Source organism: Podarcis cretensis (genome assembly GCF_951804945.1).
Source record: "Podarcis cretensis genome assembly, chromosome: 6".
In the NCBI taxonomy this organism is placed as follows: Eukaryota; Metazoa; Chordata; class Lepidosauria; order Squamata; family Lacertidae; genus Podarcis; species Podarcis cretensis.
The window spans coordinates 22701420-22773508 of NC_137175.1; the positions used below are offsets into that span (position 1 = coordinate 22701420).

General features: G+C 43.8%; 1 protein-coding gene and 1 long non-coding RNA gene across 2 annotated transcripts; one reads left to right on the plus strand and one right to left on the minus strand.

The window, feature by feature from the left end:
• Positions 1-32612: 32612 nt before the first annotated feature.
• Positions 32613-60002, plus strand: LOC307217745 (thyrotropin-releasing hormone receptor-like). Its single transcript, XM_079979572.1, has 3 exons — positions 32613-32832; positions 35448-36348; positions 58586-60002. Exons 1-3 carry the CDS (start codon positions 32660-32662, stop codon positions 58964-58966), a joined length of 1455 nt encoding a protein of 484 aa, XP_079835698.1. The 5' UTR covers positions 32613-32659; the 3' UTR covers positions 58967-60002.
• Positions 60003-68210: 8208 nt separating this feature from the next.
• Positions 68211-72085, minus strand: LOC307218079. The gene is made up of 2 exons (XR_013839744.1): positions 71360-72085; positions 68211-68426 (listed from the first exon to the last, which is right to left on the minus strand). It is a non-coding gene; the product is annotated as an uncharacterized lncRNA (long non-coding RNA).
• Positions 72086-72089: the final 4 nt, after the last annotated feature.

The following is a 72089-nucleotide window of genomic DNA, read 5'->3' on the forward strand; positions in this document are numbered from 1 at the left end:
ATAGGCAAGCTGCAGAGCAGTCCTGACCATATCTACTCAGAAGTAAGTCCTATTGACTTCAATGGGACTTGCGCTCAGGTAAATGGGGCTGGGATTGCAGCGTGATTCTGGAGCTGTCATTCTGGAGCTGTTATTCTCTCAGCCCCAGTCTCTCATCTGCAGTGTGGGGTCAATGATGCAGGTCTGCATTACAGGGCTGTTGTAAGGATACTTGATGGTGGTGAAGTGCTTTGGCTGTTTAAAATGGGCTACATAAATACTTAGGGCCAGGGTCAAGAAACCCATTCTGCTAGTGGAAGCCAGAACAAGGACTCCCACTAGCTTCTCCCCACCTCACCCAAATCTTCGGGGGCAGTGGGGGCGGTCAGGAACACTCCCAGAACAGCATGCAAAGAGCAGAGAGGAGAGATATTCCCACTGGGCAAGCAAAAATGCTCGTGCAGGAGAACAATCTCCTTATTGCGACATTGAATTCCAGCCTAAACATGATGTCACAATGATCTCGCTTCTTAGTGTGCATTTGGAGAGAGGAAATAAAGCCCTAAAAGTAAACACATAGTTATTTTTCTCCACCTGTAAATAGACATATCAATTATTTGAACAGTCTTGGGGGGGGGGGCGGTCAGCCACCAAAACACTGCAGCGAAAAATAATATGCCCGTTAAGTCAATATTTAATAACTGCCATAGACTTGTTCCCAATACATCCCAAATTATGATTTTTTAATGGGTTTTCCTCCTAAACACATTTCTCTACAAAGTATTTTCTCAGGTGCCATCTTTCCTTGCTATGAAAAATTAATGTTGATTTCCTCTCATTCTCCCCCATGCAGATGACAGATAAATAAGCCATGTTCCTAGTTATTGGAGCCTTTTTCTGAAACTTGAGCTACACTCTTATCCTGCAAGAAGGAAGAAGAACGTTCTTGATAAGCCAAAGATACTTTAATGAGGGTAATTACATTGCCAAGCTAAGAGAACATTTAGCTGCTGCGCAGCACACTCAGATCTCTATATACGCTTTTAATCAGCTTGCCTACTGGTCTACTGTGAATTATAAAGTTGGATCGCAGCTTTGGGACGGTCATGCAACGAGAGGGTGGAGATGAAGTTCCATTTTTAATGGAGAATAGTTGAGAATTTCAGTGCACCATCCAGCGCAATTGCTGATCTCTGGCTCTTAACGTTTGTGACACACAAAAGCCAGTGCCAGCCCAACACATTTCGCTGTCTGAAGCAGAACTCTGATGGGGTTGGGGGAAGTCCTGAGATTCAGAGAAATCTCTGTATATGGATATATATTTTGATTTTTATAATTTTGTACTGGCAAAATCAAATACATATGATTTCAGAAAGAAAAGAAAAAGAGGGAAAGCACTGTCTTCCAAAAGAAGGCAAAAGAGTTATTAGTGGTTTTGCACAAGTTTCCCATGAAATGTGCACAAGGTAATTTTGGTGTATATATGCTAATGTGGAAATAATGAGCATAATTTTAAGAGAAATATGGTGCATCTCACCATAGTGGATGACCCATGTACCTGCTCAGTTTGCTGCCTTAGTCTGCTGCCAGGGGCTAATGGGCAACTCCAAAGCCTCTGTTTTCCCTTCTGACAGTTATTTATCTTTAAATCAGACTTGGACTGAACACCTCTTTAAATAGATACCTGTCCTCTGTTAGCCTTTCAAATAGAGGACCACCCTCTGGAAGTAGGAGACATGGCCACCCTAAAGGACAGGCAGCCCTGCAGTTGTCCAGGCAACAGTGATAGCATCATCTCCAGAAGCTGCCGAGTCAGATAGGAACAGGGCAGAGATGAGCGCTCCCGTTGCCAGGGCAACAGAGATGCTACCTCCCATTGGATAAGTCTACTTATTTCTAGTGCTGTTCAGTTGCTTTCATGATCAATTGCATACCTAACTCTATATGCAAAGATTTATGAAATACTATGATGGAGTAATTAAACTGCAGTTTTAGTGGATTAATAATGTGGACAAATTGCTTTTTAAAAATCTGTAAAACGAATTTGGTGCTTTAGCAAGTTTGTTCTGTTTAATCTAGCTTTTAGGGTCATTCTTTCCAAGTAAATGAGACTCTTTGGACCATTTTGCTTCAAGAGCTGCTCCAAAAGTTATGAAACGCTCCTCATTTCAGTTTTCAAAGGCAGGAAGAAAGGAAGGCTTTGTCTGCTTCTGGGAGCCAAAAAGAAGGGCAGAAATTGTGGCTCGGTGACAGACTTGCATACTTTGTGCCCAAAAGGTTTCAGGTTCAATTCAGTGAATCTCCAGGTAGCGCTGGGAAAATTTCCTGTCTGAAACCCTGGGAAATCGCTGCCAACATTGAGCTATATAGACTGGTGATGTGATTTGGCAGAAGGCAGAGTCCTGTGTTCGGAAATTCTGCAGGAAGTCACCCCAAATTTCTGGGCTAGAGCAGAAAAGGTCCTGCGCTGTGTTTCCTGGGCATTAACTTCCACTCCTGCTAAAATGGCATTTTCAGCAGAACTTCATTAGAACTTCATTAAGGTATGTAATTCTAAGGACACCGAGTAAGTTAGTTGGGACTGGATTGTTTCAACTGACATAAAACACTTAGGGTTACTCTACAGATCTGGGCTCATACAGTGTTGCCTCTTCTGTTGTAGAGCTTCAGTGAATATCGTGTGAACAAGCTTCTTCCAATATTCCACTCCCAAGGATCTCTTGAAAAGAGCACATGCAAGAGCACTAAGCTAGGGCTCTCTAGGGCAGGGACAAGGAAGTTGTGGCCTTCCAGTTGTTGTTCAACTCCAGTTCCCATCGGCCATATGTGTTGCAAATGTGCTCACCAGCATCAACATCTGGCATGGTTATGTTTTAATAGTTAGAAAACAAAGCAGCAGTTGCTGGAGATTTCCAGGAAGCACCTACTTTGTGGCGTTGCATGTAAGTGCAAGGTAGATAATTAATGGTTCTGCATTTGTGAACACTGCAGAGTTGGGCTAAGATGTGAGAAAACTTAAATTGTGTGCATGTTTCTGAAGCCAGGTGCTTTTAAATCCTGTATGGCATACTGGAGTCTATGATCTTTAATCAATAAGCTTTCTGCAGCATTCCCTGCTCCCCCCCGCCAAGGTACGTCTCATAGAGTTCAATGGGTCTTGCTTCCACATGTTTAGGCTTAGGACTACAGCCCTGAAAGCTCAGTCTTGTGCACATACAGTGGTACCTCGGGTTACATACGCTTCAGGTTACAGACTCCGCTAACCCAGAAATAGTACCTCGAGTTAAGAACTTTGCTTCAGGCTGAGAACAGAAATCATGCTCCGGTGGTGCGGCAGCAGCAGGAGGCCCCATTATCTAAAGTGGTGTTTCAGGTTAAGAACAGTTTCAGGTTAAGAACAGACCTCCGGAACGAATTAAGTACTTAACCTGAGGTACCACTGTACTTGAAAGCAAGCCCTCCTGAGATGGTGTGACTTGAATAATAATAATAATAATAATAATAATAATAATAATAATAATTGTGGCCTTTATGAGAGTATGGGCTTACTTCCGGGTTGGTGCCTCCGGTAATGGCGGAATTCCTCTGATCGGGAGGAATTTGCCCCGTGGGAATTTGGATCTGGCCGCCACGGCGAAGGCAGAGGCCCGCAAAAAATCACAGGCGGGAGAAGCCTGTGAGCGTGGGATTCGGCGGGCACCTTTTGTGCCTCCCTTACTTGCAGGGAAACCCGGTTTTGGGGGTCTGGAGCGACGTGGGGTGAGCGGCGCGGTGCTTCGAATCGTCTGCTTTTTTCCACGGAGCGAAGCCGCATAGCTGTTGCCGGAGAGCGCTGACTTTTTCCTGTGGACAATTTGATTCTAAAGTAACTACCCGTGAGTAGAGCTGGAGCGGGAGAATTGGATTTTTAAACGTTTAATTTGGTATCGTAACGGGGAAGTTCAATACAGGAAGTCCGCCTTCTTCTTTTGTAAATAGACTGAAGCAATGAGGATGCAAGCTGAGGTCTTGGAAAGCCTATTGTAAAAGAGTAAATTTCCATCGGTAAAGAACATTAAACCCTCCCTTGGAGGCAGGAGAAGGGGGGGGGGAGTTGTGGACTGAATATGCCTGCGGGAGAGAGCGAAGAGTTAAAATACCGCCGCTCTGACCCTGGAAACAGGCTGCTAGCAGGACTGACGTCTTTTGGAATGTTCATTGACAGCGCTTAGAACATTCATTGACAGCTAGCTAATAAGAGAAATACATTGTTTCTACTGTCTCCAGCTGCTTTTAAAAAGGAGTAAAAGTAACTGAAAATTGAAACTAACTTTGGATTCTTTGAACTGTGTTTAAAAGAGGACATTATTGATTAATATAAATAGAAACTGTTTCCCCCTAGTGGAAGCCTCTGAAACTGGTTGCTTTACAAGAGCTGGGCTAGGGGAATTTCCAGCAGCAAGATAAAAAACTGTGAGACTCTGGGACTGACCTTGAATCTTTTAAGTGCTATGGCAAATGGAAAGGAAAAAACAGACCAGTCAACTGCAGAAAAAACATTAAGGTCTGGGAGGACTTTGCAGCAACCCAGGAGAGGCTCAACATCAGGCCTCCCTGCTTCTTCTGCAGCTGCTTCTGCACCAGTACACTCAAAACCAAGAGGAATGTCGACAGAAGAGGCCTTAGCGGTTGCATTAAATAAGATAAATGATTCACTGGAACAGCTTAACAAGAAAACAGATGCGACAAATGTGAAAGTGGATGCTGCAACTATTAGTATAAATAATCTGGGACAAAAGGTGAATACCAATACAGAAACCATCCAGAAATTGATTCAGGAATCTACTTTGATACGGCAGACTGCGGAGGAACTCGAGAGAGAGAGAGAGTCCCAGCCCTACAGAGGCAACTTGATGAACATAAGTTGACGCTTGCTATGATTGAACTTAAAGAAAAACAGACGAATTTGAGGATCAGAGCCCCACCTGAATTGGAGAAGGAAAGCTTGACAGATTTTCTCACACAGGAATTTGCTGACTTTTGGGACTTGGACTTGGGCCAAGAAGAGTTTAGAATTGTGAGGGCCTTCAGATTTGGAAGAGAAGGGAAAAAAGAGAAGAATAGAATAAAAGACTGCTTGATCACTCCTCGAACTAAAGAAGGGCCTAACTACGGAAATATTGTTGCCCTGCTGAGAAGGAATAAAATCATCTTTAGGTGGGAGTTTCCCCAAGGTCTATCTTTCAGTTTCAAAGGAAGGAAAATAAAAATAAGATCAGTAGAAGATAAAGTAAAGTTTTTGTGTAAATGCGAAGAAGATCTGCGGAGGGGACTTGGAAAAGAGCCAAGAGCATCGGATAGAAGATCACCAGGATGAAGTTGATGGACTATATGGAACTGGCGGAAATGACTGGCAGAATCCGAGACCAGGGAGAAGAGTCAGTGGAAGAAGACTGGAAAAAGTTTAAAGATTATTTACGAAAATACTGTAAAATTAATGAATGTTAGAAAAATGTTGGAATGAAGTTATATGGCTTTAGTAGAAATGTTATAAGGAATTAAGTATAAATAGATTAATAGAGTATTAAAGGAAAAAATAAGGTTAGAATGTGTTAAGATAATTATAGGATAGAAAACAGAGGAAGATGGAAAGGAATTGCTGAAACAATTAACAGAAGTGGAATACAAAAAGGGAGGTGTGAGGAGGTCGCTGAAATAAGTGAATGAAAGATAAGATACTGAAATTGTTTGATGTGTTTTAAATTGTTTTTGTTTTGTTTTGTTAGTTTAATGTGTTAGTGTTATGTAGTGTTATTGTATTGTATTGTATTGTATTGTATTGTATTGTATTGTATTGTATTGTATTGTATTGTTCTTCTTTTTTGTAGTGTTTAAATTGTTGGAAAAGTAATAAATATTATTTTCAAAGAGAGAGAGAGAGAGAGAGAGAGAGAGAGAGTATGGGCTTTTCCATCCCTGCTCCTTTCCCAGGGAAAATTCACTCTTTAGCTCTAAACCAGAACAAACAACAATCCGTGCAAAGCCCAAAGTGCTGTTTGCTCCATTAGCGTGCTAAATAGCAGTTTTTCCCAGAGCAAAGCAGCTGACAAGAGGAAGTGTGGATAACCCCTATTTTGGTGTTGTCGTTTTACTACAATAAGGTACAAAAGAAAGAAAATATGACACACACACAGAGAGAGCCTTTTCTTCTTATAATTAATCATAGCTTTTTAAAAATACTTCCTTCAATAATTTAAAAAGGCATGTATTATTGTGCTTTTGCCCCTGATGCAATGACCTAGGGCCAGTCATTGTCTGCCTGTGTGGTGTAGGATCTGGGAGACCCGGGTTCAAAATCCCCACTTGGCCATAAAGCTCACTGGATAACCTTGGGGCAATCAATGTCTCTCAGCCTTACCTACTTCACAGGTTTGTTGTGTCAATAAAATGGGGGCGGGGGGGGACTTGTATGGCAGCTTCAGCTCCTAGGTGAAAAGGTGGGATATAAATATAATGAAATAAATAACCTACCTCACAGGGTTGTTGTGAGGATAACACAGAGAGAGACAAAACTTGCACACTACCCTGAGTTCCTTAGCAAAAGAGTGGGATAAACATGTAAAAAAAGAAAAGGACATCAGTTTATGTTTATGGTGTAGATACGCCTTCTGTATCTCAGCTGAGAGTGCCTTTTCCTTGGGGAAGTTGGGGGTGAAGACACAAGTCCTTAGCTTAGGCAGTGAACCTGCTTTGGGTGTATTCTCCCTGTCATTTAGATGGAGATGTGTGCAGTCTACTCACCCAGATCTGGTTCTGAGGGAACCATATGCTTTTGGCTTTTTGCAAAAGTCTGCTGGGTACAGCACTGATTGGCCAGCACCCGAGTCACAGATGGTGTCACTTTCCCTCCTTTTTAGGGAAAGGCTGTGCTGATTTGCTAACCTTTGTGTCAATCACAGCGTCAAACATCTCCCCTCTCCAAAATGAGAATTAAAAAAGCTAAACAAATTTTGCAAAAATGTTGAACAAATATTTAATGGGTTACCGTAAATATGCCATTGACTTGAAGGGGGGGACGAATAGGAGTGAGGGGCAGCAGATAGACTACCTGAAGCAAGGGGTGCTGGGCAAACAGGAGCAGGTGAACAGGATGCAGCCCATTGGCTATATGTGGATTATTATAAGCTTGAAAGCTCACTCCACACAAAGCCATCCCCCCCTGGAGACGCTCCTGTTTCCAGGTACATCTGTCTTCACCTTTATGGTTTGAAATGACCTATTCAAAAGCAAATAGGCTGTTGAAAAGTTTACAGCCGTTAATGAAAAAAAATATAGCCACCGTGAAGCACATTGAGAAGGAAAGCTCAAAGAGACAAGTGCTTGTCTGGGCATTACAAAGAGCATTTTGGCATATTTTTGAGCCAAGAGTTGTACTGCCACAATTGGAGAAGTGCGAAAGCTGAATAACTGCCTCAGGTTAGCTTTATAAAATGTCTACCTGCTCATCATTTACAGACCCTTCCAGCTCACAACATGGAGAGCAGGAGGAATCAGATGAACCTTCTTCTTGTTCCTCCTAAATGGGCCACCTGAGAGGTAAATGCCTATAATTTTGCGGCAAAACAGTTGCCAACAAAAGCACCTCAGCAAAAAACCATGCCCTCCCTCCCTCCGTCCTTAGGTCTGTGAAGAATCAGCTGTGTTTGACATTTCAATTTGGATGCAATTGCTAGCATCCATTAGGCAGAAACCACAAAAGAGGTTCTTAACATTTTTTTTTTTTTGTCCATTCTAATATAAGCAAAAGCGAAGGAATAATGTCTGTAGCTTTATCTTTCCAAAGGGCTGCAATAAATCAGCACCATGTGGTGGCTTTGTAGCTAAAGCGTTTATTATTGTAGTGTCAAAAAGTTGACACTTAGATATTATAGGCATTGAAATCAGGGGTAATTACATTCCTGTATTTCTGCCATGGATCTCTGCCCTCCTAATAATGTATTTGATCCTCGTGTCTCCTCTCCCCATTAGCCCTATAATTATCTCCTCAGGAACATTTGGTGTACTCACTCAGCCACACGGAGAACTATTTTTAAGTAGTCAACTTCTTCCTATCCACAGTATTCTGATGTGCTCCAAATCATGTCCCTGTGCCGACTTTGGGAGTATCAGTGTTATGAAATGCAATACTCCAAGCTCAAATGTGAGGTCTGTGCCTTGTCTTTGTTCTACCCCATCATTTGTGTAAGCATCTGTACATGAAAAGAGCTTTACAATGTGTCTCTTAAAAAGGTAAAGGGACCCCTGAGCATTAGGTCCAGTCGTGACCGACTCTGGGGTTGCGGTGCTCATCTCGCTTTATTGGCCAGAGCGGTACCTATTTATCTACTTGCACTTTGACATGCTTTCGAACTGCTAGGTTGACAGGAGCTGGGACTGAGCAACTGGAGCTCACCCTGTCGCGGTCATTCGAACCGCCAACCTTCTGATCGGCAAGCCCTAGGCTCTGTGGTTTAACCCACAGCGCCACCTTCACATTTTATTTCCTATACATTTCTGGGCCTAATTCAAAGGGCTTAGCATAGGTGTTGGCTCTCTGGGACCCTGGGTGCCTGAGCACCCACAAAATTCCCCATGAAGGGGCCAGGCACCCACAAATTTTGGCACCAGGGCCATGAATGCTGCATGGCGCCCTCGGCCCCAGACACCCACAGTCGTAGGGCCAAGCTGGCATTCCTGGTGCTTAGGGATGTAAGAAGGCAGCAATTTCAATTCTGCTCTGTATTTGTTACCACTGGCACTGTTTCCGTTCCGCTGCAGTTTAGTTTCCTCCAAGTACTACACAAGAACAGTACTTGCTGCTCACTATTTAGCGTCGGTTATGTAAGTAATGTTCATTTCAATGTACAGTGGTACCTCGGGTTACAGGCGCTTCAGGTTACAGACACTTCAGATTACAGACTCTGCTAACCCAGAAATAGTACCTCGGGGTAAGAACTTTGCTTCAGGATGAGAACAGAAATTCCATGGCGGCGGCGTGGCGGCAGTGGGAGGCCCCATTAGCTAAAGTGGTACCTCAAGTTATGAACAGTTTCAGGTGAAGAACAGACTTCCAGAATGATGTAAGTTCTTAACCCGAGGTACCACTGTAAAGGAAACAACAAAACAATGTAAAAAAGGTCATTAATTAACATATAATTTTCAGGCTGACAAACAACAATAATTATGTGAATGAGGATTGATTGTATTCATTTGACTGAACTCCATTCATGACCAGTGCTGGATTTACGTATAAGCTAAACAAGCTATAGCTTAGGGCCCCACTCTCTTGGCCCCCCCCCAAAAAAAATTCACTATGAATATATTTCTTTTCAATTGTATTTCAGTTCAATAATTACTTTGATAGAATACATATTTTGTTATGTGCAAATGGCTTTAGATACCTATTAGGATCCATAAATTATCATATAGCATATATTCAACACAAAAAACAGCGACAATTTGTTGCTGACAAAGGACAGCTGGACATATAAAGGTCCCCATTACCTTCAGTAGCTTAGGGCCTCATCAAACCTAAATCCGGCCCTGTTCATGACCAGAGTGTATGGGATGTTAGAAGAGGGGTAGTACCTCTGGTCGTGTTCCTTCTGGGGTAGTTCGTTCACCTTTGGTCCCCACCCTGCACTAAGCTTCTAGGCTCCTAGAAGCTGTCAGTATGTGACAGTGGCCACCCCCTGGAAAAGAGCTTTGACTGGCTGGCTAAACCAAGTGAGGGCAGCTGATGGGTCTCAAACTCTCAGTGAGTTAGGTGCTTCAGAAGTCTTTCCATGCATGTGAGGATAGGCTCTGGTGGACTGAGCAGACGAGGCCAGTGGTAGGTCGACCCGTCAAGAAAGTGGTTTCTGCACATTCTGTAGAGGGAGGTGAGGAGCAGATGGGGCTCATCAACCTAGGAAGTTCACCCACCTAGGAGAAAGAAATAGCTGGTCCTAAACCTCCTTGGTTATCTTCAGGAGAAGAAAATGCTAAAGAGTAAACCCTACACAAATCTGAAGTGGAGGCCTCAATGTGGAATCTGCTGTCCTAAGTCCCATAGTAACCCAGTTCAGTTCAGCTTGCTTTATTTTCTAACATAACGAGTGCCAGCCCTCCATCTAATAATTTTTACTGCTCTGCTACTGGAGTGAACAGAGACCCATTTCTGATGTCTGATCTAGCATGCCAGTCTATCAGCAAAAATCTCGCCCATGGGAGAGAATGCAAATTTCTTAGCCTGTTTGTCACAGTGTTGCTTGTGTTTTGTGAAACAAACAATAAAAACCATGTTACGTTTGGCAAAGTTAAGCAAGAAACATTTGTTTTTCTTTTTTACATATCCCTTGGCTGGAAAACTACATTGCAAAATTTGGAGAAATACAAATTTCAAAGGAAAGTGTGAATTAGGTGAATTTACTTTTAAATGTGAAGTGAAATGAATTATTCAACCTTACCTAACCTGGAGTGGGAGGATTAACCATATTTTTCCAAGCCTAATTGCTGGTTTGGAGATGGGGAGTAAATGTGTGGTGTACATTCCTGGCCACAGGATCCCACCTCATCTTTCTTAAGGATATTTGACCAATGTACTGTACGCATATTGTTAGTAGCTGCTGGTAACATTCTGACTTGGTGGGACTGCAATTTTTAACCATGCTGTTTTCATCACTATAGGACTTGTATAGCACCTTTTAAAGGAAAGTGTGTCATTGCATGTGTGCAGGGGGGAAAAAGCCATTATTCTCTGCATATCTAGGGAAAGCTTCTATAAAAGAGGGTCCAAGTATGATGTTAAGACAGGATTGATTCCATACCACTTATTTAGAAATTAAGCCATGCCACATGAAAAACATGTTTATTATCCAAACTTTAAAGGGCCCCTTTTTCCTTTTTCCAGCGCTATAAACTTAGAAGCAAAGCACATTTATGCTCAGAGTATGAACTTTCCCTCTATAATGGTTAAATCAATACTGAAGCAAGAGAAGGAAATGATTCCAGGTCTTAACTGCCCTGCCATCAACAGTGTCAGGTCCTCTGCATCTGTCAAGAGGCTCAAGAAAGGGTGACTACCGTTTAGCACCTCCTTTTTCACATTTTAGCCTGGGTGACACGTTTTTCACTTGGGGGAACTTTTCAGCCTGAGAAAAAGGAGGGGGAAAGGTACCGTAATCAAAGTACACTCCGAGATTGTACTTTTAACTAAATCCCTAAAAAGGAAGTTTGCCTGAAAGAGATCTACTGAAGGGAAAGCTAAAGACTAAGGTAGTGAGACAAAAGGGCTGAGTGTGAGTGGAACGACTTCCACTCATGTGACAAAACTTCTCTTTCTTCTCCGCTTAAAAGGTAAAGGGACCCCTGACCATTAGGTCCAGTCGTGGCCGACTCTGGGGTTGAGGCGCTCATCTCACTTTATTGGCCAAGGGAACCGGCGTACAGCTTCCGGGTCATGTGGCCAGCATGACTAAGCCGCTTCTGGCGAACCAGAGCAGCACTCGGAAACGCCGTTTACCTTCCCGCCGGAGTGGTACCTATTTATCTACTAGTACTTTGACGTGCTTTCAAACTGCTAGGTTGGCAGGAGCAGGGACCGAGCAACGGGAGCTCACCCCATCATCGGGATTTGAACCGCCGACTTTCTGATCAGTAAGTCCTAATCCACTCTGGAGGCTTGGGGATAAACCTGGGGGGGTGGGAGTGCACAGGGTGAGGAGATGGAGGGGAACTTTCATTGTGCATGTGACATTGTGACATCCTGACATCGTGTGCCTGAGCATCATGCTTTCTTAAGCTGGGCAGAAGCTTCCTGGGCTTTGGGAAGGAAACGCCAAGTTTCTGACAGGTTGCTGGAGCCCTCTATGTTTGTATGTTTTCTAGTACAATTCAAGTCATTTTGGTGCTGACCTTTAAAGCCCTAAACGGCCTCGACCCAGTATACCTGAAGGAGCATCTCCACCCCCATCGTTCAGCCCGGACACTGAGGTCCAGCTCCGAGGGCCTTCAGGCGGTTCCCTCACTGCGAGAAGTGAGGTTACAGGGAACCAGGAAGAGGGCATTCTCAGTAGTGGCACCCGCCCTGTGGAACACCCTCCCACCACATGTCAAGGAAATAAACAACGATATGACTTTTACAAGACATCTGAAGGCAGCTCTGTTTAGAGAAGTTTTTGATGTTTTATGTTTTATCGTGTCTTTAATATTCTGTTGGGAGTCGCCCAGAGTAGCTGGGGGAAACCCAGCCAGATGGGCGAGGTATAAGTAATAAATTATTATTATTATTATTATTGGGGAGGTGGCAGAAGGGCTCTTGGACCCCGTTGGAGCATCACACCTCCCTTCCTAAGCAAGGCAGAAGATTCCCAGGATTTGGGAAGGAGGCAACAGGTTTTAATACTTTAACATTCTAATTTACTGGGAACATTTAGAGGACCAGCCTAGTCCCCCTAGCCCACTGACTGCACGCCACTGTTCAGGGCCAAACATAAAGGGCAATATCCAACTAACTTTTGGTCACCACAAGGAACTCTCACCTTTTCTGCCACTCAGCAAAATTTACCCTGGGTTTTCCCTGAACCCTCTGGAGCAGATGTGGGCAAATAAATCCTTTACCTGGTGGAACAAGATACGGTACTTACACATCACTAGAAAAGGAGGACAAAGTTGCCTTATCACACCAAGGGTTATCATGCTCAAAGACCCATGAAGACTAGGAAAACAGACAAGGTCTTTTGCAACCCTAGCTTCGAGCACCCAGAACATTTTACTGTGGAAAAGGCAACGACTTGTGTAAATACGCAGCTCAATCCCAAAGAGAGTTCCTTGGAAGTAATTTCCATAGATTTCAGTAGAACTCATTTCTAGGCAAGTGTACAGTCCACCTTCCATTGTATATGACGTTAGATACAAAATGGATTTTTGTGGATGTGATATTAAGGTGTCCACGCATACACATTTTCCTTTTAATATTGTGGTTTCATGTGTTGTTTTTTAAATTACCAAACTTTTGTCAGCAAAGAAATGGCAGCACTTAAGAAGTCCTCTCCTCGCCACACTCATTACAATCTATGGTTCCCTTTGAATACTTCAGCACAATGCTCAATTCAGGTGAGAATGCTCGATTTGAGCAATAAACTTGCTGCAAGATGTTTCTTTTTATATTTGGCACATAATGCTCCATTCAAACAATAAAACATATGCAGTCAACTACCTTATCCATGATTCAACACCTCAAGCGAAGCATACATCCATAGCTCTAGGCTCTCTGCCATAAAATGCTCAACACCTGGTTGTGCTTGCAAATCATGTGTAGGGAGAGAGAGAGAGAAAGAAAGACCTAGAGTGGCCTTACCCAACCTGGTGCCCTGCAGATGCTTTGGATTACAACTCCCATCATCCCTGACTAGTAGCTGTATTGTATGGGGCCAACGGAAGTTGTAGTTCACAATATTCAGAGTTGTTGTTTTTTTAATTGCAAGTTTCAAAACCATTTTAAACTGAATTTTAAATTGTTGTAACCCATCCTGGGAACTTAGGATGAAGGGATGGAAATAGTACAAGTACTAGTAATAATAAATATCTGGAGGAATCGGGTTGGGAAAGAGTTAGAGCATACAGTATGTGCAAAACACAGATTTTTACAGCTTGTAGCAGTATAATGAGTATATTTCTTAGATCAATTAAACATAGTACAGTGGTACCTCGGGTTAAGAACTTAATTCGTTCCAGAGGTCCGTTCTTAACCTGAAACCGTTTTTAACCTGAGGTACCACTTTAGCTAATGGAGACTTCCACTGCTGCTGCGCCACCGCACGATTTCTGTTCTCATCCTGAAGCAAAGTTCTTAACCCAAGGTACTATTTCTGGGTTAGCAGAGTCTGTAACCTGAAGTGTCTGTAACCCAAGATACCACTGTAAAGCTAATGAAACAAATAACAGTTCATCAATAGCTTGAAACATTTTCCTGATGAGACAGCTTGTGGAGAAAAAGGAAGTAGTCTTTTATTCTAGATACTTAACCTTGGACCCACCATGCATTTTGTAGAAGTCTTCAAAAGCACAGTAATTTCAGGGTGACATGTTGTGATGAGTTCACCTACCTTTCCCTGGTGCATTTGTGTGAGTGTAGCTTCTAAAATGTGCTTGGGACCTGCTGCGATTGATCACCTGGATAAATCTGAAGAGAGATGGATTTTCAATTAGACCATGATGAATTCTAATCACTGCCACATTCCTAATGCATATTTCAGTGCTTGAGCTGTGAGTGCAGTCGCAATTTCTCTGGGGTTTTTTGTTTTGTTGCTTTTTTGTTTGTTTTTTAAAAAACACAATTTATTATAGCTGGCTGGGGTTTTTATTTATTTTTTAATGGCTGAACTCTCTTTGTACCTGGTTCATATTTTCGCATGGGCAGTGTTGTCTCATGGCTTCTTGGTTGAGTGGGCTGCCCTCAGAACAACCACTAAAGGGACAATTGTTCCATTGGGATTGTTCTGCATCTCTGCCAGGCTCTGCCAGCTGTTCTCTAGGCCTGCCAGCTACATTACACAATCTGGTACAGCCCTAGCAGAGGCCTCTTTCCAGAGCAGGGTCTCCTCTCAGCAACTTGAATGCCATGCAGTCTTCAGCAGTCTTCCACCCGCCGCACTTCTGCCCTTTGTGCTGCCACTGCCATGAATGTGGGGGAATTAAATATATTCGCTGCATTTCCATCTCACTTTTTCTCCAAGGAGTGTAAAGTGGCAAACTGTTGGGATGCAGCCAAGGGAACGGGGGCAATTTGCAAGCCCCAGCTGGCCCCAGCCCACCAGCCAGTAAGCCGGGCAATCTCCAGTCCTTGGCTCAGCATGAAACAGCGACCCACAGATTCAGAAGCCTTCAGAAGCTGGAGCACACAACACTCAGCAGAGTAAATAACGCTGCACAACAGAAGTGGCATGAGATGGTTGTGAGAGCATATTTACAGGCAGTTTATTCAGCATATGTTATGTACTGAGTTGAATAGGATCCAAAATGCAGCAGTCTGATTGGCCCTAGAACAATAGGATTCAGAATGCAGCAGTCTGATTGGTCCTAGAACAATGCAGCAGTATGATTGGTCTGCAGGAGCTACCCAATCAGGCTCCAGATGGAAGTGAATCCACAACCTGACTGCCCTACCGGAGAATTCCAGAATTAGCCAATCACATGCAGCCCATTGTGTAAATAATGTATATAAAGCAGATAATTTGAGGGGACTTTCATTCCTCGTCACCACTATGAGCTGAATAAAGAGCATGAAATCCACTCTCGACTCTGAGTATATTTCAGCATACATCATGACAAAGGAAAAACATGTCTTCTCTCCTTTGTGTCCAAGAGCAAGCAGCTTAAGCAATAGCTATACACAAAATGGAAGTTCCCAGCAAGCTGTGCTGGAGTGTAAACAGGCATGTGACACATAACAGTCATGTCTGTTCCTCTTAAGGTGGAACGGAATATTCTAACACAAACATGATTCTCCCTCTCCCCATTTTATCCTCACAACCCTGTGAGGTTGAGCCCCATGCCCATCAGCTGAAGCATGTGATGTTCAGTCTTGCTTGGTTTGGGCAAACCAGTCAGTTCCCAGGGGAACTGCACCCAAGCCCCGCAGAAAGCAGGATTTCAAATGATGTGTGCAGAGTTCAATCCTGCCTGGACAGTACATCCCTACCATTCCTGAGGGCCAACTTTGACAGGTGGGAGGGGCAACCCACCTGTCGACCTCCTGACTTCAATTTGCAGCAATGTTTACAGCTTATTACCCACTGAAGAAATTGGGGGCGGTTGCTTGCTGTTTTCAGAATTAAGAAAAAGCACAAAGTGGGAAGGAGGCAGGCCAAAGAGCATGAGCTTGAGGGGAGGTTTGTTGGGAAAGTGAAGAGACTTGAGGGAGCAGCTAAGGATTGATCTGAAATAATCATCCAAGTAAAACAGCCAGAAAGAAAAACACAAAAGAACATGATGATAAAAGCAAAGTAATAAAGAAACAGCGTGAAATGCCATCTATCCACACAAAAGGGCACTGCATATTTGCTCTGAATATGAATTTTTGCATCTTTCCTAGGTGCGTAGAACACTATCACAGACCTTCCAAGTGTCCCTATTTTCCAGGGACAGTCCTGGATTTACAGAAGCCATCCCAGTTTCTGATTTTATCCTGGAATGCCCCACTTTGGAATAGGACGTCCCTATTTTCATCAGAGAAATGTTGGAGGGTATGCAATCAGTCCTACATGCATAAAAGTTAAAATTCCAGTAGCAATAGCAGTAGCATTGTAGGAGAGACAACAAAGATACTTAGTCCAATCAGAGACCTACAAGGGCCCAGGAATTGTGATTGCAAGGGTGTGGATGGGGATTACCTTCTGCAATGGAACCACATGTGCTATAGGCAGTTTTGTGCTGTGGGTTAAACCACAGAGCTTAGGACTTGCTGATCAGAAGGTCGGCGGTTTGAATCCCTGCGACGGGGTGAGTTCCCGTTGCTCGGTCCCTGCTCCTGCCAACCTAGCAGTTCTAAAGCATGTCAGAGTGCAAGTAGATAAATAGGTACCGCTCCGGCAGGAAGGTAAATGGCGTTTCCGTGCGCTGCTCTGGTTTGCCAGTCATGCTGGCCACATGACCCAGAAGCTGTACGCCAGCTCCCCCGGCCAATAAAGCAAGATGACTGCCGCAACCCCAGAGTCGGCCACAACTGGACCTAATGGTCAGGGGTCCCTTTACCTTACCAAATGCTAGGTTCCCCACCAACACCCCTCAGGACTTTACAAATACACAAATATTAATCCATTTTAGGAGAATACAACAAAGGAAGCCAAAAAGGACCATGCTGTTCTCTTGTTCTGGGTCGGTTCTACCATGTGGCAGAGTGAGGCAGCTGCCTCAGGCAGCAATATCTATGAGGCAAGAAGAGCTGTGAGGCGAGATAACAGAAACAACTGCTTTAAAGCTGACCGAAAGCCCAGAGGTAGCATTATTATCAATTTACGATGGGGTGGAAGGTTTGCAGGCTATGAAGGACTTGCTCACAGATTTATTGACAGCTGCACAAATCATGATAGCTAGGAAATTGAAGGGACAAACAGAATATAAAATGGAAGAATGGTATAAAGAGGTGTGGGATATAGCTATTAGTGATAAATTAACATGTGCCATTAAGGCAAGACGGGGAATATGTGGGAAAGGAGGAGATATGGACGGTGTTTGTAGAATGTGTACTGTTAAAATGGAAAGGGGCCAAACCATTGCAAGAGGTGTTGAAATTTTAGGAGGTCGGATAGTTACACTGGAATGGTCTTGGTGGTGGGGCACACATTTTTATTCTTATTTATTTGTGATTATTACTTTGTCAAAATAAAATTACAATAAAAAAGAGCTGTGAGATATGAATCTGTAGGGTAGACCCCTCCAAGCCTGAGAATATTCATGCTCAGAATTGAAAAAGACATGGGATCTGGGTGCAATTTCATTCCAACTCGACTGGCTATCAACCTCCCCCTCACTGTCTGTCTCTCTTGCAGCTGTACATGGCATCACTTACTTGAATGAATGTGGGGTTTGTGCAATGTGTTCTCTGTCCTGCAAGAATCTGTGGCATGATGCATCTCAGTGCCCACGTCTGCTCTGTGCTTGAGGTGCTCTATCGTTCGAGTCACTCAAACTAGCTTGTGTAGCGCAATGGCTGGCAACTTGATCATTGCATGCTTCCGCGAGATATTCCAGGGGCAGCCTTGACGGGTGTCCTTTCCTTTGGGTGATAGAGCCCTGCAGACTTATGGTGACTTTGTCCTATTTGTTTTGTTTCTAAATATATTGGCGGAGGGTGAACGGAGCCCAGCTGGCATTCTTATAAGACCAAGAGTCCTCAGCCAGTGTGGTGTAGTGGTTGTAATCTGGTGAACCGGGTTTGCATCTCCAGTCCTCCACATGCAGCTGCTGGGTGACCTTGGGCCAGTCACACTTCTCTGAAGTCTCTCAGCCTCACTCACCTCACAGAGTGTTTGTTGTGGGGGAGGAAGGGAAAGGAGAATGTTAGCTGCTTTGAGACTCCTTAGAGTAGTGATAAAGCAGGGTATCAAATCCAAACTCTTCTTCTTCAAAGAGCAGCTTGGGCAGAACCCCAGAGAAAGCTAATTCTAATTAGAAACTTTTGGTTAGAATCATAATATTGTGGAGTTGGAAGGGACCCTAAGGGTTATCCAGTCCAACCCCCTGCAACACTGGAATCTCAACTAAAGCATCCATGTGGTTGTTGAGGTGGTGGTTTATTTTATTACCTGCCCTTCACCCTGAGGCCCCAGGGCAGGTTGCAAAAATTTTTAAATACAACCATGAAAATCTACTATTAAATGTTGTATTATAAAGCACTGTCACACACATACACAAAACCCAGGATATATAGGTGATGCAAACCCTTAGGAGGCTGAAAGAGTTTTGCTTCCAGTTTCCCCCAGTTAAACATGGTGGTGTGCAAGATATGGGTCGAATCCAGCCTTTCTCCATACCCGTGGCTCTTGTGTATGTGCCGCTGAGTGGTTGCAAAAGGAGTTTTGCACGCCAAGCAACCCCCAGTTCCCTGTTCCTTCTGCCCAAAGTTCACCAGACCTTTCACTGCAGCTACGAAACGGCAGCGAAATTCCCACTTTTGAATCAAATTACCTTTAAATGAAAAGTGACCTGAATTTCTCTCCCTTCACTAGTGGGGATTGGAACCTTTGTCTCCCAGGTGCTAGTCTGAAACTCTAACTGCTATGCTGCACTGGTTAGGTTGTGACCCTTATTGACTGAAATGTATCTTGCCTTCTTTCCTGTGTCTCCTGTTTTTGTAGGCTGCCTCAGCTGTATCTCTTGCAGGAAGTGGAATGCTGCACCTCCTGATACAAGAAAATTTATATTCTGCTAGCTACATTCATGCTTGCGGTCACTAAGACCAGGCTGGCAAAATAGTCATGTGTGCAATCTGTTCTTTGTTGATGTGACACTCACTAGTTTCCAGGAGGCAGGGCCAATGAGAGGCTATTATGTGTAATGAGGCAAAAACAGTTTGACAGCAAAAATACAATCTAAAATTAATTTTTATTCACATTGCTCGTCCTGCTGTATTGCAGTAATTAAGAGGGAATGAAAGAATCATGCTTGCTCGGGTACTTTCATTGCTCGGATACAGAAAATTAAACAGTCAGTGTTCAAGCAGCTCAAAGAAATTAGCAAAACTGTTGTCGGAGATTTCACAGTCACCAGGCTTCCTGACTGCGAGATGAATTCAGCCTTGGTAGATCTGAAAGGGACACTTTCTTATTTTTCCCCAATTTAAATATAGCCCTCCACATTATTCAGCATTGTAGTGCAAATTTCTCCAAATAAACACATTTTTATATGCAAGTTTGACTAATGTATGCATTTTACCCCAAGCCATTTCCCTTGGAATTTTTATTTCTTTATTATTGCATGGTATTTTCACAAGTAAATTCATTTTTATGCACATTTCCCACTAATATACACATTTTTTTGTGCATGTTGGTTGGTTGGAGAAGTACATTGTAAAATTTGGATAGGCGTGAATTTCAAAGGATGGCTGCATTTCGGTTCTCATAAGTATCTCATGGTATCTGAAGAAGTGTGCATGCACATGAAAGCTTATACCAAGAACAAATTTAGCTGGTCTCTAAGGTGCTACTGGGCAATTTATTTATTTATTATATTTCGATTGCATCAGACCAACACAGCTACCTACCTGGTTCTCATAAGGTTTGGGAAAGTGCAAATTTGATATATTCAGCTTCAAATGCAAACTAAATAAAATCTCTCTCTCCCACGTCATCATGTTTCTAAGCATGCCTGTTGATGGTGCACTTGAAGGCCAGCCCAGGTTTGCTTATGTGTAATGTTTAAATAGGGCCTAAGGAATGCAGGTGGTGCTGTGGGTTAAACCACAGAGCCTAGGACTTGCTGATCAGAAGGTTGGCGGTTCGAATCCCCGCAACAGGGTGAGCTCCCATTGCTCGGTCCCTGCTCCTGCCAACTTAGCAGTTCGAAAGCACGTCAAAGTGCAAGTAGATAAATAGCTACTGCTCCGGCGAGAAGGTAAACGGCATTTCTGTGCACTGCTCTGGTTCGCCAGAAGCGGCTTAGTCATGCTGGCCACATGACCTGGAAGCTGCATGCTGCCTCCCTCGGCCAATAAAGCGAGATGAGCGCCGCAACCCCAGAGTTGGTCACGACTGGACCTAATGGTCAGCGGTCCCTTTACCTTTACCTTTAAGCACTTCTTAATGGTCCAAGCCATTTGTCTAAGATGGCAGGGACATTTTATGAAGTTCAAATAAGTGAAAGGAAGACAAGCATTAGCCCACACTTTCCATTGCCTCCTCTTCTCACCTTCCTTATGGGCAGCTTGGTAAATATGGTTCCACCAGCTGCTTCACATCCCAGTCTTCCATGCATGTTATTCTAAAAATTTATTTTCTTGCTGAACACTGCAATTTAACTGCTGTCCCTGTATTTCTTCCTCTCCCCCCCCCCCCGCCTTGTTTTCCTGCCTTCCTCAGTCAGTCACACTTCACCATGGAATTTCTCAGTTTCTTTGCAATGTGTCAGAAGGAGGAATAAGTTCAAAACAAGCAAGAGGGTATATGACTAACTTGGTAGATACTTCTCAAAGTCAATTACTCACGATATCAGGAGCTGTAACAGGCTCTGGTGTGACAAGACTTGACATTCATTTCCACCCGCCTACCCTGGCACCACCTCCTTCAGTATTTTTGACAATTGGGATTGTTCTAAACTAGCATCTTCTCCTAAGACAAGATCCTGGGCATCCGAAGTGCAGAAAACTCCATACATTTCTTGACTCCTTGACATATGAGGAGCATGGGAAGGTGGGGAGAAAAAGGAAGTTTGACTCAGAAACCCTTATTAGAGAAAGCCACTGATGACAAGTTCAAGATTTTAATTGTTTAGTTGTGTCCGATTCTTTGTGACCCCCTGGACCAGAGCATGCCAGGCACTTCTGTCTTCACTGCTTCCCGCAGTTTGGTCAAACTCATGCTGGTAGCTTCGAGAACACTGTCCAACCATCTCATCCTCTGTCATCCCCTTCTCCTTGTGCCCTCCATCTTTCCCAACATCAGGGTCTTTTCCAGGGAGTCTTCTCTTCTCATGAGGAGGCCAAGTATTGGAGCCTCAACTTCACGATCTGTCCTTCCAGTGAGCACTCAGGGCTGATTTCCTTAAGAATGGATAGGTTTGATCTTCTTGCAGTCCATGGGACTCTCAAGAGTCTCCTCCAGCACCATAATTCAAAAGCATCCATTCTTCGGCGATTAGCCTTCTTTATGGTCTAGCTCTCACTTCCATACATCACTACTGGGAAAACCATAGCTTTAACTATACGGACCTTTGTTGGCAAGGTGATTTCTCTGCTTTTTAAGATGCTGAAGATTTTACTATCAGCATATAAAGACCTTAACAGCTTGGGAGCAGCGTACTTGAAGGATCGGCTTTCCCCACAAGGACCTATTTGACCACTTTGATCTGCAGAAATGGCACTTTTACAACAGCCACATAATATTTGTTCTGCATTTCCTAGGAATTGCTCTTTCAGTGTGGGGTCGCTTAAGCTTTGGAACTCCCTGCCTATTGACATTAGACAGGAGCCATCACTATACAGTTTTCAATTCCAAATGCATGATTTTGCCATTTATACCTGTCCCCTTTTCCCTGTCCTTCCACTGCCATCTTCCTTGTTTCAGATTGTGGGTTGTAAGCTCATTGGGGCAGGGCCCTGTGATCTTGGACGTTGTTAACTGCATCATTCACACAGGTGGAGCTTAATTTAAAAAAAACAAACCAATTACTGTACAGAAAAGGCCTTTCTGAGAGAAAGCATACAGACAGTCAGCCAATCTTCAAAATCTTTACAGAAAAATAAGTCCCAAGTATCTGTATGCGTAGAATTATAAGTACACAATAGCACAGTAACTCCTAAATTAGCAAGTCTTCTTCCCTTAATGTGTTTGTTGAACAATCTTGCAGTGCTAATAAGGCACATGCTTCAAAACATACTGCTCTATGGATGCATGTTGTATTTGAGTTGCTAGATAGCCTTCCCATTTAACAAAGCATTTTTAAAAAGTATGTTGAAATGTCTCAGTGAAACAAATCTGTTTTCCCCCTTTGCCCTTTTCACTCCCACTCAATGTTAGCAATTCACTGATAGCAATTCCTATTTGTAAACACATTTATGTGCCCAGGAAAATTGCTCTGCAAAACAGGAGAAAGCTTCTTTGAATGTGCCTGGCCTCTTTACTCCCAGGTACATAGAACCAGGACCAAGAGCAAGCGGTAAGAAATGCCTTCAAATTATGATTGAACTAAAGGGAACAGCTGCATGCTAGTCTCGTACCAGGTACACACAGCTAACACATATTTAAAGCACATGGCTTCCCCCTCCCACAAAGTCCTGGGAACTGTAGTTTGCTGCTTGCAGAACTACAATTCCCAGCCCTCTTAACAAACTACAGATCCCAAGATTTTTTGTGGGGAGCCATGGGTTTTAAATGCATGGTGTGGGTGTGACTTCAGCCAAAGCATGGCTCAAGTTTGGTCAGAGACACACAAATCTAGGGGAGAAGAAAGAATTGACTCTGGCTTTTCTGTTTCCCGAGTGTTAGAAAGTTCCCAGTGTCAGTTTCCAGTTCTCCCTGTTTAATTATCTTATTTTTTAATGTAATAATAATAATAATAATAATAATAATAATAATAATTTATTATTTATACCCCTCCCATCTGGCTGAGTTTCCCCAGCCACTCTGGGTGGCTCCAAATCAAGTGTTAAAACAATACAGCATTAAACATTAAAAACTTCCCTAAACTTCCCCTTCAGATGTCTTTTAAAGATAGGATAGCTGCTTATTTCCTTCACATCTGAAGGGAGGGTGTTCCACAGGGTAGGCGCCACTACCGAGAAGGCCCTCTGCCTGGTTCCCTGTAACCTCACTTCTTGCAATGAGGGAACCACCAGAAGGCCCTCAGCGCTGGATCTCAGCGTCCGGGCTGAACGATGGGGGTGGAGACGCTCCTTCAGGTATACAGCACCGAGGCCATTTAGGGCTTTAAAGGTCAGCACCAACACTTTGAACTGTGCTCAGAAACGTACTGGGAGCCAATGCAGATCTCTCAGGACCGGTGTTATGTGGTCCCGGCGGCCACTCCGCTATCAAAATCCAGGACAGTTTACAAAACACATTCAAATTAATGAATCCATAAGCAGGGGTGCCATCTTGCCCTCAGGACTGTGGGTGCCTGCCACCACAATGCAGACGTCTGCATGTGAAGTCGCACGTCTGTGTTGTGGCAGCCAACAACAGCTCCTCTTCCTCCTCCTTTCCACAGCCAGTGAGGCACCCTTTTCTGTGGGGAGGAGCTCGGACTAGGAGGCAGAAAGACCCCGCCACCATGTCCGAGGCAGCCCCCTAGAAATGGTGCCTTGCTAGCAGGCTGCGAAGGGAGGAGCTGAACTGCTTCTCTCTCAGAGCCAGGGCCGCTACTGCCTACTGGCTTTTCTCATTCTGTGAGTCAATTCTTTCTTCTCCCTTAGATTTGAGCCATGCTTTGGCTGAAGTCAGGGACGCAAGTGGCGCTGTGGGTTAAAGCCTCAGCGCCTAGGGCTTGCCGATCGAAAGGTCGGCGGTTTGAATCCCTGTGGCGGGGTGCGCTCCCGCTGCTCGGTCCCAGCGCCTGCCAACCTAGCAGTTCGAAAGCACCTCCGGGTGCAAGTAGATAAATAGGGACCGCTTACCAGCGGGAAGGTAAACGGCGTTTCCATGTGCGGCTCTGGCTCTGGCTCTGGCTCTGGCCAGAGCAGCGATGTCACGCTGGCCACGTGACCCGGAAGTGTCTCCGGACAGCGCTGGCCCCTGGCCTCTTAAGTGAGATGGGCGCACAACCCCAGAGTCTGTCAAGACTGGCCCGTACGGGCAGGGGTACCTTGGCTGAAGTCACACCCACACATGTGCCAGATCTCCACAATTATATTATTGTGGGTGCCCAGGCAGCCACAGCCCTCGAGTTCGCTCCTATGTCAGTAAGAGATATATACCGCTTAAACAAAGAATTCCAACTGGTTTACAGAAAGTGGTGAGAAATTAAAAATAGCAATGAAAACTGATTTTTAAGCAGTGGACATAATTTTTTTTTAAAAAATCTAGATAATGGGGTGGATCCAATGTTGCATGAGTGGTTTTCTGCTTGCACAACAGGACTTCCTCTCCCTGTGCACTCCCAGATTCTCATCTCAATGCTCTGGAACAGATTTTGATGGTGTGTGGTGGGCAGCTGGGGAAAGCAGAGGAGGAGGAGGAAGTTGTGTTGCAGAAATAGAAGTTTGTTGTGTAAGTACAAGCACAGTCCTGGATATGCAACCCAAAATCAATGGATTAAAAAACAAAACAAAACTCTGCAGATAATAAAAGTGCACATCTGGATAAGTTTGACTAAATGAAATGGTTTTTCATCTGCATCAAAGCCAGTACATTGAATTGGCCTGCCTAGATACCAAAGGACAACTCAGAATCGTCAATACAACAAACCGCAGTATATAATAATAGGACATACCCACAAGAGCTAGGTATTCAAATCAGCCTTGACCAAAGGAATAAGATGGCGAAAGACATCATATGATGGCATTTGCCATACGTGCTGCTGTTCTAGTTCAGGTGGTAGAGCATGAGTCTCTTAATCTCAGGGCTGTGGGTTTGAGCCCCACGTTGGGCCAAAGATCCCTGCATTGGATTAGACAACCGTTGTGGAGCTGTCTAACTCTACAATTCAATGATTCTATGATATCTCTTTTTGGGGGGCAGGTGCGTGGGGTATTCTGTTGGAGCCACAACAGAAAAGGCTCTCTTCCTGGTTGCCACAAGATGTAGATATCATAGCGTCCAACTTTTTCAGATCAAATACTGGGACGTCTTCCAGGACGTGCTCCCGGGCGTGTCACGTGACCCATGTGCTTTTTTTTCAAGGCGAGGTTACAGCACGAGAGTGCAGCACCCATGCTACAGCACTCTCACGCGAAAAAATGGGACATCCCTTTTTCCTCCAGGATACTTGGCAGAAATGAGATACGTGTTCATATATATATATATATATATATATATATATATTAATAAATTTTTTATTAATTTCCAATTTTTAACAAACACAAAAACAACATAAAAACAAACACAAAAAATCATAATTTCTTTACCTTATTTCCATAAACCTCTTTTCTCGGACTTCCCCATACCTTCCCCTTTTTGCATCCTTTATTTTAACAATTGTTCAACAACGCTTTTTAGCCAATTAAATATAAATTCATTCTCCTTTTCAATTTCACCCTGAACTAAACACAATTTACCGCTGCAATTCTACGTCTTCCTCTCCCTCAGCATTTTAGCACTCCTCAATTTTATAATAGCTCTTAAGATATATTTTAAACTTCTTCCAATCTTCTTCCACAGTCTCTTTCTCTTGGTCACGGATTCTGCCGGTCATTTCTGCCAGTCCCGTAAAGTCGATCACTTTCGCCTGCCATTCCTCCAGCGTGGGTAACTCTTGTGTCTTCCAATACTTTGCTAGGAGAATCCTTGCTGCTGTAGTAGCGTACAAAAAGAAATTCTTATCCTTCTTCGGCACCAGCTGGCCGACCATACCCAAGAGAAATGCCTCTGGTTTCTTGTAAAAGGTGCATTTAAGTACTTTCTTAATCTCATTATAAATCATTTCCCAGAAGGCCTTAATCTTTGGGCAGGTCCACCAAAGGTGGAAGAAGGTACCTTCAGTCTCTTTACATTTCCAACATTTGTTATTGGGCAAATGATAAATCTTCGCAAGCTTGACTGGGGTCATGTACCACCTGTAAATCATTTTCATAATGTTTTCTCGTAGGGCATTACATGCCGTGAATTTAATACCTGTGGTCCATAACTGCTCCCAGTCAGCAAACATAATGTCATGACCTATGTCCTGTGCCCATCTAATCATAGCTGGCTTCACTGTCTCATCTATTGTATTCCACTTCAACAGCAAGTTATACATTCTTGATAAATTCTTAGTATTGGGTTCTAACAGTTCTGTTTCTAATTTCGATTTCTCCACCTGGAAACCAATTTTCCTGTCTTGTTTGTAGGCCTCCATTATTTGAAAATAATGGAGCCAATCCCGTACCTTGGACTTTATTTTCTCATAACTTTGTAGTTTAAGTTCACCACCTTCTTGTTCTAAAATTTCAGAATATTTCAGCCAATTAGTTCTCATATTGAGTTTCTTTACCTCCTTGGCCTCCATTGGTGAAAGCCACCTGGGAGTTTTATTTTCCAATAAATCTTTGTACCGAATCCAAACATTGTATAGTGCTTTCCTAACAATGTGATTTTTAAAACCCTTGTACACTTTAACCTTGTCATACCAAATATATGCATGCCAACCGAAGTTATTATCAAATCCTTCCAAATCTAGAATGTCTGCATTTTCAAGAAGTAGCCAATCTTTTAACCAGCAGAAAGCTGCCGATTCATAGTACAGTCTTAAGTCCGGCAGGGCAAACCCCCCTCTTTCTTTAGAATCGGTAAGTATCTTAAACTTAATTCTGGGCTTTTTGCCCTGCCAGACAAATTTAGATATATCTTTCTGCCACTTCTTGAAACAGTCCAATTTATCCACAATTTGTAATGTCTGAAACAAAAATAACATTCTAGGCAATACATTCATTTTAATTACTGCAATTCGACCTAACAAGGAAAGCTTCAGGTTCGACCATATTTCTAAATCTTTCTTTATCTCTGTCCAGCACTTATCATAATTATCCTTAAATAGGTTTACATTCTTAGACGTCATGTTAATCCCCAGGTATTTTACATTCTTTGCCACCGCTAACCCAGTTTCCTCTTGGAATCTCTCTCTTTCAACATTTGTTAAGTTTTTTCCAGTACCTTAGTTTTTTGTTTGTTCAACTTAAATCCTGCAACCTGACCAAATACTTGAATTAATTCTAGAACTCTTTTAGTACTAGTGTCTGGCTCTTGCAAGGTCAATACTAAGTCATCTGCAAAGGCCTTCAGTTTGTAATGTCTGGCTCCGACCTGGAGATACGTGTTCATATTTTGATACCTATTCCATATTTTGCATCGGGTTCCCAGTCTCTGCACTATATGGTGCCCAGCCTTATTTCAAATATGTATCCATTTGCGCAGCACCACATCTCCAAAACTGCTATTGACTTGGGTAAATGGATAGTACTGGAGGGTGTGCAACAACAGAAAAAAGCAAGAGATAATTGCCTTCTTTGCTTTGGGATCCTACTATTGTCTGAAAGGCAATAAACTTATGTGAGGGGAAGAATAATGGCATGTTTCCAGGACCAAAAGGTACTCAAAGTTATGGAAATGAAAGACCCATATGGAATGTGGCAGAGTCTTAAAGGCCCATGTTTTAATCTATATTCAAATTATATTGACCTCCCCTCAAAACCAGTGTACTTTCAGTATTTTTGTGCCTGTTAGAATGAATACTTCATAATAATGTCAGCATCGCCCTTGAGCCAGTGTACCAACTGGACTCATGCACTACAGCCCCGACTGGGCTAGGCGAGCTGGGTAGCACTGCCAGAGACCACCTTTCTCACAGGAACAGGTCACAGTGCTGTGGACTCACAGCTTAGAGCTGAGAGCACCGGATTCACTGTCTCAATAATACAGCCGTTGCGCAGCAGCGTTTTGCAGAGTCTTGCAGAGTATAAACCACTCGGAGAGCAGCTCTGTAAAGTATCCTCCTTTTATTCTATAACTACAGCTATAATACAAAACTATATACAGAGCTAAATATTCTGAGCACAAATCAATGCTACTTTGAGTGCCTGTAGCTGCTCTTAGCAGCAACCTTATCTCTAAACACGATCTCTAGCACTCACTCTCTCTCCGACACACTGACTGACTCTCTCTCACACAGATGTGGTGCTGGGCAGAATAAGTAGATAGCAGGACACGCCTCCTCCTCTCTGGAGAGTCAGCAGAGACCTCAGGAGATTCTTGGGTATGGGAGGGGTGAAATCTCCTCAAATAAGTCTAGCAATTTTATCAATGTGAGATAGGCAGGGGTATTTTTTTTATCACAAAAGAGTTTTGTGACTTTGTGTACCACCTTTTAAGAAAGAATAAAATGATGGGAGATTACTTCATGGATCAGCGACATGCTTTCAGATTGCATCTTATTGAAATGGGTGGTATTTCATATACAGATGATGCCTTAGTTTTGCTTTTACTTGTCCATTGTTTTGAACATGCCAGGAGTATCATGATGATCTCCTCACCTGCTAAGTACAGCAGATTTCTCTTTGGGCAGCAGGAATGAAAACCAAGAAGACTAGGAACGATGAACTCATCACAGATGTTATGTACTGAAGGGGGATACTGTAGATAGTTATGCAAATAAGGGATTGAAAGTGACGTTCAGTGATTGGATAGTTTTAGAAAATTGTTACAGTTACATTGTAAAAAGGTAAAGGTACCCCTGCCCATACGGGCCAGTCTTGCCAGACTCTAGGGTTGTGCGCTCATCTCACTCTATAGGCCGGGAGCCAGCGCTGTCCGCAGACACTTCCGGGTCACATGGCCAGTGTGACAAGCTGCATCTGGCGAGCCAGCGCAGCACACGGAACGCCGTTTACCTTCCCGCTGGTAAGCGGTCCCTATTTATCTACTTGCACCCGGGGGTGCTTTCGAACTGCTAGGTTGGCAGGCGCTGGGACCGAATGACGGGAGCGCACCCCGCTGCAGGGATTCGAACCACCAACCATGCGATCAGCAAGTCCTAGGCGCTGAGGTTTTACCCACAGCGCCACCCGCGTACAGTTACGTTGTACTGGAGCTCTATATAAGCAGGCTGACTGAACCCTTCAGTTCAGTTCAGTTCTGGCCTGTGAATAAACAAGAGCTGTTTGAAGAATCGCTGTGTCGTCTGATATGTTCACCCACAACTTAACAACAGATATAAAAAAAAAGGGTTTCATCACCAGATTCTATGGGTACAAGTTACAGTTAAAAGAAGCAAACACTTCCAATTTCAGTAATGAAAACCAACCTAATTATATTTCATAAATTGTTTAAGTCAAAGAAAGGACAAGACTCTTCAAAGAGTGCTTCATGTTTTATACTTGAGAAGGATGCCACAAAGACTGAGTCTGTGGCATTTGCAGTTTCAATTACCTCTGATGATTTAGTAAGGTAAAGGTAAAGGTACCCCTGCCCATACGGGCCAGTCTTGACAGACTCTGGGGTTGTGCGCCCATCTCACTTAAGAGGCCAGGGGCCAGCGCTGTCCGGAGACACTTCCGGGTCACGTGGCCAGCGTGACATCGCTGCTCTGGCCAGAGCCAGAGCCAGAGCCGCACACGGAAACGCCATTTACCGCTGGTAAGCGGTCCCTATTTATCTACTTGCACCCGGAGGTGCTTTCGAACTGCTAGGTTGGCAGGCGCTGGGACCGAGCAGCGGGAGCGCACCCCGCCGCAGGGATTCGAACCGCCGACCTTTCGATCGGCAAGTCCTAGGCGCTGAGGCTTTAACCCACAGCGCCACCTGCGTCCCTTGATGATTTAGTAGGCGGTTCTTAATGCAACTGTGTAATTTTCTATGTGTGTGGTGGGAGGGAAACTACACTCCAAATTAAATTGTCATGTATACCTTTTGTTTAGACCAAAAAAAAAAAAAAACCCAAAAACCTCGCTTAAACTAATTTTAGACAAATCCTGTTTGTTATCTAATTCTGTGCTTGGGGGTGAAAGAAAGGCAAACATAGTTATTGTTTAATGAAAAATTTATTCCTTTTGGATAGGACCAAAACTACTAGCTGACAGCTTCCTAAAGGATAAAGAATCACTATGCAGGTTTTTTTTTGTTTTTTTTTTGACAAAATGAGGTGTGCAGAATGGACAAAACTCAGCCTGGGGAACAGTTCTGCTTGAATCAACTCTTCCATTTCTATCTACCATTGGCATGTGGCCATCAAGATAAGAAGGGCTCCACACTCCTGCTTTAGGTGATCAAAATCTCAGTTCTGCCATTTTTGCCAAATGTATAAATCTAAATCGAACAAGTGTTGGAAATGTGAAGTGAAAGAAGGTTCTTTTTATCATATGTGATGGTCTTGTAGTAAGGTTAAAGCTTACTGGGAAGTGATATATAATGAATTGAAAAGGATGTTCAAAATAACCTTTTTAAAAAACAAACAAACCCAGAAGCTTTTCTTTTGGGAATTATAGGGACAGAACTACCTAAGTTGTATAGAAATTTATTTATGTGTGCTACTACAGCAGCAAGAATGCTACTCTCCCCAAAATGGAAAGAAGCAGAAGTCCCAGCAAAGAAAGAATGGGTACAAAAATTTATGGAATATGCAGACATGGCAAAACTTACCAGAAGAATAAGAAATGAAGATAACAAACTTTTCATAAAAGAATGGAAATGGTTTATTGAATATTTACAGATAAATTGCAGACAGATAAAAACATTGGCAGGATTATTGTAATAATCTGCAGTTTTGTAAGAGTATATATTTAAAGTAGATAATTAAATGAGCAAATTAAATGAATTTGGATATGCAGAAGATATTAAAAAATATTTTAAAGGAATAACAACAACAACAACAACAACAACAACAACAACAACAACAACAACAACAACAAATTTCTTCCCCGCCCATCTGGCTGGGTTCCCCCAGCCACTCTGGGAGGCTTCCAACAAAAGATTAAAAGTCCATTAAAACATCAGTCATTAAAAACTTCCCTAAACAGGGCTGCCTTCAGATGTTTTCTAAAGTTAGATGGTTGTTTATCTCCTTGACATCTGATGGGAGGGCATTCCACAAGCCGGGTGCCACTACTGAGAAGGCCCTCTGCCTGGTCTGCCTCTGCAGAAAGAGGGGGTGGGGAAGGAAGTCAAACTTTGAAATGTGAAAATGGTTGTAAAATTAATGAAATGTATAAACATGAAAAGTAGAAATAAAAACTTAAAAAACCAAACAAAATCCAAAAAACAAAATCTCAGTTCTGGACAATTGCCCCCCCCCCTGCAACACCCACCTTCATTGCAGTGGCACTGGTGCACCTACTGGGTCCACCCCAACCTTTATGTGCTCAGTGCGAACATGAAACTATTCAACACAGGGAGGCTCCTTCATGCCACCAGGAGTCCCAGTTTTGCAGCGTTTCTGACAGCTTGGAGACCATGCATGCTTCTATGTGTCTAGCACCTTTACATGGTGGGGGGGGGGAGGCAACCAGCAGGTCTGCTGATGCCAGCAAGATCATCAGAAGTTCTCCCACTCCTTCCTTCCTGCATTCAATATACATGTTGGGCGAGGAGAAGGACAGCTGCTCATATGCTTTGTCAAACTTAGCTGTGCCCAGGAGCTTGGATTTTGAGATGTCATCATAAAGCAAACCTTTCTGGAAAAGCCATTTCTCATGTTCACCTCAGACCCATGAGCCTAATAAATTCTGCACTCAGTCCTTTGATGAAAAACATTATTGTATTGAAGCTTGAGCTGCTAAGCATATAAGAAGAACAAGCTTTGCGGAGAATGAATGAGCATGGCTTCTACAAAACAAGTTCTGCCTCCTCAATATGTTGGAGTTCTCGCCAAATAACCAGGTCCCAGGCTGCATGTAGCCTCAAGGGAACAGGTTGCCAACCCCTGTTAAAACCATAAGCGCCCACTGATACAAACCACCCTGGATTTAACCATCATTTCACTTAATAAAGAAAAAGGACTGCGGCTCAGTGGCAAAGCCTTGCGGACTGGAGGTTCCAGGTTCAACTGCTAGTGCCGCCACTTGGGGCCCAAAAAACTCCTGCTTGAAACTCACTGCCTGTCTGAGTAGTCAGCCCTGAGCTAGATGGATTAAGGGTCTATGATAAATCAGCTAACTGCTGTTGGGAGATCCCCACCTGTCTTACGTTTGGCTCCTACCTTTCTTCTGAGGAGCTCAAGGGAGTATGTCCATGTTTTCAATGAGGAAGCAAGACAAAGGGCGTGGGTACAGCATATGCTTTTCATGCTGCAGTTCCCAGGTTCAATCCCTAACCTGGGCTGGAAATGTTTTCCCCCCCCCACGTGACGCCCTGAGCTAGATGGACGAACGGCCTGACTCGGTACAAGGCAGTTTGGTTCCTATCTAGCAGGTAGTCTCCCATCAGGACACACGCAACACCTCCAGACCTACTTAGCCTAGCCAAAATGCCACATTCCCCCACCCACTTGTGCCTTTATCAGCTGAAAAATAGGCCGAAAATCAACAGGTGAAGTTTCTTCCTCGTTTGGAGGGACAGAGGGAAGCCTTCCCTGTTGCACATCTGCCTGCACTGCGGCTGTTAAAGGCGCACGACCCCCTGCCAGCTACGGCGGCGTCGAATGGCCAAACGGGCTGGTCTTGCGCCCTGGGGTAGGAGGAGGAGACGCGGGTGGGTAGGTGGGTTCAGCCACGGAGGAAGACCAACAAGATCTCCACTGGAGGATCTTCCCCTCGCCCCGGATCATCATCCTTCGCCGCCGCCCCCAAACGCATCGAGGGGGCGCTAGGACCCCGCTGCTGGCAAAGGTGCCTGGGTGCCCACCCATGGCTGGCAGGCAGATGCCGAGCAGACTGCGGCAGCTCCGGGTCGCTGTAAATACCCGAAGCCAGGGACAGGTGGGAGGACAGGCAGAAGGAGAGACTTGGAGAGGTAGGAAGTCGCTCCAAGACGCAGCCGCGTCCTCGGATGCCCGCGCCGGAGCCGCTGCCTTCCAATGGTAAAGTTTCACTTTTCCTGGATTCCTTCTCCTGTCTGGTCCCTTTTCTTTCTCTCCATCCCCTCCCACATCTCATTCCTTTCTCTCTCTCCCCGATCCCCAATTCCCTCCCTCTTCTCGCTTGGATTTACTTGCTCGCATTCCTCTGTGCGCATCTGGGACTCTCAAGTTTGGTTCCGGGCTGCGGCGAGGTCTCTCCCAGGTACGCGCGTCCTCCCCTCCGTCGTGCGCCCATGTGCGCGCCAGTCCCCAAACCAGCTCGCGCTCCGCTAGACCCCCGACGGGATCTCCTGCAGCCCAAGAAGAGATCTGTGGCACCCTCGAGGTTGACACAAGTCGAGTGACGTGAGAGCTATGGGGCATATCATGAGCTTTTGCTTTCTGTTGATTTGAGCCATTGGTCCGTTGTCTGTTTCAGCTGCCCCCAGCCTTTTCAGACCCAACTTGAACCTAGTGCTTTTTTTTCTGGGGGGACGCAGTGGTACGCATACCCCTCAACATTTTGCGAATCTAAGTTTGGCCTCATTGAGGGGCAGTATTTCGATATGAGTAGGAAAATGAGAGTACCCCTAAACGTTTTTTTAGGAAAAGGGGGAAAAAAGGACTGGACATAACGATTCCTTTCATTCTCTCTCCCAGCCTATACACAGATATATACGCATAAACCGTATATTTGCAAAGTGAGAGTAGCGCTGCTGTTATAAGGAGGAATTGTTGGTTTGTTGTTGTTGTTTAATTACATCTTTTGTGTTTTTGTAATATTGTGATTTTATACGTGAACTGCCCTGAGATCTATGGACAACAGGCGGTATATAAATTTAATGACCCACCATGACCCACCATAGATCAGACTATAGGTTTGGCAATGGGTCCCGGGTCATTTGTTGAAGATCACCGATCTGTACTGACTAGCAGAGTCGCTCTCCAGGGGTCTCAGGGAGAGGATCTTTTCTGTCACTGACTTCCCTGACCATTGCAGAGGAGATGCTGAGGACTGAACTTCGGACCTCCTGTGCTCTGTCACTGCGCAATGGCTCTTTCCCATGCCCTACAGGCAGGGAAGATCCTTGCCAACATGTGTCAGCCTCTGATGGATGCGGGGTCTTCCTTACGAAACGTAACATCACCAGAAATTTGCTGGTGCTACAGCAATCTGGACGCACTTTTTAAAGGGTCGGGGAGATTCTGTTGGCTAAAAATTCTTCAAGGGTGCAGGACAGGGAAGGATTCAGAAAGACTGTCTTCAACTAGGATGGAGCAATTTTCAGAGACAGCTGCTGTATGAAGCTGCAGCCCTAACCATGTCTACTTAGAGTAAACCCTGTTCAATACAATGGGGCTAAGAGGGGGTTAGGATTCTCGAGTAAGTGAAGTTTGTACTGCAGCAAAATCAACCTTGTCTTGTGTTACCATAAAGACCAACAAATTTATTACAGCATAAGCTTTTGAGAACTCTAGTCCACTTCCATCAGATGAATTAAATGCTTCCCTGAATTTCAGGTGCATAAATACAAAGCTGGGTGGAGTGTTGTGAAAGTAAGATCAGAAGGCAAGGAAGTGCAGAAGGTACAGACAGTGACAACTACAGTTGTTAACAGAAATCATTCACAGAGAATGTGCAAGTGATAATAAGCACACTTTCTAGCATTGATTTAGAGCTGGAGAGTGCTGCTGGTGGAGACAGGATCATTTCTTATTTTAGTTTACAATGGAGTGACGGAAGCTTCGCTGTCTATCTTCAAGAGAAGCTGTGCTAGTCTGTGGCAGTAAGAAGATGCTGTCGCCACTGTCAAAAACAGTGTGTGTGTGTGAAATCACATTCTGATATTGGAACCCTGTGCCCTTATTCCAGATGTGGGTGTGGTAAGCTGTAATTACTTTGTGCTGAGGTAAATGCAGTCTGTGCATGCTCAGAGGCACACTTCCCAGGGCCAGATTAATCCCTAGAGATCAGTGTTCTGTCTTCTTGTTGGGTTTTAGAACTTGCCAATATAAATTAATATTAATTATAATTATAATGGTTGTTGTATCTGACTAAATCACACCCAGAGTAGAACCTCTGCAGAATGAAATCACTGAAATTGTGGCTGTTGATTACAGTGTGATTTAGTCCTATACAGTGTATTACTATTGTCTGCCAGCTCAGTTGGTAGAGCAGGAGACTCTTAACCTGAGGGTTATGAGTTTGAGCCCCATGTTGGGCAAATGATTGCTGCATTGCAGGGGGTTGGACTAGATGATCCTCATGTTCCCTTCCAACTCTACAATTCTGTGATTCTAGATCCACTGAAATTAAGCTGGAAAGGATCTCTCATTATTCAATTGAAGTCAGTGAGTATTTCTCTGCCACCTGTCCAAGTCTTAAGATGATTTGCAAGAAATTGTTGAGTCAATAATCTTTACAACAGTCCTGTATGGTAGGCCACTGTTGTTTCCATATAAGAAGCCTGGGAGAGAGGCTGAGATGTAATAAGCTTGCCAAAGACTGCCCAATGAGCTCCAAGCTGAGCTGTAACCTGAACCCAAACTCCTAGTTAAATATCCCTCTTCTAACTATTAGACTCTTGTCTAACCAACTAACCTTCCTTTTTCTCCCACCCCCATTTCCGGCTCAGGATACCTGCTGAAGTTCCTCTTGGCTTGGGAACCCTAATCAGGCTCAGTCACCATCAGTGTCAAGGAAAACAACCCGACCGGGCCCCACCCATGGAGAACCAGTCTTGGGACTTCTTTGGGGCTCTGGTGGGCAATGCCAGCGCCAACCAGACTCTTCTGGACAAGATGCCCCAGCTGCCCCTGGAAGTGCAAGTGGTGACCATCTTGCTGGTGCTGCTGATTTGCGGGGTGGGTATCGCTGGCAACGTCATGGTGGTGCTGGTGGTCCTCCGTACCAAGCACATGGTGACCCCCACCAACTGCTACCTGGTGAGCTTGGCCGTGGCCGACCTGATTGTGCTGCTGGCCGCGGGGCTGCCCAACATCTCGGAAGTGGTGGCCTCCTGGGTGTACGGCTACGCCGGCTGCCTGTGCATCACCTACCTGCAGTATCTCGGCATCAACATCTCGGCCTGCTCCATCACGGCCTTCACGGTGGAGCGCTACATTGCCATTTGCCACTCCATCAAGGCGCAGCTGCTCTGCACCGTGGCCCGGGCCAAGCGCATCATCGCCTGCGTGTGGCTGTTCACCTCCCTCTACTGCCTCATGTGGTTCTTCCTGGTGGACACGTCGCAAGTCCTGTTTGCCGATGGCACGCAAGTCAAGTGCGGCTACCGGGTCTCCAGGAACCTCTACATGCCCATCTACTTCTTGGACTTCACCGTCTTCTACATCATCCCGCTGGGCTTGGCCACCGTCCTCTATGGCCTCATTGCCCGTATCCTCTTCATGAACCCGCTGCCTGCCACCCCTCAGCATGCTGGCCGGCCGAGCAAACATGGCGGCTCTATCAGCACCTCCAGCTCCATGAAACTCTCCTGCCGGGGGAACAAGGGTGCTCTCAGCTCCAGGAAACAGGTCTTTCTTCTTAATGTTCTTCAGGGGTGGTTGCAAATGGAAGAGGTGTGTGGCAGGGATAGTGGGGTGGAGGCAGCTGTATCCCAGGACCTCAGAATCATTGGTTGGTATCTGGTGCAGCGCTAGCATTCCAACACTTCTCCAATGGAAATAGGAAATAGGGACATCCTATTCAATAATAATAATAATAATAATAATAATAATAATAATAATAATATTTATGCCTCACCCACCTGACTGGGTTGCCCCAGCCACTCTGGACAGCTCCCAACATATATAAAAACATAATAAAATATTAAACATATAACTCCATGTCCTGCAACACTTCTCCGATGAAAATAGCAACATCCTAAGGAAAAGCCTAGGACTTGCCGATCAGAAGGTTGGCGGTTCGAATCCCCGCGACGGGGTGAGCTCCTGTTGCTCGGTCCCTGCTCCTGCCCACCTAGCAGTTCAAAAGCACACCAGTGCAAGTAGATAAATAGGTACCACTCCAGCGGGAAGGTAAAAGGTGTTTCCATGCACTATTCTGGTTCACCAGAAGTGGCTTAGTCATGCTGGCCACATGACCTGGAAGCTGTACACCGGCTCCCTCGGCCAATAAAGCGAGATGAGCACCGCAACCCCAGAGTTGGCCACGACTAGACCTAATGGTCAGGGGTCCCTTTATCTTTACCTTTAAGGAAAAGTCATGGGTCACAACAAACACACCAATGAACCTCCCTCCTCATCCCTTCCACAAACACATGTAAATGGGCTATGTGATGTTAATCAACCCAAGGCTTGGTTATAGGGAAATGTTTTCGTCTGGTGCCTAAATTTATATAATGCAGAAAAGGCCTGTTCTCGTGTTGCCACGCTCTGGACTTCTTGTGCACGAGGACTCGAACCCCTGACTAGGGATTCCGAGATAAACAAGGATGCCATGACTGATTCCCCGGGTTTATTTTTAAATATAAAAACAAGCAGTTCTCTAGATTTGATCAGTTCAGTCTTGCTTCTTTTAGACCGTGGATGATTTTTCCTGGTTCTAGCCTTCATTTACTCCAAAGCAGTGTCATTATCTCAGGATGATTTATATTGCCTGTCTTAGGGAAGCTGGATGAAAAGGCCATTGAGATGCCATTACTGTTCCAGTTAACACCGGTCAACCAGGTCATTTTCTGGTCAAAAAACTGAACGAGGATGCGGAAGCTGCTTATATTGATCTACCTGGCAGTGGCTCTCGCTACCTGAAGATGCTGAGGATTACACTTGGCAGTTCTTGTGCAGAAAGCAGATTCTCTACCACTGAACTACACCTCTTCCCCTTCCCTAGGAAAAAATCCCCATTGAGCACAATGGGATTTCCTTCCAAGTAAGCAGCTATAGGAAGACCCTATGAAGATGCACTCCTCTGCTCACTTCCATTGTCAGTCATTTAAATATAATTAAGGACTTGATCTGAGCCCTGGACTCCATTGAAATGGCAGGGTTCAACTCTGAAAGTGCATTTAGAAAGCTAGAGTTTTAAAACTGTATTCTTTCTTTGTTTATTGCGTTTATTAGTCGTCCCCCCCCCCCGAAAAGTTTTCCAAAACGACTCACAAAGGACAAAAACATAAATGACCTAGTATATAAAAATAGAACAAAATGAAAGCCTAAAAATGCATCCATAATATATATAAAATGGCAGGCCTGGCACTGCCCACCTGGCTAAAAGATCTGAACATGTGCAAACATTGTAGGGGTAAGGTTTTCTGATTGGTGGGGGGGTCTCCTTAATAGTAATAAAATAGCAAAAGATTGTATTTATATAGCACTTCCTGTTAAAATGACAGGATTCTTAAACAGATAGGAAGTAATAATAGGGATATAATTTATGTGAAATGCTGTTATCCTTGCGACATCTCTGTAAAGTTTTATCTTAGTCATCGTGGTTGCAATACCCTCTAAATAGGTTATTGCTATTATTATCATCATCCCATGTCGCAGATTGTGGAGTCTGAGGAAGAAATTGAGTCTTCTCTAGGCCTCCTAATGAGCAGAAGTGGGGTTTTAAACTCTGGAATTCCTAGTTTGCAGCTGCTATTACCTGCTCTTCTAAACTAGTAAGCCTCTGCTGGTTTAAAATTACTTGCTCGGTGGCCTTGGGCCAGTCATTTTTTGGTTAACCTACCCTACCTTACAGGATTATTGTGATGAGGGGTGCGGGGGAGAGATTACGTACACCATCCTGAGCTGCATGGATAAAACGTGTTGCCTTGCAACAAAATGTTGCAGTCTGTGCAAGATTGCAGTCACTATACCCACCCCAGTCAGAATCCTGGTAAGGCTGAACGCGTCGCAGGCACTTCAGTCAAAAGGGACATGGATTTTCTGCAGCTCATGATCAAAGAGGAGAAGTGGTGCTTTCCTTAAAAGAAAAGGAAGAAGAAAGAAAGAAAAGGGGGGGAAATGTGTGTGAGCAACGGCAATTATTGTTGCCGTGTAATTGCTAATTATGCGCCTGATTAGGAGAGTGTTAGATTACACATTGCTTACCAGAGTGGCTCTCTCCAAACTGAGATCATGTTTAATTAACTCCTCTAATTTGGGATCATTGCTAAGGCAGGAAAAAATAAATAAATAACCCAGAGGAACAGAAGAAGAGCCTGATTTTCAGAGAGCCTTTCCAGATGATCCGCTGGTTATCTGCTGGTTAACTCTCTTTCTCAAGAATATAGTGCTGTTATCACATTGTCTGTTTTCAAAGGGGGGGGGCAAGGCTATTTTCTTCACTGCCTCTAAAGCAGGAACTTGCCACACCATACTATACATTTAAAGCACATTTATAGCGCTTCGTCGTGGCTTCCCTGAAAGAAACCTGGCAAATGCTTGTTTACCCCTCACAGAGCTGCAAATTCCAGAATCTTTAACAAACAAACTTCAGGGGAAGTTGTGTACCTTATATGTATGATGTGGACATGACATTAACATTTTATTCATCTGTGATTCTGGAAATTGTTTTCAAAGGCAGCCTGATCTGTGAGCCTTATTATTGTGGGTTTCTAATCAGGTTGCCGATTCTTAGTGATTTTAAAAGCTGGAAAGCTGGTTTTGCTGGGAATTGCCACTTCAGGCCTACTACCTAAACAGTGTTTTAGCATTGTTGCCATATCAAAGAAGCTTGCAGGAGAGTCTTGCAAAGGCTGAAATATAGTTGGGATACATTTGTGAAGAAAGCCCCTAAAAACGAAAGTGGCATACAAGTCATACTAGTCTATACTTTTCACTTGCAGGTGCCCAACTGAATCTCTGAATGGTAATAATGGCAGTTTTTAGCCAGTAGGGGGAAGCCTTCCGCTTTCTCTTAGCATCTTTGACCTGGTTCTATAGTCCTCCTTATCTCCCACCCCAAATTACCAGTTGTAAAGGGCAGCTTGGCAAAACAAAAATGTGTTTTGTATGGCAAAAAGCAATTTTTTTATGCCATAAAATCAAGCTACGTCTGAGTTTTCTGTCCTTTGGGCTACAGTCCGTAAGACCCACGATTAAGGCAATGTTCATTTTACTACAGTTGAGTTGGAAATACAGTACCTGATGGATTTAAATTGCCCCACGCAGGGTTCTTCTTTAAGGGGTCTGTAAATTACCTTTTTTTTGAATGGAAGCTGCAAATAGAACATTTGTTGCAGATTTAAAATGATGGGATTTTATATTTGCTTTAACTGCAGCTGCGCTGCATGAAATGGCACTATTGGTGATAGTATTACGATACATTAGAGCCGGGGAGAGCATTCCGCTCGCTGCTGACAGCAGCAACATATGCAAAATGCACAAAGGCATAAAGACAGCCTTTGGACCAGCATTCAGGAAAACTGCACCCCTGAAAACCTTGCCTGGAGAGATCATCACAGACTGCAGCAAGCAGATGAAGTGATGGGCAGAACACTATCAAGAACTGTAATTGCGGGAAAATGTGGTCCCTGTACTCAGTGTTCAGACTCTGCCTGTCTTAGAAGAGCTGGATGTCCCTGCCTCCCTTGATGAGCAGAAGAATGCCGTCAAATCCCAGGCATGTGTTGAAGCCCCAGGACAGGACAGGACCCCAACAGAAGTGCTGAAAGCCAGCCTCCACTCCTCCCTCATGATGCACATCCATGGCCTTCTCTTGCAGTGTTGAGAAACAGGATCTGTGCCACAAGACATGGGTGACTCCAGCTTTGTGACCCTCTACAAGAAAAAACGCGGGTGGCGCTGTGGGTTAAACCACAGAGCCTAGGACTTGTCGATCAGAAGGTCGGCGGTTCGAATCCCCGCGACGGGGTGAGCTCCCGTTGCTCGGTCCCTGCTCCTGCCAACCTAGCAGTTCGAAAGCATATCAAAGTGCAAATAGATAAATAGATACCACTCTGGCAGGAAGGTAAACGGCGTTTCCGTGCGCTGCTCTGGTTCGCCAGAAGTGGCTTAGTCATGCTGGCCACATGACCCAGAAGCTGTCTGTGGACAAACGCCGGCTTCCTTGGCCAATAAAGCGAGATGAGCGCCGCAACCCCAGAGTCGACCATGACTGGACCTAATGGTCAGGGGTCTCTTTACCTTTATCTTTTACAAGAAAAAAGGTGACAGTCTTGACTGGAATTCCCCTGCTGAGTACTGTGGGGAAGGCCTTTTTTCACATAGTTCTCAACAGATTATGGTCACTCACCAGCAGGGTATATTCCAAGTTACAATGCAGCATTAGAGATTAGAGGTCAACAGTCAACATGGTTTTCTCACTACATCAGTTGCAGGAGAGATGCTGAGAGCAGAGATGCCCCTTGTTCATCACCTTCATAGACCTGTTGAAGGCCTTGGACCTTGCCAGCTGAAAATGACTCTTCACACTGCCCAACAAGATAGGATGTGCAGAAGATGGTCATGTCCTTCCATGAGAACATGCACAGCACAGTCCAGTAGGACCAGAGGAGAAATGACTGCTGGGAGGAGCGCAAAATGAAGAAATGCCATGGTACATCTGCACCAGCCCTAGCAGATGTCTTCATCTGTTTCAACATGTCTCTCCCATATCGGTCTCTACAGCCACGGCAGGTGCTGTAACTCTCCAATGGTTTGACTTCCCCCCTGAAGGCGTTGCATTGTCTCCCAAGACAGACAGATGCCAACCAAACAGGCTGGGGAGAGCTGTGGCCCTCCAGATGTTGTTGGACTACAATTCCCATCATCCCAGGCCACTGGCCATGCTGGCTGTGGCTGATGGCCATTGCAGTCCAGCAACATCTGGTGTTGACAAGTTCCCTCTTCCTTGTTATAAATCTTCGGTGTACTCACTTGATGGATGAAATGTGCTCGATTCCCCAAACTGGTGGTCTGCAGATGATTAGGGCTACACCTCCTCAAACAGCATGGCTGTTGGAGTCCAAAATATCTGGAGGGCTCCATGATGGGGAGAGCTATCCTAGATCTTCTCAAATGGCTGGTATGTAGTCTGAGTAAGGCCTCTTGCTTTGGAATCTGAGCAGGCACTGTGTTAAGATGGCTGCTTGGGGGCTGTTGAGTTTGATGTCAGACAGCCTGCCTCCTGGGGTTCATATTCTGTGAGCTTTTTGTTTTTTCTTGGAGCCAACAAGATAGAAGGCAAGAAGCAAAAGTGAGCTGTACTCCTGGCAGTCGGTGGAGCCTAGCCAGTTGCCGTTATAAAATCCTTCACTGCCCTTGTGGGATTGGAAAACTTAGCGCCAGTAGTCATTGTTTTGAGTTTTCTGCCTCACAGACGAAATCAACAGCCTATCAAAAGGATTGCTGCTTAATACCACAGAGCTTGGACATCTCTCTCAACATGTCAATTTGGGGAATTTCCTCGCTGACATGTGGTTTGATCGCCATGATGCGTGAGGCATTTGTTACGAAGCACTCCAGTGGCACATTTTGCTTGAGCCGAATTTAATGACAAGAAAAGGTCCCCAGCTAGACTTCGTTCAGTTGGCTAGCTAGCAAAATAAAAGATGTTAGATGTCGTTTGTGCCTCAGGTCCAAGCCTGATTGCTGGCTTGCGGTAAGCGAGATGCAAGCGAATGTCTTTGATTGCTAGTACCAAGGGAATCCAGTTCATAAGGAAAACACAAACTCAAGGGCAAAATCAATCTCTCCTTATTGAAAAAGTGAAATGAGAACTTTCAACCTGGAAGCAATGAGCAGGAAAACACCTTGCAATTCAGGTTAAGCTTCAGTGCCCTGGTCTAGACAGGCAGAACCACCTGTTCAAGTAGGCTGCACTGAACAAAGACCACTTGAAGGAAACCTTCCATCATTGCTCCTTCCCCGGAGAGGCAAACCTGTCGAAGGCTGAAGAATGAGGTTTAGCAGCCCAGATATTAAGGTACGGTAAATGGTATTGTTCCATAAAGTACATTTTTCAAGGAGTTACATCACAGAGACACCCGAAGATATTTCAGTTTCTTTAGTTTAGAGCCTAAAAACAATATATTTAGATAACTGAAAGTCCACTGAGAACAGAGTAAGGTCCTCAACATGATATAATATAGTCTAGCTGTTGTTGGACTCCAACTCCCAACAGCCTTTACCTTCATAGCCAGGGGTGATGGGATTTGTAGTCCATGAGCATCTGGAGGGGACTACATTGGCTACACCTCATATACTGGTAGTTAATATAATTCAAGGAGACAGAAGGGTTCTGTTTCTTAGACTTGCACAGTACAACCCTAAGCATATCCAGTCTGCGTTTCCAATACTTTGTTCATTAGGCAATTCCCTGGACACTTGTGGGTTGTTGTTTTACCTAAATCAGACAGTGTTTGGCTCTGAAGACAAATTGGTTATATCACATTACATTTATTGGAGAGTAACTCATGCAGGAAAACAGAGACAGATGCATTGATCAGATTCAGAATTAGGGAACTTAATATTGCTTTATGCCTTTATTTCCATTAAAAAAACCCCAAGACTTTTGATCAAACCACTCAGGGGTGCATGAGTAACCTGAATTGCCACACATACAGCCTTGGGTATTACTCTTTTATTAGCCGTGCCTGATTTACTTGTTTTCCTCTAGCTTAATTTTGAAAATCATAGACAGCACGTACAATGTTTTAGATAACTGTTAAAACTTGAGAATAGTAATATTATTTGCCATTTGAAAATCATGTTACTGTTTTCAGGTCAGATTAAATTGTAAGAGAAAACATTGTGGGGGGGATGGAAACAACAGCACAAACTATAAGACTGAAATAACAAGGTGCAAAACATTGCTGAATAAATAAAGCATGTTTCAATAAGCCTTTCTTTACTGATGAACTCAAAAAGGAGAGATGCAAATGTAAGCTCCCCTCAGTTTTGTTTGTGTTTACGATAAGACTGTCTTTTTCCTTTATGTTACTTTTGAGTCCAAGGCAATGAAAATGTAAATTCTCAGTATTATTATTATTATTATTATTATTATTATTATTATTATTAGTTATCTGCCCTTCAACCTAAGGTCCCAGTGAGAGTTGCAGCAATTAAAGCAATTATTATTAAGAAAAGAGAACAGATCGCCATTATGTGTGCCTGTGAAACACTCATTCTGCTAGATCAGCCACTTATGCACATATTTACATGGCATTATTAATCTGTTAATTTATGTCATTGCAAATCAAGAAATAATTATTGTGAGTAAGATATAAATACAGCACATTTTGCCATGTTATTTACTTATTTATTATTTATTAATTACATTTGTCCTGCCTTTCCTCCAAGGAGGTCAATGTGATGTATGTAACTTCTTCCCATTCTATTCCCACAACAACCCTGTGAGGTAGTGACCGGCCAATGGTCGCCCAGCGAGCTTCATGGCTGAATGGGGATTTGAACCCTGGTCCAGCACTCTAACCACTACAGCACACTGGGAACTGGTAGTCCCTGTGCCTGATCTGTCTCTTGTCTGTCTCTTGTCTGTGTACTAACTGCTGGTAGCAACTTCAAGGCCCTCTGCTTTCTCCCTTCTTAGGATCCTTGATCCTTGAATCAGACTAGGACTAGACACCCTTTTAAATAAAGGATTGTCTTCCACGGTCCTTGAAATATTGTTGCGTGTAAAGTAGGAGACCTGGAAACCCTCGTGCCTATTTTAATGACTGACATTCTTGCATAAAGAAGAGTTGTCATGAGATTTGAGGACATACTCATTTTCTAGAGGAAACTGCCATTAACACACTCTCGTTCAGACCTTTCCTGAGCTGTAGGAATCCCCAGAGCCTTCGTATTATTCTTCCCCGACAAAACTGTAATGGTCAAATTTGCATTTGGTTCTTGTGGAAATGAGAACAACTTGTACGAAGAACATAAGTGGGATCAATAACCCTTCCAAAAATTCTGAAATTAAGCACTGCAGTTTTAAGAGCTTCTCAAGTATCCAGGACTGAGGAAAAGGGAAATTTGTGTCCATTTGAATTGACAGCCACAGCGCTAGTAACCACATCAGATTACATTAGAAGAAGAAAATACTGCCCTGAAGGAACAGTTAACTATGCTAATAAAATACTATCTTCAAGAAACACAGTGATCAGAGAATTCTAGGTACATATCACTTAACATATAGAAAAAAGTGGTGTTATTTATTATGTTGGTGATATTATCTTATGTATTTCATCTTTTTACACTGTGATCTTAAGATACGGCGTGATATTAAGATAATAACAATGATAATTGTGTGATCATTAGCTATAATGAAGAACTCTGATGCAAAGGTTTTTAAGAGTGGTTGAGCGGTAAAAGCTGATGATATAATTATGACTCATCTTTTCTTATTAACCGTGTACTTTTGACAGTCCCTGTTCTATCAGCAATCATCAAGATGCTTTTAGAAAAAATCAAAATCAAAACTTTGGCAATCCCACCTGCCATTGCACCCAGTGTGTCTTGACTATACAGTGTACGCTCGGGTTGCGAACGTGATCCGTGCGGGAAGCACGTTCGCAACCCACAGCATTCGCAACCCGCAGCACCGCGTCTGCGCACGCACGGGTCGTGATTCAGTGCTTCTGCACATGTGCAAAGCACGATTTAGCGCTTCTATGCATGCGCAAGCGCCAAAACCCGGAAGTAACATTCGGGTTCGGTGCAGTGCACAACCTGAAATCTCGCAACCTGAAGCATCTGCAACCCAAGGTATGACTGTATGCAATTTTGGTTTTGTGTGCTGTGCCTGGAACGTAACTCGCTTGTAAGTTGGGGGTCGCCTATATTGAACGGAATGTCGCCTTTCCAAGCTGGACAGGTATTGGGAAATCACTCCTGAGGAGCAGAACATTCCTTTCTCCTCCATTCTGTGGCTCAAGAAAAAGTTTAATGCATTTATTGACTTCCTTTGAGGCTGATAACTCCTCCCTCCTCCAGTGCAATTAAATATTTAAGATGTGCACCCTGTCTGCCCTTCTCCAGTAGAGGATTTCGTGGGGCTCATTAAGGCAGCTAAGGGCAGCCTGCTTTCTGTTGCTCCTTTCTTTCTTAAGACCAGCCAAAGGTCTGCCGAAATCGAGTGAAAATGTCATAGGAAACCCTTCGTTTTCCAGAAGCTGGCCTATCGTTCTTGTTATTTGATGTTTCCCTGTGTGAGAGTCTTTTGCTGTGGAAGGGCAAGCCAGTAATTGTGGTCATGAATGATGAGGTAGTGGAAAGCCACCCCTCCCTCCCAAAATACCAGACAGAGCTTCTTTACCGATACGTCAACCAAAAGACCTGCAAAAACAAAGCAATTACAGAAGAGGGGAACTGCGCAGCTCCAAAGCTGATGCCATGTTCTGCCATGATGGCAGAAATAATGCTAGGCGACTTCTCAGTGTAAGCAAGATCCGCGATGCCAGGAATGCTAAACCAGGCGGATTTGCACGATCAGCAGGCGGATTTTCATGATGACGATTGCACCAATTGTGGAAATCCGCCCGCTGGGGATATGAGCGCTGGCCGCCAGAGGGTGACAACGGTCATATTTGTGTAATCGGTGGGCTGACAGCCCTGGTGGATGGATTTTCACACAAATCCACCCGGTGGGCACGGTTTTAGCTGTTTTGCTGTCGGGTACCACGTGACCTAGGACACGGGTGGCACTGTGGGTTAAACCACAGAGCCTAGGACTTGCTGATCAGAAGGTCGGCGGTTCAAATCCCCACGATGGGGTGAGCTCCCGTTGCTCAGTCCCTGCTCCTGCCAACCTAGCAGTTCGAAAGCTCATCAAAGTGCAAGTAGATAAATAGGTACCGCTCCGGCAGGAGGGTAAACGGTGTTTCCGTGTGCTGCTCTGGTTCGCCAGAAGTGGCTTAGTTATGCTGGCCACATGACCCGGAAGCTGTACGGCAGCTCCCTCGGCCAATAAAGCGAGATGAGCGCCAGAGTCGGCCACGACTGGACCTAATGGTCAGGGGTCCCTTTACATTTAACTTTAGCACTTGACCTTGCTACGCCTCGGCAACGATGATCACGCCAATTGCAAAAATCCGCCAGCCGGGAGTGCAAGCGCCGCCATGCCAATCCACCCGGGGGGGTTTTGTCACCCCCCGAAGCATGACACCTGGGGCAGACTGCACCCCACCCCCACCCCTTGCGACACCCCTGCCTGGGAGAAAGAGGAAAACAACATAAATTAAATGAGACTTAAGGAACAGCTGAGGAAAAACATAATGCAAAGAAAGGGAAAATGTGTAGGAGTTGAATGATAGGAAGTTACTTGAGCTTGGAGCAGCCAGGGCAGGACTATGTGGAACAGACATATTCCAGACATTCCCCAGGTAGAAAGTTGCCTTTTGGGATATAAATGTTTAGTAATAATTGACCTTGCAGCTGTGAAAAGGTTTAATATTAACTCTGCTTCCTCACTAGGAACCAAACCCTTATTTATTTCTGGTAAAAGAAGATTTATTTTACAATCCACAGTTATTGAAATGAATCTTCAAATGTCTTCCAGGCATTTTTGAATAAAGCAATTCTAAGACATCTATGGGGCAAGTGGGGGACCCTTTTAAAGAAGTTCCCAACTCCACAACTTGCAACAGTATATAATTGTGCCATGCATTTTAAATTCCAGTATCAATTGCACAGCATTTTTAAATATTGTAATTTAATTTTGTACTTCAAAAAATGTAGATCTTCTAATCCAAAGCCATTTTATACTTTCCCTGGGTTTTCAGAACCCAAATCCTATTTCCATTTAGATTGTTCATTATGCTATTATTGAAAAAATCTTTAATTCCATAGTGTACCCTTAGCTTTCAATGGAACATAGACACACTTTTCTCATTCATCAGTATTGCTCTGAGTACATTATGAGCTCTCAGTCCCAGATTAAAAATGATATTATCTGCAAGTACTGTAAGAATAGTGGCAGTAAACCAATCATTAAAAATTTTTATAGCCCCTTGCATATAAAAACAACTTTTTTATTCTGAACCATATCAGAATATATAGCCAAACACCTTTTCAAGGAACAGAAAAATGCCTTTGCTACATAACCTTCTCAACACTTTTTATAGTGAAGGCAATGGCCAGAAGGGTCTTTGGCAAAGACGTTTTTCTGTTCCAGGAGCTGTTCTTAAGTTGCAAAAAATATGTGCCACATTTTAAAGATTTTACATGTAAAATTCATGCTCACACACATATGTGCATGGTTCATTAAAATGTATATGAGATCCTTCTAAGGAGCTCAGAGTATCGTACTTACCGGTATTTCTCCCCATTTTATCTTTACAACAACACCGCGAGGCACAGGTGAAACTCGGAAACGAAGAATATTGTGGAAAAGTTCATTTATTTCAGTAATTCAACTTAAAAGGTGAAACTAATATATGAGATAGACTCGGAACATGCAAAGCAAGATATGTCAAGCCTTTATTTGTTATAATTGTGATGATCATGGTGTACAGCTGATGAAAACCCCAAATTAACAATCTCAGAAAATTAGAATATTAAAGGAAATCAGCAAATCAAGGACTACAAATAGAGCAAATTACTGCCTCAATGCGGCGTGGCATGGATGCTATCAGCCTGTGGCACTGCTGAGGTGCATTGAGGCAGTAATTGATGCAAAAGGGGCCCAAACCAGGTACTGAGTACATATGCATGATTCTACTTCTCAGAGGTCCAATATTGCTCTATTTGCTTTCCTTGTTTTGCTGATTTCATTTAATATTCTTTGCATGTCATGAGTCTATCTCATATATTAGTTTCACCTTTTAATTGAATTACTGAAATAAATGAACTTTTCCACGATATTCTAATTTTCCAAGTTTCACCTGTAGGTTAGGCTGAGAGATGGGCACAAAGTCACCCAGTGAGTGTCATGTCTGAGTGGTGATTTGAACCCAGGTCTCTCAGGTCCAACACTCTTAACCACTACACCACATCAGCCATGTCTGCTTGTGCTCCATAACTGTACATAGTCCTGACTATTGTGTAGTTCTATCTTTATTGCAGAACATAAGAACCCAAAGGCCCATCTTATCCAGCACCCTGTTTTTACAGTGGCCAGTCAGATGTCTATAGGTGGCTGAATGCGACAGCCCTCTTCCCCACTTGAGATTTCCAGTATCTGGTATAGAGAGGCCCACAAGGGAGCCCAGCTGTCAGTGCAGATCCTGATTTATTGCCAATTATACTGCAAGCACAGACCACCTAAAGCATGAGTAGGCAAACTAAGGCCCAGGGGCCAGATCCAGCCCAACTGCGTTCTAAATCTGGCCCGTGGACGGTCCGGGAATCAGCATGTTTTTATATGAGTAGAATGTGCAGTTTTATTTAAAATGCATCTCTGGGTTATTTGTGGTGCCTGCCTGGTGTTTTTACATGAGTAGAATGTGTGCTTTTATTTAAAATGCATCTCTGGGTTTTTGTGGGGCATAGGAATTCATTCATTATTATTTTTTTCAAAATATAGTCCGGCCCCCCACAAGGTCTGAGGGACAGTGGACCGGCCCCCTGCTGAAAAAGTTTGTTGACCCCTGACCTGAAGAATCAGATGGTCCCCAAGGGCACAAAAGGCTAATCCCATTTTCGCCTATTCCCATCTATTCTCCAGAAGAATGTTTTTATTGTTCTTCTGGGTGAAGAATGGAGACACGTTAATAATGTTTCATGTGGTTTTCCAGTATTCACACGAAAACAAAAAGGAACCACAATTTTTCTCAGCTGTTCCCCAGAGCAAATTTACTTTATCTTTCATTGACCATGTGGCAAACTTTCTTCTTTTACTGCAATCCCAGTCGGAAGAGATGACACGAATTGAAGCCAGACAACATCTGCAGGGCACAGGTTCCCCATCTCTGCATCATTGTTTTATAATCCTGATAAACCTAGAGTAATAGAAAGGACCTCTTGAAATTGGTAATTTCTCTTCCTTATTACTGAGTTGAGTATATGTTTTGGATTCCATAAGAGGTTCCCAGAGGGAAGGCAGAAGTGAATAAAAGCACAGTTGTTTGCTCATTCAGTCACTGAAGTCTTGAGGCAAAATATTAATTTAATAGACTCCGGTGAATTTGAAATGGTTCAGATCCAATGCATCAGTTTTATTTCATTAGTCTGCCCCTCTTCCATTCCCATGTTTGACTGCCTCACTGAAATTTATTGGAAATCTGCCAGAAGAACCAGTTTGTAAGAATGTTTGAAGGTTCTGTTTTACCCACAACCCTGAAATACCAAAAGTGGCTGTCAAATCTTTTCTTGCCTGGTAGGCAAGAGAGTTTAGGGAGAGATCAAACAGAACTCGAAGCCTTCAAAGGTGACGTTTACTCCACAGTAAGCTGTACTGCATAAGCTCCAATTGCAGACTAACTCATCCAAGGTTTTCTACTGTACTAGCGAGACAGAGAGCTATGAACAGACCCCTAACCCCAAATTCAGCAGCTGCTTCCTTGACCTAGTCATGAACAGATGGCACCAATCTTTAACTAAAAATTAAAGCTTCTTCGTGCCTTGTATTTGCTGGCGTTTCCTTATAATATACCACTGAGAGCACGAATGCCTGGTTCATACACGACATTCAGCTGCTGTTGTTAAAACCAAGCTATGGTTTAATGTGAACTTGCATCATGCCGGTGCATGCTGCTGAAAAGTCTTTGCTCCACTCTGATCCCAGCTGCCCCACAACTGTTATGCCAGCCTGACTTGTCATGGCACTTGAACCTGAGCTTGTCATTCCTGTCTATCCAGATAAACCACCGCATGCCCGGGTTCAAACAGGAAGGGGGGAAGAGTATAGTGAGATCCATTCAGCAGTGCATTTTGTACCCACATGAAACTTTACCCTGCTGTGTGACAAGGCAAGTCCCTTCTAGGTGCAAGGGAAGGTTCAGGGGCAGGGCTCCGGGAACATGGAGCTCTGGTGTTGCTTCACCCAAAAATAATCTCAAACTGAGCCCTATATCATAGGAGGAGGAGCTGCATCCTGATGTTTAGCCCCGCCCACACTGGAAGGTGCTGCTTTAATTAAAAGGGAATCTCCTGCTGTAATGGAGTGAGGAGCCTCTGGGCTCACTGCAGCTTCTGCAATGGAGTCCATGTATGGGAGGGCAGTGTCACAATCTGAGGCCCATAGGCTCCTCTGTTAGCCTTGCTTCTGGCGCTGGCTTTGTGTATCTTTCCCCTTTTGGTTTGGAATCTTCAGCTGCATCTCTTGATGAAGAGGAATCTGATTCCTGGACCCTTGCACAGCCATAGTTTGTTTTTAAACTATGGTTTAATGTGACAGGTGGACCCAGTCATGGTGTGAAAGTCACCATTGTGTCTGTAAAGGGAGACATCATGCAAATTGACTTCAAAAAAAGCAGTTTTAATTGGTTTTCATAGATGTATAACAAAATACAACTAGACAACTAAACATAATTGTGACACCCTCTCCACCCCCCCATCCCAAATCTTGCCTTCTATCTGGTAAGTATTCATGTATTTGCAATATTCGTTCCTCTTTTAATTTTTTTCAACAAAATTTTCCTGAGTTATACCATTAGGGTTGTATGGGAGCAGCCATCCACAGCAAGGTCACCTTCTCCAGCTAAACTAGCAAGAAATACACATAGTCACAACATCCATATTTGAAGTGATGCAGCTGATAACATGTTTCGCAGGCTGTTTTCACTAGTATATACCATACAGGTATAGTTGTTGGAGCTGAAACTGTCTGATCTGTCTGAGCAAAACCGAGTTTGCCCTCAAGCAATGAGCAAAATTGCCCTTAGAGGCTAATCTTTTGCCATGATTAGAGCATCTGCTTAAACATGTACTTTGGCAATGTTGGTCTACTTTGTTTTTTCTAATTGAAGTACTGCTGGATGTAATTGAATAATCTAAAGGACACTGAAGTCAAATGGAAAAAAACAGCACCCCTGTCACCGGCGGGCTGTACTCCAAAACTCACATCATTTTATCAGAAGGAATTCAGTGGTGATCTTACGGGGCATTTATTTCACTGATGGGCTGGGGAGGGGGTGTCACATGCTGTGTTTGCTAATGTAGATTAGCATTTGCTAACGTAGATTAGATGCACTGGTTGTATTTTAGGGTATGTGCATACCAGCAGATTTTCGCAGTGTGTGTGTGTAGATGTTTATGCAGTCCACATCTCATCTTATCCAGAGTTTGACATTTGGGTTTTATATGCTTTCCTTTCTTTGCAACGTTATGGTCAAAACCTAAGAACATGGGGAGATGCCTTTTACCAAGTCAAACCATTGGTCCCTCTAGCTCAGCGTTGTCTCCACGATTTCAGAAAGGTCTCTGTCCCAGCCCTACCCTGGAGATGCCAGAGTCTGACCCTAACGGTCCTTCTGCATCCAAAGCATATGCTCTACCGCTAAGCCACAGCACTTCCCCCTAAGCACTTATGACAGCAGCCACAGGGCAAGTGCTTGCATGCATAGTGATTTCAGCTGTGCCTCACTGTATATTAAAAATCCCCCCTTTGTGGGCTGACCCATTCACAACGCAGAGCTAGCGAACAGGTGAAGCATGCCCACAGAGTATACTCAATTGCTTGTACTACCTTTATACAAGAATGGTCTTGCTCATACGGTAAATGCTTTTATACAGGATGGAGCACACTTCACGGCAAGTGCTTCCATCACATCTGTTCCAACCCTTGGTGCTCTCTCAGACAGGTACTAATTATATCGCAGGAATAGAGTAAATTGCCATTTTGCAGGAGTGCCTTCCGCAGTATTGCTTTACCCACCAGTTAAGATCAGGCAGGAGGTGCTCTGCTTGTTGTTGTTTGAATTTATATACCGCCCTATACCTGGGGGTTTCAGGGCAGTTATTCTGGCATTAGCCTACACTAGCTGGTGGGGAAGGGAATAATAATTTAATAATAATAATAATTTATTACTTATACCCCACCCATCTGTCCGGCCCTCCCCAGTCACTATGGGCAGCTTCCAACAGGATATAAAAAACACATAAAACATTAAACATTAAAAACTTCCCTAAACAGGGCTGCCTTCAGATGTCTTCTAAAAGTCAGGTACAGTGGTACCTCTGGTTGCGAACAGGATCCGTTCCAGAAGCCCATTTCCAACATGAAAAGAGCGCAACCCACAGCGGCGCGTCTGCGCATGCATGGTTGCGATTTGCTGCTTTTGCACATGCGCATGACATCATTTTGTGCTTCTACTCATGCGCGTGTGGCAAAACCCGGAAGTAACCCTTTCCGGTACTTCTGGGTCGCTGTGGGACGTAACCTGAAAGAATGTAACCTGAAGCAAATGTAACATGAGGTATGACTGTAGTTGTTTATTTCCTTGACATCTGGTGGGAGGGTGTTCCACAGGGCAGGCGCCACTACCAAGAGGGCCCTCTACCTGGTTCCCTGTAACCTCGTAATGAGGGAACTGCTAGAAGGGCCTCGGAGCTGGATCTCAGTGTCCGGGCTGAACAATGGGGGTGGAGGCGCTACTTCAGGTAGATGAGCCAGTAAACACTTTTGGACTGTTCCCCACCAGTCTTTTACCCCTGTTTAGTGAGTTATAAATGGAACCTGGTGAATATTGTCCTATCTGCTGAGTTCTGGCTGTTGTCCAATGAAGGGTGGAGACATGTGGCAGTTGGTTCAAAAGTGCACACTCTTAGTGTCTGTTCTCATTTCTCTGTCACCTCTGGCAAACAGGTTTCTGTATTCTTTTCAAAAACTGAAGTTAAAAGTTTTAAAGGGGTTTTTGAAAGGGGGCAAGGAAACACTGTTTGACTAGAGATGGTAATGGGGCAAAAACAATTATTTGTTGCTTTCAGCTCTCTTAAAAGCTGTTACCTGACTCGAGCTGGTTGAGCTGATTTCGTTCTATTTTGAATTCCATGAGGATATTGAAAGTTGAGGAATGTATTCAAACAGCCTTTAAGGTCCGCCCTAAAGGCACAATATGTTTGCTGCCTCTTTCAGCAAATTTCATTCAGTATCGCTATGTCGTTTTGCTCAAAATTCAACCTCTTGGCATTTACATAGAAATGAAAACCTCTCGAGTCAGCAGAAAGCAACCCAATGAAACTCTGTTTTGCCAATATGACAAAATAGCAAATAGTTTCCGGCTCAGTGAGGAAACTGTTGTAGACTTTGCAGATATTTACAAGGAAGTTTTCTCGATGTTCAGAGGTGTGGTGTTTATTTTTCCACAAAGCTATTTCAAAGGAAGGCTGATGGGTGTGTGCCTACTTTCTTCAAACGATGAAAAGGCCAGAAAAGAATCTTTCTCACTGATGAATGCAGCTTGAGAAACAGAATCCCCAAATTCTCACATGTGGTAGCACGTTTGATTCATTCTCTGTCTTCCTGTGTTTTTGAAGAGCCAAACAAAAGGCTACATTGTAGACCCTGAACTAGTTTTCTGTCAAAATTGCCAGGGGTGTGTGTGTGGGGGGTGATTTTTAGCAGGAAGTGTGCACAGGGCCTCAAACTATAACAAAAGCATATTCTAGGCCAGGGGCCTGTGGGGTTAGTTTTATTTCAACATGGAAGTGGCCAGGATGCGAGAGAGAGAGAGAGAGAGAGAGAGAGAGAGAGAGAGAGAGAGAGGTGTTTTAAAAATCATACATGACAGATGGCCATCCAATCTCTGTTTAAAAACCTCCAAGGAAGGAGAGTCCACAACCTCCTGAGGGAGACTGTTCCACTGTCTTACTGACAGCCCTTACTGTCAGAAAGTTCTTTCTGATGTTCAGTCAGAATCTCCTTTCTTGTAAGATGAAGCCATAGGTTCATGTGCTCCCCTCCAGAGAAGGAGAAATCAAGCTTGCTCCATCTTCCATGTGGCAGCCCTTTAGCTATTTGAAGGTGGCACTTAATTTTGTGATTTAGCCCTACTTCAAAATAATACAAAATCCGCTCAGCAAACACATGATAAAACCAGAGTTCAATTTGGATTAAGAACATAAAAAGAGCCCTTCTGGATCCGACCAATGACCAGTCTCATACAGCATCCTGGGCAGTTCCCAACTAAAGTACCCTATCAGTTCAAGAATTCACATTTGTGCAACGCAATGGGACCCTGGTGGGCTACCATATATGGCTGGTGTCCTGGGTCAACTTTTAACAGCAACAAAGACTCAGCAGCAGAGCATCTGCCTTGCACTCAGGGAGTCCCAAGTTCAGTTTTCAGCATCTCTGGGAAAGACTTGCCTGAATCTTCCTGGAGAGCCACAGCTCATCTGTGTAGAGTATACTGGGCTAGATCTTATTTGGTACAAGGTAGCTTTCCATCTTCCAGTGAATGAGCTCTTGGCAAAGATCAGAGTTGAACCAAGAACTTCTTGGCTCATGGCACATGCTATCTCGCCTGATTTCATCCCGACTACATGTTCACAACAGCATTGTCCTCTTTTCAAAATGCTGACTGCTAATGTTCTATAATGAGGTTTCATCTCAGTTGTGATCAATTTTTCACTCCAGTTAATTGTTTCTATTATGTTTGTGTGCACTCATTATTTCTCTCTTTTTTTCTCTTTCACCATCAAAACATCCTTGGCATCCAAGCTTCACCATCATTGCCATTGTTAGTTGCAATAGCCAGACTGTCACCTGCATCTTTTCTGGTAACTGAGAAACCATCTTCACCAGCAAGTCATCTTACGTCTCCCAGCCTCCAACAGTGGTAATCACAAACATCTGAGATGACATTTCATGCATTCAATATCTTAGCCTGTAAGCTTATGCTACATTAACTTAAAATGCATTCATTGAATGTTATGCAATCACATAATGCTGTGGATTTGGGTGAATTGCATTACAGCCACATTTGCATGTGGACATTAGCATGTCACTCTGCTTATTCACAATCAAGAGAAGGACTGTGGCTCAGTGGCAGAGCACATGGGTTGTACGCTGAAGTTCAACTTCTGGCATCTCCTGTGTTCCCACATCCCACTTTGCTCATCTCCTAGCTCAAGTGGAAACAACCAGCTTGTTGTCACATGTGAATGCAAGATCATGGTTTGTTTCTCCCCTGGAACAACATGAAGCCATTTGTTAGTTTATCGATCATGGCATATGTGAGGGAAACAACCTATGATCCAGTGTTTGCACATCACAACAAGCCAAACTTCATGGCTTGTTGCTTCCAACCATGCTAGGGGAAGAGCAAGGCAGAGGCTATCTGCTCATTTACAAAAAGCCATGGTTTATGTCTTACTGTGACATGCAAATGAGGGCTGTATATGTTGCACATGATTTGTTGTTGTTCTTAGAAAGTGTTATATTTTAGGTCAGTTGGGATCTAATGCCTTGAGAGGAATCTTCTGTCCCCTGTTTTCTGACAGGTGAGGCAAGAGCAGCCTCCCTCGCACCTCTCATTTTTGTTTTCAGAGGAGTCATTGATTCAAACCTGAGGCTTTTCTGCCCCTTATCTGAGGCTGACACATTACCAAAGCTAAGACATGATACCCAACCAAAGGTTGGATCTGTGACTGAGCTAGGATCCGAATGATGTTCTTTCTCTATCTACTGTTATATTCTATCCTTTCATGCTTAATTCTCCATCACTGAAGTTTTGACATGCAGTTCCCAAATGGCAGGTCTGCTTTGTTCTTAGCTGTAATGTAACTACGACTCACAGTGCAGTCCTCCATGGTGGGAAGAAAGTGTCCTTGTCCCTTCATTCTCTTGCCTACATAATAGCTGGCCATAGAGGTCTGTTAGAAAGTCATTTTCTTGCTCCAGGCTCTCAAGTGCGACATCTTTATTAAGCTTACCATCTTTGAGCTACCATATGTCTCCTGAAGGGCACTAAGCAGCTCCTTGCCTCCAGCCTTAAACCACAGAACAAGCATGAAAGAAAGGGAATATGAGCTTGAAATAAGACAAGCAGCCTAGTCTTCTTTTTCATGTTTTCATGGAAGTGAATCTCACTGAGTTCAATGGAGCTTAATCCCTAGTAATTGTATTTCAAGTTATAGCACAAAAGTCAGTTTTCTGGCAAATGTATCAACTCCCCTTTTATGTTTAAGAGTGTATGTCCTTTCAGCACGCATATAGCATTTTTTTCTTCCTAAAAGGGGGAATGCGCCCCTTTGAATTCAATGAATTACATGCTGAGGGGGAGGATAATCAACCATCCCCTGAACAGCTCTTTGTAAAGATTACAATGATTATCAACTTTCAATACTAGGGGAATGCATTAAGAAGAAAGGGGGAGTCGAATACACAGCTGAGATGAACAGTAGTGTACATCTTAACTCACAGCACTTCATTGTTCTCAGGGTACTGTTACAGTTTTGATATGTGTATTCATTAGCCGCACTGTATATTAAAGAAAGAAGAAGGGTGGAGAGGTTCTTTTGTCAGGCCAGATCTGGAATTCATGCTTGTGTCTGGGAATGCTTAATACTAACCACCAGTAGATCTATTTGATTCTACAAGGCTTCCATAGAATGGAAAAACATTCAAAAACTATAAAGAAAAATTGGAGGAGAGAAATTACAGCACCTTCAAAGTTAAGGCAAAACAAGCATCCTTGTTTACAGTGCTACCACCAGAGCCCTTTCTAGTTCTATTGGGCAGAGAGGAGGAAGATAACAGTTTTCAAAATTGCATTTGCCCAAAATGAATGTTGACTTCTGCTGGCCTTCATCCCCAGTTCCCAACCTTCTCTAAAGGGAAAAATGTGCTCAGGAAAATGCTCTGCTTGTGTTTTACAAGACGGATGATGGTTCAAATTCCCTTCCATCGTCTGTGGAAACAGTGGACGCTTCCATGTGGCAGTTCATCATTGCCGTGGTGCTGTTCCTGCGTGCAAATTTTGAGCAGTGTTCACACAACATCATCCTGGGCAAAATGCCACCCCATGTTGTTTTCTCATTTAATCCTGATTTACTATTTACTGGTGCTGAATGCTAATGATTCTTGTCTCAAGGTAAGTGCTTGGCATTGTGCATATGTAGCTCAGTGCTACTTAGTCAACCACACCTGAGCCCATTAAAATGAGTGGGCTTAAATGCCCCTAACTCTACATAGGTTTGGGCTGATGGACTTGACTTGTCTTTGCTCAGTTGATGGTAAGTTATCTTATGGGGAACTTCCAGATTGTTGCTATTTTCAGGTAGGATCAAATCACATACTAGCAAATTCAGGGTGCACAAATAAATTTGATTTAGAGCTGTTGCATAGCAAGCCCACTTCCCTCCAAACTGAACTTTTTGTGATAAGGGAAGTGCAGTGGAAAGGGTGGGGTGACAGTTGCTTGATGCAGTAGCATCCAGCCTCCCAGCAAACAAATCAGGATGAAGTTTGGTTTTAAGAGCCATCGTTGCCTAATCTCCCCATAGTCAAATCAGGATGAATGCTCAGTGCTCTGGGAACCTCCATTGTAGTGACTGACGAAAGATTGTGTGTTGCTTATTCCAATTGTCAAAGAAGAAACCTGAGAAAAGAAAGAAAACTTTGTAACACTAGTAGAAAATGAACAGAGTGACAGCAAACGACAAGGTAGAAGGTAATACCCAAAATTAACTGGGACTCATTATAGGACTATCTAAAGAGACAGAGCTGGAAAGATTTCATTAAAAACTAGCACCACTTGGAAAATACACCAGTTAGAGGGATTGGCTGAAGAAGTCTAGAACTTTCCATCCATTTAAGAGTGTTCAGGGTTAGTTTAGGCATCCTAAACTAAAATATAGTCTGTGCCATATTCTGAACTTTCTATTAGATGACCTGGCAGTGAATTTTCTCCTCTTCCTTCCACCACAGATTATTAAGCAAATCTTACTGACAAAGATGTAAACTCACTCTGTTTTTCTGCTTGCAACCTCCAAGGTGACGAAGATGCTAGCGGTGGTGGTGATCCTCTTTGCCCTCCTGTGGATGCCGTACCGCACCTTGGTGGTGGTCAACTCCTTCATGGACCCTCCTTACCTGAACATCTGGTTCGTCCTTTTCTGTAGGCTCTGCATCTACCTAAACAGCGCCATCAACCCCATCATTTACAATGTGATGTCTCAGAAGTTTAGAGCTGCCTTCAAAAAGCTATGCAAATGTGGGGGGAAGAGGACAGAGATTGCCACTCAGTACAACGCTCCTGTCTTCTACAGCACCATGAAAGACTATTCCCATGACAGTTCTGAGCACAACATCACAGAACAAGAAGATCTCAATGGCTACCCATCATCAGCAAGGAGGAGTAAACCTTCCAAATAAACGCATCACACAATACCAGCTTTGGTAATGGCAGCCACCTACTCAAGTAGTTCCAAGAATGTGTGAACAGCATGCCACAGGCCTGATGCTTCCCTCTTGCCATTTGTACGTAATATTTATACAAGGCCAACCAGTTTGTTTTGTGCTTTAATGTTAACTTTGGGTCAACCTTGGTCAGCATTTTGGATCATTAGGCGGTCCGTAAAGATTGTTGTGGTGCAATGGAATTTCCTGTGACGTATGTGTCTCATAGTTGCGCCCAACGTGCAATTACAATTGTGTCAGGGGAGACTGAAGGCAGTGTTCGCATACCCCAACCCTCCCCTTTGGCCTAGCCCCACTGCCGTCCACACGTTGGAGGGAATGGTCTGAAGGGGGAAGCAGGTCCTCCTCTTCCAACCTCCCCTTGCAGGGGAGGGCCAGGCCAATAGGGATGTTATTGAGAGAACGTGGCCAACATATATGACCCCACTCTCCTCTCCACACGAGTGTAATCACATGGGAGCGAATGCCAAAATAAAGCTAATACTTGCAGTGTGTTACGCTTGGTTGTTACCTGCAGCAGCAGCTTTCACTGAGCATTTAGGCCCCACAATGGTTACCATGAAGACTTCAGAAAGAGCTAGTAGAATATCCAAGTTACTGTAACTCACTTTATCCCATTACATTAAGCCAATTGAGTCTATTTTGCTCAGTGCCATCTGCTCTGACCGGCAGTGGCTCTCCATTGTTTTCAGCAGAGACATCTTTCCTGTCCTTCTATACCAGAGAAGCCATTTCAATTGGGGGTGCCAGTGGTAAAGCCTTCTGCATTTTTAAAAAAACCGCTCTCTCTTATTACTTTATTGTGGTCCTTCCCTGCATGGCTTTGGTGTGATCAGGGAGAAAGTCTGTCAGGGTGCCATCAGTTTGGGCCATGTGACCTTGATGCACGACCACTGTAGCATGTGTCATTTATAATAAATCTCAAGCTACAAGGTTAATGACCCATATGACAGCACCAGGGTAGCTCCTTTATCACAAGACTTTTTTTTTTTTTTTAAAGGCTTAAATCACTCAGCAGTAGTGCAGATATTCCCTTAAGATTTCACCTGGCTGCTATCCTCATTGTTGCAGCTGATTTGTCAGCTGTTTTAGTTTCCCTGCGGTATATTTCCTTCGGAATAAGCATATATTTTGGTCCTGCACTGCTGGGTGTGTCGTTCTGTGTCGCTGTATGGGTGGGTTGCTGTCCATTGTTATTTTTTTCTACGCAGGCAGCTATACCAGCGATGGATAAAAGGTCTCCCTGGTGCACACCTGTAAATTGTAAATATTTGCAACTGTGGTGGCTTGATGTGCTTTGGGGGAAAGTACTCCAGTTTGTACCATTTATTGAATCTATCACCGTGAAATGTAAATTGACCGATCTGCATTCCAGTTGTAAAATGAAGCACGTTTCACAGCTGCTACTGTTTATTGGTTTATTGCATTTGTAGCCAACTTAGTGCTTGCCAGATGTTTGTGGAATACAGCTGTAGCCAGCATAGTCAGTGGCCAGTGATGTTGTAGTCCATAATATCTGGAGGACACCCCATCGCTTACCTGTGGTTCATGACGTTTGTATCCTGCCTTTCCTCCAGTAGTCCAATGAGTTCAATATTGTCTACATTGACTGATATACACAGTTCTCTCCTCACCTCCATTTTTTACCCTCACTGTTGCCCTGTGAGGTAGGTTAGGTTGTGACATAGCGGTCCAAGTCAACTACTGTACTGAGCTTCATGAAATGTAGGAAGCTCCCTTATACCAAATCAGAGCATTGGCCCATACATCTCAGTAATATCCGCACTGTGTGACAGTGGCTCTTTTCAGACATGAGTATTTCCCAACTTTTTAAAAGGAAATCTGTGGCCACTGAGGCCTCATTTGTCAAAAGCCAGTGTGGCCCCATGGTTGGACTAGGAATGAAGTGTTGGATTACTTAGAAAACCCACTTAATAAAAGTAATAATAAATTATTATTTATATGCCACCCACATGACAGGATTTCCCCAGCTACTCTGGGCAGCTTCCAACAAATTAAAGCACTGAACACAGTAAAACATTGAACATTAAAGACTTCCCTACATAGGGCTGCCTTCAGATGTCTTCTAAAAGTCAGATAGTTGTTTTATTTCCTTGACATCTGATGTGAGGGCTTTCCACAAGGTGGGCGCGACTACTGAGAAGGCCCTCTGCTTGGTTCCCTGTAACCTCATAATGAGGAAACTGCCAGAAGGCCCTCAGAGCTGGATCTCAGTGTCTGGGCTGAACAATGGGGGTGGAGGCACTACTGCCGGCAGATAAGATCACCCTAGGTAAGTTCACATGTGTGCTAGGCCAGGCTGCGAAATGATGACTGATCCATGCTTATCTAGTCATGGTAGAATTGGAAAATGGCTGCGAAGGCTCACCAAAAGAGCATCTTCTTGGCAGTTGGAAGGTCCCAGGTTTTTTCTCTGGAATCTCCAGGTAACATGGTGTCAACACCAGGGAAAACTATGGCAGTGAGTAGGTTTAGAAAAGGGCATACTTTTCAATAATCATTATTTTGGGGAGAAGTGGAGAAAAAAAATCATATTTCCAAAGATGTTTTCCATTCCAAAACTGTAATTAGTGAGCATCATATGGCACTGCTGATTGCCTACAGTAAGTCATATTGCTACCATGGCACTCCTGGCTCTAGCCGAACGACACGCTGAGAAGCCTCTTTTGCAGCAGGGGAGCTGTAGCACCACAGACCAGCTTTAGACTGCCATTGTCCGTGCCTTCCTCTGCTATGCTGACTGAACATGCAGTCCCACCTGCAGCGCAGCTGAACGTGAGGCATGTGAACGGTGGGGGCTGTGGAGGCTGTTTTGAAGGCCAAATGCACAGCAGGTGTGCGCCGCACAGGCAGAAAATCTGCTGCACAGATCTAACTTTGGTGAAGTGATGCCATTTCTGTTTGTCAAAGTTCTTTGTTGTTAAATGCTAGAAACACAGAATGCAGAAGACAGTAGCAGCCCTGCTTCTGTTCACCTTTAAAAGCACTGTGCAATTTTTAGTCTTGGAGATGCTCATTAGGCTGCTGAAAGCAGGCAGTTATCAGTAGGGTGGAGTGAATATATCAATTACAGTTTCTCTCAGTTTCTCATTTTTTTCTATATTAACTTCAGTCCTCTGTTTTTGCATCAGATGTGATTATGGATTTTCTTACAAGCTCCTCGCAAAAAGATCACCATCAGCTTAATGCGAATTTCACCTAATACACACATTTGTCTTTGCAATTTTGCCTAACAAACAACATTTTTGCAAGCAAGGTGCACTTTCACATATGCATATTCCCCCCTAATATATGCATTTTTCTACACTTTATTTATTTATTTTGCAAAATATTTGTTTGCACAACTGTATCACAACATTAAGAGAAACACGAATTTTGACAGATAGCCGTGTTTTGGTTCACATCTTGTTTCAAGAAGTGAGAATTAAGTAGGCTCACGTTGAAATCTTAACTGGACTGAATTGCTCCTCCTGTCTCTCATTGTCAGTGTGTGTGGAAGCAGTGACAGTCCGTACAATATGCATGCAGGTGATACAGACAAGTGGATTAAATTAGGAGCCATTTGAAATGGCTTCTATGCCATTAGTGTCTCCGTTGGAGTACAGATCCTGATGCATCTCCTTATGAAACAAATAGTTAGAGGAGTGCTAAAAGTTTGCTCTGGCTTCTTAAAGATGAGGCTTTATTGACCTCCACCTTCTGATCTTCAGAAATGATCACAAATGCGTGGGAAATGTGACCAACATCACCATTGCATTAAACTTTGACAGTGATCCCTTTGATTCCCACGCAGTGTGTTTCCATAGGAGCACTACCTTAAGACTCGAACTCAGAACGCAAGGGAGAAACTTGCTAAGAGGAAGGCACACTTGGCAAATCCACACCGTGATCAACTCTCGCCTGGGAAAAAATATCCCCACTGTGGAAGGACGTGTGGGTCCAGAATTGGCCTCCACAGTCACTTACAGACTCATTGTTAAAACCATGTTTAAGGAAGACAATCTTACTTGGCTACAAGTGATTGCCAAAGAAGAAGACCTTAAGACTGCTGCCTTAATGGGCCGTTGTAACCTCAGTTGATGTGTCACACAAATGTTCCCTTTGAAGGTAACTGCTGGTGGGTGTGACTCTTCCTCCAACTGCTTTTTTAAACTATTCAGAATATAGAAGAAACTATCAGAATAGATTCCAGGGTGGCGTGCAATAATTACACACAACAGCCAGGTGACAATACAGTGCACAAAACCATGGCTGATGAGCAGCAAAACAAAAACAACAACAAAGAAAAGCATAATTATGTAAAATGCCTGCTGCAGCAAGACAGAGTTAGCCTGGTGTATTGGTGCCAGGTAAGCCTTCTTGGGTAGATGTTCCACAGCTGGAGCTGAAAAAGCCCTCTCTCTGTTTCAGGGTGGGGAACCTTAGACCCAAGGCCAAATACAGAACTGCAGTCTTCTCTTTCATGCCCTTGGATTCTGCCCAGGTCACACCCCTTCCCCCAAGACACACCCCGTCCCCCAGGACACACCCCTCACTGGCCTTGCTTCACATCCTCCTTGACTGTTATTGTCTGGATAGAACGTGCCCTTGAACTCTGATAATAACTCTTGCCTGGATACATAGTACTGATGGTTGTTTGTTGGCTATTAATGTCCTTTACAAAGGCAACATGTTCCACTCATTGTTCATCTCACTTTTGTCTCTGCTCTGTCCGCTACTGGCTTGGGACCCTCAAAAGGCTTCCCAGTACGGCCTTGGCCCAGTATACCTGAAGGAGCATCTCCACCCCCATTGTTCTGCCCAGACACTGGGATCCAGCTCCGAGGGCCTTCTGGTGGTTTACTCACTGTGAGAAGTGAGGCTACAGGGAACCAGGCAGAGGGCCTTCTCAGTAGTGGCGCCCGCCCTGTGGAACGCCCTCCCACCAGATGTCAAGGAAATAAACAACTATCTGACTTTTAGAAGCCATCTGAAAACAGCCCTCTTTAGGGAAGTTTTAAATGTTTGAAGTTTTATTCTATTTTTAATGTTCTGTTGAAAGCCGCCCAGAGTGGCTGGGGAAACCCAGCCAGATGGGCAGGGTAGAAATATATTATTATTATTATTATTATTATTATTATTATTATTATTATTATACCTCACTGCCACTCTAGTTGGCACAAATCTCACTTCAGATGGAAGAGACGCTGCGAGGAGGGCATCAATAGTAGCCCTCATAATGTGGGAAGGATAGTACACAGATGGGTGCTCCGTTGGGTATTTGGATCCCAAGCCAGCAGCGATTTTAAAGGTAAGTGCCAACACTTAGAACTAGGCTGTGAAATGAGTAGGCAGTCAGTGAGGCACTTTTCAAACCAGGTGGGAGGTGATCCAAATGAACTGCTCCCATACAAAATTCTGGCAGCTGCATTCTGCATTGACTGAAACTTCCAAGCCTCCTTCAAAGGAAGCCCCACGTGTATTACATTTCAGCAGTCAAAATGGGAGTTTACCATGGCTAACTATGGCCACACTATGCCTATTCAGGAGTGACCACAGATGGCAAACAAAGTTATACGTAGTTGCGGAAGAAACTCTGTGCTATATAGCCACTTGAACCCAGGAGGAGCCACATGCTAAAAAAAAAACCCTTCATTTTTAGGTGGAGCGTCACTCTGTTGAGAACTGGTTGAACATCCTCTTTCTGAACAAGAGAACCATCTACCCACGGCACCCGGCAGGCTTTGGGCTGTAATATTTCAGCAGCGCTCTGTTCGACACCTGAATTCAGCCCCACCACCCGCCTTCTGTTGTCCATCATTGTTGCAGCAGCCCCTGCAGCACACTCTCGGCTCAGGAACCAGTCACACTCCCCTAAATCTGCTTCTGACCTTTGTCTTGTTAGTACTGAGCTTCAGTTTATTGGCCATCGTTCAGCCCATGATCAAATCCAGACACCAGTTCAGAAATTTGGCAGCCTCATCTGACTCTGAAGACAAGGATAAATAAAACCATCATCAGCATATTGATGATTCCTCACACCAAATCCCCAGGGGACCTCACCCAGTGGCTTTCTATGGATATTAAAAAGTATAGGGAACAGCAAAATAATAATAATAATAATAATAATAATAATAATAATAATAATAATAGGGGACATGGTGGGACTCCCATGGAACTCTGTAGCATAAATGTTGAGGGACTGAGCAGAAGGACTTAGTACACTGGTGGGACCTTGGTGGGAAAGGTGATTGCTTAGACTGACATGGGGTCAAGAATAAGGTTTTTTTTTAAATTTCCCTTAAAAGAAAAACTGTGAATAATACACTTTCCCTATTACAGCACGTTTATTATCACAGGGCAGATCAGTACTGAATAATTGCCTAGATCGCCATCATTTCTCTCTAAGAACCACAATGTCCAATTTCTTCCTGTTCGTATATCAAATTAACACTTTCCTTACATCCCCCCCTCCCTCTCCGGCAGCAATGACTTTCTTCTCTCGATTTCAACATCCAAGCAATTGTTCTTGGATGATTCAATTAATCATTAAAACAGCACATACATTGCTGTGATGAACAAAACAGACTATTTTCCCCCCATGCTGCAAAATGTTTCGGCTTCCAGCATCATCAGTTGCTCCAATAAAAATGTGATTTTGTTGTTTCCAAGGTGGCCATTATAGAGCCTTTATTTGCTGAAGCCAAGTGATGTTGGTTGAAGCCATACAGTGAGTACATTCAGAAGTTCTCTGTTTGTGAACATTGTTGGATCTGTTGGCATCTCTGTAGCAACTACAGTGGTACCACGGGTTAAGAACTTAATTCGTTCTGGAGGTCCGTTCTTAACCTAAAACTGTTCTTAACCTGAGGTACCACTTTAGCTAATGGGGCCTCCCACTGCCACCGTGCCACTGGAGCATGATTTCTGTTCTCATCCTGAAGCAAAGTTCTTAAACCGAGGTACTATTTCTGGGTTAGCGGAGTCTGTAACCTGAAACGTCTGTAACCTGAAGTGTCTGTAACCCAAGGTACCACTGTATCAACACAACAATACTGTATGCTCTAATTCTTTCTGTTGCTTATATTTCAAACCCTGCTTGCGAGTTCATCAAACCTGCTTGCGAGTTCATCAAAGGTACTATTTCTGGGTTGGCGGAGTCTGTAACCTGAAGCGTCTGTAACCCGAGGTACCACTGTATTGATAAGTCAGCCAGCCGGTAGTTCTCATAATTAAATTGTTTGCTTCACTTTTTACTTTATTTCACCCAAAATTCCCAATTTGTGTTTTTTAACGTGTGTGGGTTACCTGCAGTTTTACCTACCTAAAGTGTCTGGCATCCCATTTTTTTTACATTCCATAGCATATAGATAATATTTCAGGACCTGCAGGTAATGTTCTGTTTGATGTAATATGTTCTACCCATCCTGGTGCTTTTGAAGGCAGCTGTCTCCATGAGATGCACGCAGGTGAGGCATCATTTGGAATTGCAAGGCGGAGATCCAGGATTGCTGATACATGGCTCAAGTATAGCTCCCACTTATGGTTTGCATAGATATGGTATGGAGATCAGCAAAATGCTATAAACAGAAGGCTTGCTGATAGCTTTGGCATTTTTATCAGAGCAACTGACAACATAAATGAAAGATACTCTGTTTTGTTAATCACACTGATGTGGGAATATTACATGTATTTTCAGTTCTTAGTTATGTTTAATTCATGCCAGAGCTTTACCCATCTTTGCTGTAATCAAGCTTCCATGCAAGTCAATTGGGTATCTGAAATATACAAAATGAGGGCTCATCATAGCCTACGTTGAAGTTAATGGAAAGATTTTAGCTTAGCTGAAACAGGTGCCTTGGTTATTTCCAGCATTGCGGGGTGGGGGATGGCAACAAAATTTGCTAATTCAACTTTATGAACTTTGTATCCTGAGCTCTATAATAGACATCCTCAGACTGAGCAACCGGCAAACGTCAGACCTGCAAGAAGTGTAAGTTATGGGAAGAAAAGAGGCACCCAGTTTTATAAAAGCAACTTGCAAGGTATCTTTTTTCAAATAATAGGGAATTCAAGCGGTCAGTGCCAAAAGAACGGAGAAGTACAAAATAAATATTTTAAATAACCCTTTGAAGAGGGTAAAGGTGTTTCAAAAACCAATGCAATTAGGATAGTATGATCAGTAGCTATGGAATGTTGCTGAACAAGAGCTCTCTGCTAAGGAGGCGAAGATACAAGGCGACATTTGTTGCAAGTCGTTTGGTAAGGATTGGGCTGGTAGGGGATGCAATGCATGAAGCCTGGCGTCAGGGTTGTGCTTTTGGTTTTGGCAAGGGAAAGTAGGCACCTCCATACCACAGAATGGAGAGATACGCAAGCAAAATGCTGACCACACCTTGTCAAGTTTTTCTCACCAACAATGAGATACAGGACTCAGCTATACAGCAGCAAATGAAACGTTCTGAATGTGTTGTAATGTGCAATATACAATTGCAACACTAGATGGCATCTGTGACCTATAGCAAATTCAATGCATTTTTCAAAACGATTATAAAAAAGTGTTTTTAACATGTGTGCAGATTCCACCCTAGAAACCTGAAGAAATTTCAGAGCGAAAAGTTAGATAATTGAGAATTGCCACCCCATTTTAGCCAAGACAGTTTCTATCCTGTGAATTGTAAACACCACCAATCAAGAGTTCCTAAAAGGTTAAATGTTACATATAAAATATTTCTTCACAAATTTTAATGGCTACTATTCAGAAAGACACAGAGAGAATATAAATGAAACATGAATCTCATTTTTAAAGACTTCCTGAAAAGGAAGCAAGACATTATCAAAAAGAAAGATATGACTCTATTACACTTTTTTTTTGGGGGGGGGGGTTGCATAAAATATATAAAGGCCACAATCCTATCCTCATTTTCTTCCTTCTGAGAAGATTGCACTGTAAAAGTCATAGTAAGTTGAGAGTTGCTGAGGGGCTGTAGATGGGATTGATATAAACCAGTTCCTTCTCCAGTTCAATCTGTTTTGCTCTCCCACCCTGAATCTCAGGACTCTCCCCACTAATTAGTGCAGAATGGCAATTAGCGGGCAAGGTAAATTGCTACAGAGTCAGGGACATCCAGCAAGTATGAAGAGGTGGAATCCTGCAGTGCTGAGCTCCTGCCCACCTCCCATCATCATATTAATGCAATTTGTCAAAAGTTGTTTGTTTATTTTGCAATTCATGTTTTGAAAGAACCCCTGGAGCTCCTCAATCAGCACATACTTGAGGGCATCCTAAGTTTTCTGTTCAGAGAGTGCTTAGAAGCAGCTCCTCATCTTCGCAAAACCAGTGAGCAGGAAGTGGATGCAGAGAAGTGATTTGTCTCTCTCTCTCTCTCTCTCTGCCTCTTTCTCTCATATACTACTAGAATCTGGAGTTGTCCAATGAAGCTAAATGATGGGAGATTCAGGACAACAACAACAAAAAAACTTTTATCACAGAGAGAATATTCAGTAGGGACAAGGAGGGTGCTGTGGTCTAAACCACTGAGCCTCTTGAACTTGCCGATCGGAAGGTCAGCGGTTCAAATCCCCGCGATGGAGTGAGCTCCCGTTGCTCTGTCCCAGCTCCTGCCAACCTAGCAGTTCGAAAGCACACCAGTGCAAGTAGATAAATAGGTACCGCTGTGGTGGGAAGGTAAATGGCATTTCTGTGCGCTTTGGTTTCCGTCATGGTGTTCTGTTGCACCAGAAGCGGTTTAGTCATGCTGGCCACATGACCCAGAAAGCTGTCTGTGGACAAGCGCTGGCTCCCTTAGCCTGAAAGCGAGATGAGTGCCACAACCCCATAGCTGTCTTTGACTGGACTTAACCGTCCAGGGGTCCTTTACCTTTACCGTTTACATATTCAGTGGGATTTGCTTTCAAAAGCAACTTAATCTCTATTCATGTATTAATAGGGATAGTTTCCATCCCAGTTCTACCTGGGGGCGGGACTAAGTCTGTTTCCTCCCATTTCTACATGGATTTCAATGGGAAAGGGTTGGACCTTTGATGCCCTATATGGCTACCAATTCCTGCCTTATGGTTTCTAGCCACATTTGGTAAGTGGTGGTACGTAGTTCTATGACCTCTCTCATAGCCATAGTTCTCCACCTGCCACCATCCTGCTCCCTGCCAGAATTTATTCATTTTTTAAACTGCATTTCAAAATTTCAAATATTGGGGCCAGGATCACTCAAGCATGACATTTGAATTTTCTAGATTTGGGCTTTCGATCTGGGGGTGGAGTGCCTGCCACAAAACGGCCATTAATATAACCATGGTCCTGTGCACTTGACCACAAAGATAAATTGGCCGGTCAACAGGTGGGAACTGGATGAGATCCCAGCTGGAGCAAACTCCCAGGTTCAATGGGACTGAGGATATGGGCCAGGCAGTGAGGAAACTGATACCATCAGTTATTTAAAAGAAATGTTTATCTCAAGTAGACAGCACGAGGGATTTGCTACACTTCTCAGCCTCAGAAATAGATCAGATTATTAGGACAGCTGCTCCCAGAATTGCACTCCCCGTTCCAAATGCCTCCTTCTACATTCCAGCTGGCCGCAAGGACATGGCCCTTTTATAAGAATTGATTTGTCAGCTCAAGACGTTTGTGAGGGGCTTTACTTTATGTCTCAAGCACTCTCTCACACACACACAAAGTAAGGGCGGGGGACAACTTTGATTCAGTTCTCATTTAAAGGCGAATTTGCCTATCTGATGCTTCTTAAGACCATGTGCAAACTTGAAGCACGGCCATCTTTCAAAATGTGCACTTCTCTGAATTTTGCAGTGAAGTTCTCCAACCAAGTAATGTGTGCTAAAATAAAGGTATATTCTATGGGAAAGTGCTCATAAATAAATGTATTAGTGGAGATAACAGATAAAATGCATTGTATTAGGGGAAAATACTTGCAAAAATATTTATATTAGGTAAAATTGCATTAAAAAGTGTGTATTGGGAATAAAATATGCACTGGAATGCAGGCAAGATAGAGATGTGGAGAGCCAAAGTCTGCTCCAACTGTGGGAACTCTCCAACATGTCTGCTTTTCAAACTTTGCGCAGCTAACATGAGAAAGCAGGTGCTTGGTGTGGCGTTTGCTCCTAGGTGGGTCATAAGGAAAGGGTTAAATGAGTGTGAAGTAATTGGCCCGTGGAAACAGAGGGGAGGAGTTAGAGTGAGAGTTGGAGTTTTGTGGAAGTCAGTTGAGAGTGGGGTGTTGGAGAAGGAAGAGGGAGGATAAGTCTGTGGGTTGGTCGAGTTGTGTGGTGAGAGAGTGAGAGGAACTGTTAGGTGGAGTCAGATAGTTAGATGGGATAATCAGTTTGAAGTTGTTAGGAACGAATAGGACAGTTAAGGAACTAAGATTAAGAAACTGACAAGAAAAATTAACTGAAACCATAAGCTTGTTCATGCCTATAAAATAAACTTGATTATTTGTTAATGTTAACAACTGTCTGGACTTAGTGTGTACCCGTGAGAAACAGGTTGGTGGCAGCGAAGAAAGCAATCACAGTGGTGACACAGGGTCAATAGACCGTCAAACGTCCGGGGACCCTGTGTGGTCGCCACACTTGGACTCACAAGAGATGCCCAAGCAGTCTGTGTTGCGTATTATCTACATATATACTCCTTCAACCCATCGCCACCTCATGAAAGTTCAGCTTACTCATGTTGCTTTCTGCCCTCCAGAGGGTACAAAGGCCACTTATTAATTTTAGTCAGTTACCAACACTGTTGCCATTCCTTTCCATCCATTCTCCAAACTGCTCTGGGAGAAAGGTCACCACACTTAATCTGGCTTAAAGGATGGGGACTTGAGAGAGGGAGAGAGGGACTTGTGCTGAGCCACTTGGAAAGTTCATGAATGAAACCGAATAAACCTCTGCTCTCTCTCTCATCTCTTAACAAGCAAAAGGGAAACCCTGAGAGGCACAGACTTCTTCATTGCGCTCTTGTAGTGAAACAGAGGAGTTCTGGAGGCACATGTTGCTCGTGCATCTCACTACATGCGAGATCTGAACATCTCCACTTCAGTATTACACAAAACCACTTTTTAAAGAGGCAAACAGCTAGAAATCCTGGCAATCACTTGAAATGGTACTTAATGAATTGCAAGTAAATTCCACCTTCAATATACTCACTTATTGTTCTTAGGAACCACCCACATATAATACATCTGCTTTAAGAAACAGTTGTACATATTTAAACTGTGCACTTTCAGCTCCAACCTAACCATGTTTACTCCTGAGTAAACACAATTGATTTAAACTGGAATTACTTCAAAGCAAGCATAATTATAGGCTTACTTGCAGACGCCTGGTACTGTCCCCCAGAAGACCACTGGTTAGCATGCTATGATGGCTGGATGGTTGGCATCTCAAGGGTAAAGTAGCTGTCATCCTATGCCTTCCTTGGTGAGTAATTACCCTACATTAAGAAAATCCATGGTGTCATCTGTCTCCTTGACCCAGTCTTCCCTGCCAAAGCAGTTTTGAAGCAATGCCCACTGTGTTTTTTCCCCCTGCTCTCCGTTCTGTAAGTTAAATGCTCCCAATTTGCTCCATTTGCAGGAATCTAATGTGTTTTCATGCCCAGTCACTTGTGTGATTTGATGCCAGTCCTGCTCTGCTTTGCACCCACAATGCCAGGGCTCTTTTGACAAAGCCAGGTGCTTCTGCTGATACCCAGGTTTGCCTGCCTGAAAGCTCAGGGTGCCTAAGTAAAGTTCAACAACCCTTTAATCGAGATACAGATTTGGATCATGGATCCAGAAATTCCAAATCCATACAGACCTTCTGGTTAATCACGGGAGGCCCCCCTCCCTGGGATCATTTGAGATGCATTAGATGAGACCAGAAGTATCACATGTTTCTCTCACAACAACAATTCACAACAGGCAGAGGTTGAAGAAGTCTGCTCTTCATTTTCAGGTGCTATGCTGTGGTTAATGCTTAATGCATCATGCTTAATGACATCATCAGAGCCTGTCCCTGTGACATCATAGGGACCTGCCCCATGACATCACTGAGGTTTGTG

Excerpts from the sequence above, each read along its gene's own strand:
- LOC307217745 (XM_079979572.1), top strand. The coding sequence starts at position 32,660 with ATGGCTGGCAGGCAGATGCCGAGCAGACTGCGGCAGCTCCGGGTCGCT. Across the intron at positions 32,833-35,447 it reads GGAGCCGCTGCCTTCCAATG|GATACCTGCTGAAGTTCCTC; the intron begins GTAAAGTTTCAC and ends TTTCCGGCTCAG. Across the intron at positions 36,349-58,585 it reads CTCTCAGCTCCAGGAAACAG|GTGACGAAGATGCTAGCGGT; the intron begins GTCTTTCTTCTT and ends GCAACCTCCAAG.